The sequence below is a fragment of the Diorhabda sublineata genome, chromosome 6 (genome assembly GCF_026230105.1).
Source record: "Diorhabda sublineata isolate icDioSubl1.1 chromosome 6, icDioSubl1.1, whole genome shotgun sequence".
Taxonomy (NCBI): Eukaryota; Metazoa; Arthropoda; class Insecta; order Coleoptera; family Chrysomelidae; genus Diorhabda; species Diorhabda sublineata.
This window is the reverse complement of record NC_079479.1, coordinates 14,919,067-14,979,817: the sequence shown is the minus strand read 5'-3', so window position 1 is coordinate 14,979,817 and position 60,751 is coordinate 14,919,067. Positions and strand designations below refer to the sequence as shown.

At 32.5% G+C, this 60,751-nt stretch overlaps 1 protein-coding gene across 2 annotated transcripts; it reads left to right on the top strand.

Moving 5' to 3' along the window:
• The first annotated feature begins 13,535 nt into the window (after positions 1-13,535).
• Positions 13,536-60,454, top strand: LOC130445218 (muscarinic acetylcholine receptor DM1). Of its 2 annotated transcripts, none has more exons than XM_056780768.1 (9): positions 13,536-14,035; positions 22,547-22,608; positions 34,673-34,865; positions 39,517-39,862; positions 43,370-43,648; positions 50,192-50,327; positions 53,033-53,247; positions 55,366-55,585; positions 59,644-60,454. In XM_056780768.1, the coding sequence occupies exons 3-9, from the start codon at positions 34,757-34,759 to the stop codon at positions 60,160-60,162; spliced, it is 1,824 nt and encodes a 607-aa protein (XP_056636746.1). In that variant the 5' UTR covers positions 13,536-14,035; positions 22,547-22,608; positions 34,673-34,756; the 3' UTR covers positions 60,163-60,454. The 2 variants fall into 2 exon arrangements, with proteins under 2 accessions (XP_056636746.1, XP_056636745.1); XM_056780767.1 differs by having other exon boundaries at positions 50,177-50,327; positions 59,644-60,283.
• Positions 60,455-60,751: the final 297 nt, after the last annotated feature.

Below are 60,751 nucleotides of genomic sequence, written 5' to 3'. Positions count from 1 at the left end.
ATAAACATGTAAAGTCTATATAATTTCATGTATCTGGGTGTACTACTAGATAATAAATGCCAAGAAGAGAAATCGAACTAAGAATTGTCAAAAGTTTCAGCTGTGAAAGCAGTTTTAGGAGAATATTAACACGAACGAACGAGATATCCAGATCTACGAAAGTTCGAATTTATATGAGAATGTTGAGACCCTCTTTGAAATAAGCCTGTGGCACCAATGAGGCACCAATCAGCGCGTTTATAAAGACAAAAATAGGTCACTTAGAACGAATGAATGAAGATAGTCTATTGAAACGATTTGCATGGAAGATACCAGAGAATGGTGGAGGGAAGCGATGGAAGAAGACCTTAAAGAGAAAAATATCCAGAGCTGGAGAGAAAAAGCGAGGGACCGAAAGAAGTGGAGAGAAATTACAAGGCTATGGACCTAGAGGGTCTGCATATAAGCTTATAAATATAAATTACTCATATCTTTTTTATGTTGTTTAATTTTTATTGGTCCAATTAAGGGTTTCATTTGTTCTACATCTACTAAATTTGTTTATGTTATTTCCTCCTCCTTTCTTTCTTACTTCAGTTAAATAAACATAATTATTAATGTCATTATTATGACAGTAAAAATTTGACAGGGTATAATAACTAATCCCATAGAAAAGAAACTCTTCTAAATTACAATTAAAAAGCATCAGAAAACCAATCAGAACAAAATTTTTCACATTGACAAAGACTTTATTTAAATTTCTACACAAATAAGGGGTACTACCAAATCCTCTCAAGCGCTTATGGTCAAATAGCAGTTAAAAATTTCAAATATGTGTCCATATCAGCGAAGAATATAATGCTTTTTCTTATATTATAGAAAACATAAGAGCAGAAAGTTATTTTATATATAATAGGTTAGTACCTATAAGCTAGAATACCTACTATTTCTTGTGAGTCCTTTAGAAGCCTTGGTTAGAAGATCGCAAGATTTAACTTCTTTCATTCATTCAATTTTTGTCTATTGACAGTGTGGACTTTCTTAGCAATATCTTTTCTGTACTCATTATTATTGTTATCCTGTAAATGAGGATATTTAAATATGTTGCAGCGATTGAAAATGTCACGTAAGGTTCAAAAATAGTGTTTGCTTAAAGTAAAATTTAATTAAAATTGAATATTAATGTCACTTATTTCTAATTGAACTTCTGATGGAGATGATACACCTTTGGATAGCTTTCCGCTTCTTTTCTCTTCAATTTTTCCCGCAGAGTGGTCAGTAATGTCGAATAGTAATCTCCAGTTATTGTTCATCCAAAAAATTAATCATGATTACTCCATGGCAATCCCAAAAAACTGAGTCAAGAACTTTTCCAACAGATTTTTGGACACTAAACTTCTTAGGTCTTGGAGAATCAGTGTATCGTCATTCCATCAATTGTTGCTTTGTTTCTGGATCCTAAAAATGTACCCAAGTCTCATCCATTTTGCAGCAATTTTTCTCATGTCCAAATTGACGTGAACTATACGATGAACGCATTCGTATAAAATATTCAGTACTTCAGATATCCGTTTTAGCCCAATTCGACGGTCTGATAAAATCATGTCATGAACTGCATCGATATTTTCAGGGACAGATACAGAAACTGGCGTTCCTGATCGGTCATCATCTTCAATGGAAAATTTACCTCTTTTGAAGCTTGCAGTCCACTGTCACTAGTCAAAATACGGTAGATACTAACCGAATTTTTAATTAACTGTAGAGGAGTTGAAGAATAAACTTTATTACTAAAAATAAATTTCTGTTTACGAAACCAAATGCAAACTTACTTTTATCCTATATCTTAATTTCAATATAAAGTAAAATGAAAGAGATTAGTTCGGTACTGGTGGAAAAAATATTTTTCTCAATCAAATAACAAAACCACACATTCACGAATGTTTGCATGAGATTCTCCACACCCAAACTTTGCATGTAAATACTTCTTAAACATATTTTCTAGTTGATTTACACCTTATTTCACTTAAATCAACAAAAACCCTTCTCTATATTTTTCATACTTCGTTACTAACAGTTCTTCTGATCTCTACTTAATTAATTTTGCAGTATTATAGTGCAACGAATATACTTGTTTTATAAATTTATAACTATATATAAAATAAGCAGGGGGAAAGTATATTTAGGTACTTCTGTTCTTGTTCTTGTCCCATCCTTGTTAAATTTCCAAGCAAATTTCTCATTAATTTTTTATTTGATTGTTTCTTGTAGTAAATTGTTTCTTATAATTTCATCCATCGTATCTATCGTAAGTACTTCATCTTATAGATATTTGATCACTTCCTGGATCTAATTTATCTGCTCCGCTCGCTTTGTTGATTTTAATTCTCCGTATTGCCTCTTTGACTTCTTCATATCTGATTTCTTCCTCATTTGTATTTTCTCTTTCTTCTCTTCTGCCATTATTTACGTTTAATCTGCTTCTAAAATTTCTTCGAGTAGAATTTTCCTTCTGGTTTTATTCTTAGTTTGTTTTCTATATCTTTGATTCGTCTTTTATTGTTTCTTATTGAGAACGTGACAATGAAACACCAAAGTGGACTAACTTTAATATATTTTCCGAGCTTTCGAATACTTATGTATTCATCGTTTGGGAAATAATTAATTAAGATTATCGGTGGTTTTGAATCGATACGTTGATAGAATTATTGTGGTTAGGTTAGGTTAGGTATCTACGCCTAAGGTAAATCAAACAAAATTGTCGGCAAGGGTTTTTATAATCTGCAATTGATATTCGAAGAGCTATAAATACCAAAATGTACTAACTCTTAATATATTCTGAGCTTTTGAATCTTCGTGTATTCATTGTCAGAGAATCAATTATTTGAGAATTGCACTGTGATAAGATTTGTTGGTTCGATTATGAATGACATTACATTTTATAGGTTAGGTCGTTATAAGTGAAGTTGAAATTTATAGATTAGGTGATGTTAGTTGGTAAGGGTAAGTTGAGATTTCCATAATTTTAAATGGACTTGAAACTTTAACGCGATTTTCTCAAAACTATTTTTAAAACTTTCCTCCATCGTATCTCAAAAAAGGCTTTACCGAATAACTTGAAATTTATAGGGGACACTCAACATATGTAAACGCATGGAGTGAACTGTTATCAATCGAAAATTTCCAAAACTTTGATTTTTTTAGCAAAAAACAAAAGAAAAACGCAAAATTCATAACTTTTATTTCAAATGTCTACCAAAAGTCCAATTTTTTGTATATTCATTTGATAATAGTCCATTTCGTGCATTTAGGATTACAGATTAGAACGCCGTTTTTTTTTTGTTTCAGATAAGCCAATCAGCCGGAATCGTGGAGGAGGTGCGAGCTCATTTTTTCGAGTCGTGTTCAGAACGCTGTAACTCAAGATTTACACAATATTTTTAGCTTAAAATTTATATTTATACTGTCGAAATATATGTTAATAAATGATAATAAACTGAAAGCTCTATCTATTTACTGGTCGCAAAAAATCCCTAAAAAACAGGTCGTCACATGGGATGACCCCCTTAATGGCGTTGAACTTCTATAGAATTTGTTTTTTCAAAATATAAAAGATATGCATAAATTACACTAAGGTTATTTAAATCAGTTTTCTTTTTAATGCATTGATCATTTTGGGCAATACGAGTATATGTTGTTTCTAAAATAGACGTTTTTTGTAGTTTTTTTTCAGTTGTCAAAACTTTAGCAGAATTCATATTGTGTCCTTCATGATAGACATGAGTCGCTAATGAGCATCTATCAGGATATAATCTGCTATCACTCTTGTGGGAAGTAATCTGACTGATCAGTGACCTTTTCGATTGCCCAATGTACTTTTTGTCACAATTTAATCAATATTTCTATCAACGTCAATTTGAATATTGGATTTTGAAATCCATGAATTTAAACATTTTTACAAGAATTAAAACAATTCGAAACCACCGAAAATCTTAATTAATTATTTCCCAGACGATGAATACATAAGTATTCGAAAACTCGGAAAATATATTAAAGCTAGTCCATTGGTGTTTCATTACCACGTTCCCAATAAGAAACCGCTCAGCAGGCAAAGACTACCTTACAATTATATATATATATATATATATATATATATATATATATATATATATATATATATATTCTATTTCTTAAACTATAAAAATATTGTTAAAAATTTTTTATCTCCTTATTAATTTATTAATTTCTCATAAATCTATAAAATATGTATATAAAAGTATGTTTGGAATATATAAGTTCACATAATCCTAGATTATAATAAAACTGAAGAATCGGCGTGTCTGCCCATTGATTTGTGTTTCAAAAAAATGATTGTAGGCGATAAAGGAAGTGTAGCTGAATACAAAAATATAAATTTTCGAAAAAAATCTCCATCTGTTTGTACACACTAATCTCTGTAACTACTCGACGGATTTTCATAAAACTTTCCCTAATTGCTTCAGCTTAGCCCGGAGCAACATTTAGACTATATTTGATCAAAACTGCTTCGCAGCTGCCTTTGGCGTAATTTGAGTACCATGTAAGTAAGTACCTAGGATGTATTGCCATGGAAAAATTACTAAATCAAAAAATGATTTTAGCCATAATTGTAGTGTTAATATTATAAGTGCCATATAACGAACCTATTCTGTATCTGTTGTATATTTTTATGCTATAACCTAGCCCAACACCTCATCTCTCATGTCACATCTTGATTCGACCAAATTTCTACAAATGGCACCTTTTTAATTCGAGTAACAAATGAAGGTATACTGTCATAATTGTCACGGGTTTTATTTTGTGTTTTGTTCGACGCCACAGATAAATTGTATTTAATGTGCGAAATTATTTATCAGGTTTTCAGTAACTGAAAAAATAAACTTTTTGTCAATTTAAAAGTAAGTATTAAATTACTTATGATATACATTTAATAAGGTTGATAAATGAAAACCATTTCTAATAGCGATTTTAGGAAATCCAATTAGATGGAATTAATGAAGCCGACATACAATATTCAGATTAAAGAAGGTGGTCAGTGATAATAGTTATTTGTATGCCAAAAACTGAAAGTGCTACTTTGTTGGACGAGGTTGAAAATTGCGAGACGAGCGAAGCAAGGCGAGCAACAGACAAGTCCAACAAAGTAGTATTGTAGTATTCTTTTATATTTTTTCTGGTTAAAGTTTTTGATTTTTTTGCAGTGTACCCTTTGTTTTGTTTCTTTAGTGAATTGATGAGTTTTGGATATTTGTTGGGGTGAACATCTTGTTTTGTTGCGAGAGTACTTTTAATCATCGATAATGTAGACCATAAAGTAGAACTTTTCCAGATTTTAGATTTTTCTGAAAAATAAACGAGCACTACGTTTTCCGTTGGGTTTTTCGCCTTTTTCTGGTGACACCACTTCATAAAGAGCTCGTACTCTTTTCCGTACCTTGCACGAGATTTATGGGGCAACGAATTAAATACGGCCGCATTGCTTTCTTCGGTGAGATCAGGTGGCGTAGATTCGAGTAACTCTTCGTCGCTGATGTTTTCTTTCTCATCATCATTCATTGTTATTCATGAATTTAGACAAAACTTCGGATAAATCAAATAATTTCAGAAAATTAAAAATTTAAGGTTATGCAAAATCATCGAAGCGAAACTGTCAACTGTCAACATTCAAGTGGCTAGAGTCACATATGAGGAAGTTAAAGTTATCTACTCCAGTGCGTCCCGAAAGTGTTTTGCAGTACGGAACTGTCACTTTCACTACATGGAGCACTCAAAACGCAACTTTCGGCATGTAAATGAATACAGAACGAACAACTTTCAGATTACTAACAAAAGTTAGTTCTAGAGGATTATCTAGGGGGCTACGTTTGTATGCAGAGAGCGTTGATAGTCTAGCCTCTTCAACGATCGATGACATCTACTCAATTAGTTTCTTATTTAAAAACGGTCTAATCTTTCTGAATACTCACAAGGGGCTAAAAGACTAAAGTTAGTTCGATCTCAGGAATCCAATGAGGATCGAGAAACGAGACTTGCCATGGTTAGAGAACGCCAAGCTTTAAGTCGTTCTTTGGAAACCCGAAAGGGAAGCTCGACAAAACAAAGATCGAGAAGCTATGTTATTTATCGCTCCGCGGAAACGGTCACCAAAAGAGATATCCGATTGAACGCTGAGCGTGAGCGGGTGTTTATACCAAGAATTCCTCTCATCCCAAACAACTTTCCATTTTATTTCAAACAAGTCCAATTCCCGGTTAGTTTTTGTTATGCAATGATTATCAACAAAGCACAGGGGCAGATTCTACATGTACATGGATAAACGTGAAAAGTTGTGTTTTCTGATTTGGTTTTTTAATATTTATTTGAATAATAATAATAATGAGCGATAGCAACGAAGATACCGTTGTTGCGACGACTGTCATTATTGCTGCTCATTGCTTGCAAAAGATTCAAGAAAAAAACGGCAAAAAAGAAGATGGTGGAGTATTGCACTGTACCGGAATCGATCTCAGTAAGTTGATGTACAAAAATTTTCGAATTTTCTGTGTATGGGCAGCTATATTTTTCCGTCCTTCACTTGTAGATATGGAATATGGTATCCGGAATAATGAGGGGCATGGCAAAATGAAGAGGTGGATAAAAGTAGATTGAGAGGAGACAGCACAGACTGTGTAGAAGGTTATAATACAGATAATGTATCTGTAGGTGAATGGAGGAATATTTAGAGTGAGGTGAAGGTAATGGCGACAGAGAGTATGGAGAGGGTGAGGCTGAATGATAAGATGGAATATTGTGACATGACTGTTTTAGAATAGCTCTCGACATTACACTGTGTATATCACTGATTGTCTCTCATAATAATTAAGTCTCCTTAGTTTCTCCGCTATGAGTTTTCCTAAAATAGAACATTCATCGTCAGCTTCTGCTTTAAATAGTCTCAGGCTACTTTGAACGCTTCCTCTTGTCTTCTTCTCTGAATTATTGTTTTTGGTGATTTGAAGACTTTTCCTCTTCGCTAACTGGAGGTCTGAACTATGTTTTCATTTACATTTCCATCGTTTCTCTCCTCTCGAACGCCCGCGGGGTTGCCAACAGCCTCTTCATCTTCGACATCCAATGAATTATTGCTTGTCTTATCAGTATTTCCCTGAATATTAAAAATTACGTACAGTACATTAAAGACTTGTGTATGTACATAAAAAAAATACATTCAAAAGACAAGTACACCCTACATAGAGCGTATCAAGATAAATCATTATATTTGTAGTTACAAGCCTTACAAATTATATACTATATTATTGTAATCAATTATCATTTTCAGATGCCAACCACGCCTGACGAATGGAAGATTATAAGTAAAAGATTTGAGGAGGAGACGTTCTTTCGTAATTGTATAGGGGCTTTAGATGGATGTCATATGACAATTAAGAACACATTTGCAGCTGGTTCTACGTACTACAATTACAAAGGAGTTTCAGCATTGTACTGTTGGCGTTGTGTAACTCAAATTATTGTTTCACATACGCAAATGTTGGTGCCAGGGGCGCATTTCAGATGGAGGCGTTTTCAATAGTTGTTCGCTTGCCACCAAATTGGGCAAAGGACTTCTTAATTTGTCACCAATCGCTCGCTCCAGGGAGAATTGGTGTCCCATATGTTATTGTTGCCGACAACGCACTGAAACCAAATTTGATGGTTCCATATTAGGACATGCAATCTGACAAACTGATACACCTGAACGAATTTTGAATTATCGTCTCTCATTAGCTCGAAGCAGGATCAAAAACACATTTGGAATAATGACTCCCATTTTCCGGATCTTTCGTAAACCTATGCTTCTAGAACCAGAAAAGGCACGTATTGCTGTTATCTCACGCAATTTTTTAAGAAGAAGCAGAACTTCTACTGGAGCATACACTCTAGCTGGTGGACACCTACGTCATTGTGGATAGTCAACTTCAGTTTGTACCTGGCTTTGGAGAGCCGATACTGCTAACTTGACTTCATCTCTACCGTTGGTACATTCAGGAAGACGATCGGGGCCAAGAGCTAAAGCAATTCGTGATGAGTTTGCGGCATTTTATGTAGTGATATGGGAAAGGTTCCTTGGCAAAATTATCTGCAGTAATATATTAGTGTTTTAAGACTTTACTCAAATAGTTTTCCCTTTTATACTTGATCTTCTTTGGCCAATGTTAAGGATAATAATTCTGAATGATTAATAATCATCACTTTTAATTATACTAATTGTAATTCTACTTTTATTTGTCTTTATTTGTATATAAAATGAGGCGACTACTCACCACATCACTTGCTTCTTGTGGAGCGTACGTATCGCGCACAAAAACATTCATAGCACCGAACTAGTTGGGATGATATATTTCATTGGCTCTAGCTCCCGATCTTATAGACGCGGCAATTTTCCTTCGATAAACTCTATAACTTTGACATAAGCTGGAGTACTTTCATCTGACTTCGGCAGCAGAAAATTTTGCGCCGTCTGCTCCTAAATCCAATGCAATTTATTTGAAAGCATCTTCTTTTTTGTTCCTTGTTTTCGTGCACCGGATCCCATGTTATGGGTGTCGTTCGTGAACTTCACGAATCAAACATAGAGTCAGATATTCTGACCACTCCATGATTGAACTATACACGACTCGCTAATAACAGACATCAAACTATATAGACTCTATAAAAAATTCTGACCTGGTGCGATTAAATAGAGCCAGGCATTTTAAAACATGTCCATGAAGAGTATGTACTCACTTTTAACGACACGCACTGCAAATTCTTGCGCACACAGCAAGTACCTCTACAGCGTCAAAAAAGGGACCAAACTCTGTTTCGTGCTTGAAAGCTTAATTATAACATCCGAATTATAAGGCCTAATAACTAAACAAGTTCGATGATGTAACCAACATAATAGTGAACTGACCAACTGACGCGCTAGCACATGTAGAACGAGGATGAATGTCGCCTGGAATAATGCAATTTTTCGTGAAAAGTGTAAAGCGTGTTGTAATTGTAGACAGTATTCTGCGAAATTCCTTTGACGTTTCGTAAAAAAACCGCCCTGTCGAAAGAAACGACACGAAACGCGAAAAAAATGTTTCGCGAAATCGCTTTCGAAAGACGAAATGCATCTCTTTACACTTATCGCGTTTCGCGTTTTCGCTGTTTTATCTTGCTATTTCGCAATAAGTCTAAAGCCGGCTTTAAGATAGTTCGACAAATTTGCCGTATAAGTTGGCCTCAATTTGTGAAAAACTATACGAATAAAATATAAAATACAGGAAACGGCTTGTACGATTTTTGTGTACAAGGATCTTGTGATGCGGCCGGTATTATGGTGGTATTTACATTTTGTCAGATTTTTATTTTTTCCGGAAAAATGATGAACTTTGTTATTTCAAATGAATCACTCTGTATATTTTGTGTTTTTAGAAATCCTTGAGAAATACTGATTATTATATTATAAGTTAATAAGAAACGTGTAATATCTTTAATATAATTTATATCCTAACCGAAATCTCCTAGCAAGATCTACTGTCAGTAAATTTGTAAAAAAGTTTAACGAAACAGATTCAGTAAAGGATTGAAGCAGTTTTTCTGCGCCCTGATTTGGATAAATCCTGTACTGAATCAGTTTCGTTAAACTTTTTTACTAATTTTCTGATCATAAATATATTGTTTATGATATATGAGATTTCGTTTAGGATATAAATTATTAAAGATATTACACGTTTCTTATTAACTTATAATATAATAATCAGTATTTCTCAAGGATTTCTAAAAACAAAAAATATACAGAATGATTCATTTGAAATAACAAAGTTTATTATTTTTCCGGAAAAACGAAAGATCTGGCAATAATGTAAATACCACCATAGCACCATAATATCACAATACCCTTGCGCACAAAAATTTATAAAAATCGTACAAGCCGTTTTCGAGATAATCGAGGCGTTCCATACATAAAACTCTCTCTGTGTAATTCCACGTATTGGTAGATAGAAGAATTGGAAATAATCGAACCCCAATAACTTAGAATACAGAATTTTAAGAATAAAAACTATTGAAATTCAACTCTTTCCGATTAGAACAATTTAATATAGACAAACTCAATAAATGCAACGACTCCTGGAAAATTTAAATGAGTTCTTTAAAGATCTAGTGAAAGATTAGTGTATGGACGCTGGTGTAACATAATTTAATTAGTAGTTTCAACTTAATTTAGATCACTATAGATATTATAGCAGCGAATATAGCTACTAGGCCCCAAATTCTCATCTAAGGGGAAAGAAGATATAAACTTTCTAGAAAAAAGCTGACTATTTAGCTAAGGCCTGGTCCACCATCGCCTAAGTGCTCTTTTTTGTCCATTAGACTCCAAAAGCGCGACAGCAGAAGATATAATTATGATAATACAAGTGCAAAAATTCGCATGTAAGTTTATTGCCATTGTATCATGGCTTTCACTAACTAAAATTCCATAACTAAAAGTAAACAAATTCTTAACCTCAATTATCTAATGTTTTGTGTCTAGTTTAACAATGAAAATAACAAAGCTAAGTTTTACGAAAGTCAGCTGATCTGTTGTTGCCAAAAGTGACTAGATTTCTCCCTAGAATCGCAACTTGCACGCAATAAAAATGGAACAAAACCGATAATGTCCCAATCTTGCATGCTTTTGATCAAGAAATATTGCGTCTTGCATTGCATTGCACGTTGTATTGTTTCATGTCAAGCGGCCTTTAGCGCTGTTATTTTTATTTTTAAACCGCCTACAATTATTATATATGATAAAATTTGAGATTAGTAAAATGTTTATTTTTAATTATGGAATTTTTGTTAGTGACAACCACGAAATAATGGTAAGAGACTTGTATAATGTCAAATGACGTGAAATATTCATCTAAACGCCACTTGACATCATGCAAGACAACATGCAAGAAATTGCAAGCCATTCCTTCCAAGATCATAACTTTACATAGAGGAATATTGCACATCGTATGATATTATACAAGTCTCTTACCATTGCATCATGGATGCCACTAAGCAAAATTCCAAAAGTAAAAGTGAACATTTTCCTAATCTCAAACACTGGCAATAATTATATCTGCCTTTGCCTTGCTTTTGGAGTTTGATGGACAGTTTATCTAGGAAACATATAAAATTCGGTTGAGATTGGATGAAGAAACATTGGAAAAACTCCTGAGGAAAATAAAACTTAATATAAGCAGTATAGAAACTCATTTCTCTCTAAAATTGAAACTGAAATGGCACCTGATCGATAAAATGCAATTTCTTGCTAGTTGTCTTGCATTATGTCAAGCTTCTTTTAAAACGTTATCCATTATACTGTTCTAAAAAAAAATAATTTACCGGAACGTTCTTACTGGCTAGTTTTAATGCGATTTTTATTCAACTCATTTCTTAAAAAAGTCTCGCAAATTTTCCAAACTGCAATTTTGATAATTTGGGTTCGATTTGGATACATATCATTTAATTAGTAAGCAACCTCATCCTAGTACTTTCTTATTGAAAAATTGTCAAAAAAGTATTTTCTTTCTCATTAATTGTGTTCAAATGCATAGATTATTTTGAAGATATTTATTGTAAAAGAGACAGAGAGAGGGAGAAATGCTTTATTGTTAAAAAATTGTTACAATTTGTAGACAAAAGCTGTAAAACAAACATAAAAATAACTAAATGAAAATAGAACAAATATAATAAAATTTCAATATACAGAAGAAAACCACAATGAGTAAGTAAAACAATTATAGGTAATATGTAGTAATAGGTAATAATTAGTGCTTCTAAATGTCTCTGCTGTTTTAAAATTATTTTTTTTAACAATTTTTAAGATTGGCGAAAAATTTCGTATCTATACTATCAATAGATCACTTACATCATGAACAACAAAATAAGAATAAAATCAAAATAGAAATTTGTTCTAAGAAAAATTCATTTTTACTCAGTCCTTATATATGTAGCAGTACTTAATCAATCAAATTATTTGTAGTTTTATTAGAATTTACAAATAGAGCTATGAATTTACTTAGATCATTTAGGTCTTTTTTATCATTTTATCATTAATAACTTTTTCGTTCTTATAGATGTGAACAATTTCTAAAAATTCTCTTTTTCGTGTATTAGATTCCATTCCAGGAATTTTTGAATCTTTATAATTGAATTTATGTTTTATTGATATTTCATGGTTCGTTAATGCACTTTCATTTTTTTTATCGTATTGATGACCTTTTAGTCTATTTTCTAAATATTGAGATGTCTGCCTTATGTAGACAGCGTCACAATTAGTACGAGGCACTTGATATATAATATTACTTCTTTTGTTTTTTGGTGTTTTTGATTTTAATTTATAATTTTTTCCGGATAATTATTTTCTTTCAATGCAGTTTTTGCTTTTTGAATAGCTAAGCATCTAAGCCCAGGATCTGATATTGGATAGTTCTATTAGTCAAACTTTATCATTGATCTTTTTTGTGGCTTAGGATGACATGAATTGAAATTCAATATGTTGAAAAAATAAAACAAATTGTCAGTGTCAATATCATATTTTGAAAAAGACTAAAGTTAAGTCGAAACGCCAATTTTTCAACCTTTCAAAAATTATTAAAAAAAACAGAAGAGACCTAAAATCGAAAACATTTAGAAGCCTTATTATATCAAAAGGTCTAAGAAATAAGAAATTAAAGGTAATAATCAGTATATAAGTCCATAGCAAAATTACATCAGTATGCAGCAAGGTCGGAATTAAATATTATTATTAGAATAGAAATCGTTTACAGAGTAGCAGATAATTAGATAATCATAAAATGTATCTTATATAATTGTTTTTGTCAAAAAGATTTTTTTGTCCACAATTGTGATTCTAAGTAGTAAATTATTTGACATACCGAACATTTTATGAGGTTATGATGATCATGAAAGAACTTCCATCCCGTTCATGAATTCATTCAATGATACGTATACGAATTGAACCAAATTACCAAAACTGTACATTGGAGGATTGTGAAACTTTTTGTAATAGTAGATGGAACTGAATATCGCTCTAGCAATCACAGACCAAAAAGCAAACAAATATACCGATTTCAATATTACAACTATGTATTTGGGCCAAAAAGGCATAGGCAAATTGAAAATTGGAACTATTTGGTTAATGTAGTTCTTAGTTGTTGTTAATTTGGAGTAAACTATTATTTAAACCAAATGTATATTTTTCTATTAAATGTATGAAGTAAACCAATATCATTTCTATGCAAAAAAGCATTCAGAATCCCATTCATTTGAGAAACCATTTTCTCTATACTGTAAATACTATCGAATTAAATAAGCCCGACCTTACCAATACTTTATAAAGAAACACGTCATTCCAATTATTGAATCTTAGGGCTTATTTTCCATCCCCACGTTTCCAATCCATTCCTCTCTCCTACCCCGATCCGGATCTGCTCAGGGTGTGTTTTGGAGGGGCGACCGATTCTCAGTAGCTCGAACCCGGACAGTCCACGCCTATGGGTCCAGCTGCATCTTGCAGAAAACACCAGGAGTTAGTGACATGTTTATTGGAATAGTGTGAAGTGATGGTATAATATGAGTGAAAATAAGCTCAACGTGTGAGATGAACGCTTTTCTACGGACTTTTCATGAATATTTCAGGAAAATATCGACTGGCGGGAGAGCAACGTAAACGCATGTTTTCGGGGATGCTGGGCATTTGACCTGGGTATAAGATGATGTAGCTCAAAATTTTTAGTATTTGTTGAACGTTTATAGCTTGAAATGGTTTAGTGTGAACGTTTTTTATTAACGAATTTGTGTTCATTAACTTATTTAAGAAATGTTTCGTGCCGACTACGGAAATTATGCGAATACGCTGTTGAATATTATATAGCTTATCCCATTACACGATATACAACGAAGTGCTGGTTATTTTCTTCAATGGTATATTTATTTACAAGTGATTGTTACATAACAGTGGAATAATATATATTTGACGGTAAGCTTAACAAATTGATACATGAATTAACAAGGCGCATCATTCATTATTTTTAAGTTTTTTTTTATGCAATTTGATATAAAACCACGGATATATGTGTGGTTGATTATATAAGCTATTAAAGATTTATCTCACATACAAATTTATATTTATATTATAGCTTCAGCAAGATAATCGAATTTCTAAGATACCTGCAGATATGTAATAACTCCAATTCAACATGAAAGATATAACTCCGTGAATTATGGCAAAATTTTTCATTAATTGATTCAATTAGATCTGATCGTTCATTCCCTAAATTTATGGAATAAATGAATAATTTTCTACTTATAAATATTTGGTAGCAATTTCGCATTGGAAATTATTTATAATTATTCAAATTAATGGAAAAATTCGTATCAATATGAAACTGAAATTGAATCAATATTATGTTTATAAATACATAGGGATTAATATATTTCCTCGCTATTCTAATATAATCCCATTTTTGATATATCGTATTATATATGGGTTAATGATATTTCATAAGAGATATCTAAAAAAGGCCAGAATATTGTTGGAAGGTCAAGCACGCATTGCTATAAAACGAATATTTTCCATTGAATTAGAACTAATATTAAGGAAAATAATTGAACCATCTCAGAAAAAATTTGCATTTCTACTTTTGAGATGATATTATATTTAATCTAATCACAGATATACAGGCTATACAGCAAAATAAATGGAAAGTTTATAAACATAAATGTTCATTAAAATAATTAGTGTGGATGACCCGTTGGTTTTTCCATTTACCCAATCTTTCTAAATAATCTTCTTCTTCTTCCTCATTGTACGTTAGGGCTTGGTCCTGTATTTGCATCAATGGTTGCCTAGCTGCAGCTGGGATGATGAAGATCAGCTTTCATACCATCTTGTAGATAGTCTCCCTGGTGGTCGGGATATATTCGGTTTTTCTGTCTTTGCAATATTCCATATCACTATATTCTGAATGTCACATATCTCCTTTATTTCATCATTTCTAGAGGTAAATTTCTACAACACCGTTCATTTTAGCTCCACAACAGGTTATTAGTTTCTCAACTTAAAATAATCAGGTAATTTAAAATAAAATTTGAAAAAGAATTTATTCCAGTGGCGTAAAAAATAGGGAGATAAAAATGACAATTAACCCGGACAGCGCGCCACTGATTAAATTTCCCCAAAGTTTGTTCATGTAAAAATATTACTTAATTAAGGAGAATAATGGTTAGCAAATTCGAAAACAAAAATTTAGAGGCGTTTCTGATTTATGGCAAATTTTTGATTTTAATTTAAAATTTTGATTACTCTATATCTCAACAACTAGGATTCGTATTCCTATATCAAAATAAATCATTTATTGAGATCTCTTAGTGGTAGAGCATTATCGGTCGAATATATAAACACCCTGTATTTATTCCGCCAAATTACATCTCTCAGGTACCCTGATATTAATGACGCCTTCGTTGATTGAGCTTTCACTTCATTCTTTAGATTTCTATTACTTGTTATGTTCGCTCTTAGATATTTGAATGACATCGCTTGTTTTGATTGTATATTGAAAGTTTACATCTTCTTGGTTCTGTGGATACTGTAAAAGATTTGGTTTGAATAATCATTGTTTTTTAAAACTTCGAACGTCATAAAACGATCACAAAAAAGTTTTTTAAATGAAAATAACCATATAAGGGGATATTGATTATTTGACAACTTATAGTCTGAATGGAACAAGTATTATCAAAAATATAAAACTCTCAGAAACTTTTATCGACCAATTCTGTTTAAATTATTAAGAAAACTTTTTCGACAATGATATTTTATCTTTGATAATTATAATTAATCAATATTCATAATAAAGCAATCACATAAATGACACTTTATCCAAGGGCGACACCAAAGGGGAGCCGGGGAGCAGTTGTTCCCCCTAGATATCAAAGTCCTAAGGCCGTGCTTGACTTCCTTACCTATCAATAAATTCCCCATCGAATGACAAATTAAGGTTTAATGTATATTTTAGAAAGTATTGAAATATTCAGAATAACATTAAGATTTTGACCGTTTTTAAAATACGTTGGTTTTGGTTTTGATGGTTGTTCAACGATGTCAGGTAAAAACGAAGGGATTCAAGCAAAAAGTACACCGTAACCCTCTATCATTGCTCGTCCCTCAAACTGAATCTAGTTATCAATGATCTAAATTCACTTCCTGAAATTAGAAATGCCATGGGAACCACCAAAGAAACTATAAACTTTTTTCGGGAATCATTTTTGAGGAGTTAATACCTAATATTTCCAGACTTTGCGAGACAAGATGGAGTGAGAAACACGAAACCATTAGAGTTTTTAAATAAAATCTTTCAGTAATTCTGGAAGCCTTACAAACATTATCTCAGGAAGGAAATAGTGCAAGTCGGAAAAGTGTCTTTCATCTGCATGCGGCTACTTCCGAAATTTCTTTCATTCTCGGGATTATGTTGGTAGCCTCGGCTTTGATAAAATCCGTTGTTAATATACTCCAATCTGTAGCTTTGGACGTGATCAAAGCCTCGGAACACGTTAAAAGAATTTTAATTCTAATTAAAAACCACCGTGATAATTCGGAAAAAGTGACAGACGAAATTATAAAGGAAGCTGCTGTTGCTGCAAAGAAAGTCGGACCGGAGGAGGACATTACATCAATGCCGCGTATTACGGGGAAACAACATCATAGAGGCAACCAACCATCCAGCAGAAAGCTCTTCAGAATACTGGAAGAGGCCTTTAGTAATATCATACTTGGATTCATTTATCACCTCCCTTGAAGTACGTTTTGCTAAAGAAAACATGCCATCATTCGCATTATCTAAGTTAAATTCGGCAAAGATGCAAAAGGTGACAAATGAAAATCTGAAACAAACTCGTGAATCAATTACCCAGCTTTATAATTTTTGAACTTTGGCAGCAATTGTGGCACGATAGGATTAATCTAACAAATCTAACAGTTGTTGACGTCCTAAAAGAAACAAATTCCTTCTTTCCCGAAACAGAAAAAGCATTAAAATTTTTGATCGCTTTACCATGCACTAACTGTACAGTAGAGCGATCCTTTAGCAACTTCAGAAGACTAAAAACATGGCTAAGAAGCACCATGGCGAAGATCGCCTTATAGTTCAGTGAGTACAGTCCAATTAGAGCCAAAACCCACGGAAATTAATTTAATCTGTGGCTGCTCAATCGATACAGTAAAAGTTGACATCAAAATTGCGGCCGCTAAGCGATATAATTTTGTTTAAATTCTCAAAATTTCGAATTTTACTAAAAACTCGTAATCTATACTGAATTTCGAAAAAAGTGAAGGGATCAAAAATGTATTAAAAAAATATTTCTACAAAAATGGTTCCTTGTGATTTTTTCCTAATCTCAAAATTACTCTTACAAAAAATTAATTTCGTGTTACTGGATTTTTTCAACAGTGCATTTTTTGCGGATTCAAAAAACTCAAAAAAAACTCTAAAATGCCAGAAATCCTCTTTTAAAATCTTGATTGCTGTAAATACTCTAAACTTAAGTATGGGACAGGGATAATCCTTAAAAACGCTATTTTTGTGAGAACTTTATTTAAATATTTATCAAAAATAGAGAAAATATCAAAAATCGAATATAAGAAATCAATTGCGATCTAGTCGATTTCATCATCAGTCTCGAGCGTTTCTTCCAAGAGGAATTCCGTGCTCGACAGGGCGTGTTCACTGTCTTCTTCTGCAGGACTGGTCTCTCCGTCAAAAAATTCTTCTTCCCCTATGTCATCAGGAATCAGATTCGTGCAGAAATTTTGTAAATACGACCCGCACAGGCTTCTAAATAGCAGTCCAGCCTTCTTGCAAGTACACATCTTACTACAACCTTTTTGGCCGTTACAAAGAATCTTTTTTAAGATCTCTGAGAGCGCTGGTGGCGCTTCATTGGTTTCAGTGACAAAATGTCTCGAAACTCCCATCCCCACTTTACTGGATCTAAGCAGGTATTGGAGAGCCATTCTTGAACCTGGAAATACACTCTTAAGCAATGCAATTTGGCTGCATCTGAGGTTGGAGGAAGAGACCTTAGATTGACCACATTTTCAAAACAATAAAAACAATTCAACATTTCACTAATCAAAGAGTATTTTGATGCTGGCATTTACGACACTTTACGTACTAAAAAAGAAACAAAATTAACTTCCCGTTGGGTTCCTTCTCTGCCATTTTTACTATTTTTTTTTACAATTTTTATTCAACAATTAACGTTAAAACACGTGCACTAATAAGAAGTATTTTGTCGTCTGTGTTTTGCTCCGACGGCGCCCTCTACACCCGTAGAATCTTCGGCTGATGTATTGAAGAAACTCTCCCAGTACAAAGAGGTTTCTTTTTTGTAACGGATATCTATGTAGAGGGTGACTGTGGTCATCCGATTCTCTGTCACGTAAGCTTTCGTTTTTCCCCGTATGATGCGTTAAAACAAAACCCACGAAAATCGCAAAACGATTTAAGAAAAAAATGTCGTTTTAGTTTTCTCATTATTTTGCGAAAATGGCTGGTATTCAACAACTTAAAAAAAGTAACCAAACTTGTCAACTATGAAAAAATCTAGCATTGGTAAAAGTAGTTTTTTTCTTATCACAAAGTGAGTTCAAAAGTATAATTGGTCTCATTTTAAAAGTAATCGTCTAATTGAAGACCTCAAGCAAGGGTTTGATGCTGGGTGAAGCAGAGTCACAGATACACGTGTTTTAAATTCACCCAGGCAACAAGCAAAAAACAATCCCGTTCGTGTTGTTTTCCAAGAAAATTTTACAAGTCTGAATTTTTTTTGCAGATGCAGTTAAAAAGTAGAGACTCTAAAGAGTACAATGCACTTTCTTTCTTTCGTCCTGAAATGTTGAGTTTTGTGCGTATTTTACAAAGAAATGACAGTTCTTAGGGAAAAATTACACGGAACCTTTTTTGTAGAAAATTTCTTAAACTAAATTTTTGATTCCTGCACTTTTTCCGAAATTTGGTATATATTTCGAGTTATTTGAAAATCGGAATTTTGAAAATTTATACAAAAATATATCACTTAGCGGTCAAAATTTTGATGATAAATTTTACCGTATCGATAGAGTAGCCTCAGAACTATCTAAATTAATTTTCGAGGGTTTTGGCTCTAATTGTGCTGTACTCACTGAACTATAAAGCGATCTTCTGCCATGGTGCTTCTTAGCCATGTTTTTAGTCTTCTGAAGCTGTTAACTTTCACTGTATCGTTAAAGCACCCTTAGAGCTACCTAAATCCAGAAAATCGGCGACATAACTAATTTTCGTGGGTCAGGAGCTGTGATCACTGGACTATTAATGGTCTGACCTTGATGAGTGTACTCAGAGCTATAATAGATAAAAAGCTAAATAATTTTAATGATAAAGTGGTTGAAAGTTTTGCAGAAAATTCCCGCAGGTTATGTTTTAATTACATATTATTTTTGTAAAATAAATAATTATTACTGTGTTTAAAAGTTTATTGCGTTATCGAGGGCTTGTGAAGTTTTATACATTGACTAGCAGATCCGGCCACGCGTTGCTGTGGCTGAGTGATTTGATTTGAAATAATTCTAATGACAATACAATTGCTCTCTCTTCTGCTTGAAATTATACTGGCATTGAGTTGTTACACGTTCTTCACAATTGTCCATAAAATAGATTTGAAGAAATTTTGGATCTTCTTTTGGCCTTGGCATCAATGATCCCATTTTATGATATACCTGGCATTGAATTTTAAATGTCTCAAAATTTCGACCATCAGATGACAAATCACAAACTTTGGATGCTCCAAACGACGTCATTTGGAGGCAAGAATTAAATTTTCGTGTCTTACGCAAAAATAATTGTGATTCATTTGAAATGCCAGAAAGAAGGGATTTCCAAAGTTCAGGTGGAGTAGGGAGTGGTGACAATACAATTTCCTGATACGTAACACATGCCGGGTGTTTCATTGTCTGACAATAATTGCATATTTTGTCCATCGTACCAATAGTAACTTTGGAATTAGACGAGTAATTGATGTCTGGTTCATAATTAAATGCAAGCGAACAAATGATCCACGTGTTACTGCGCGGTTGGTTCGATGATTTTCTCGGTTTTGTTCTCTATATGAATCTATGTGTTGTTGACATGCCACCCTGGTTCTCAATGCATTTTCTTGTCGACGATTTTCTCGCTGTTCTCGTGCACGAATTCTTTGAGTTACATCTCTTTCTGCTCTCTGTTCGACTGATTCATGAGCTCTTTCAACACGTGCACATCGATTCTGCTTTCTACGGGCATTAAGGTTGGATTTTTTGGGTGGTATTTCACTAAAAATAGTAATTAAATTTTTAATGTAAATGAATTTCACTGTTCTCTGAATAACTGTGAGCTAGAGTGAAAAAAAAAATATTCGAAGTAATGTACGCAACGGAGACAAAATGAAGAATGATTTAAAAGAAGCGACGTTAAGTGGTATAGGCAAAATAAGACATGTAGTATGTTGAACTATATGAATCAAGTAATGTGAAAGAAGACACAAACAGGTTTTTAATTTTTGAGGAATCACGTTTTATCTACTGAATCGAGGTGAAATTTTATTATTTCAAACTCAGATGAATACCAATTCAATACTCGTGTACTCGAAAGCGCTGAAAATATTTCCAACTGATTAAAATCTCGCGGATTATCCAATAGATCTTCATAAAAATGTGTGTTAGAATATATTTTTTATCAATAGTTTATAGTAATTCACAAATAAGTACTTTTCTCAAAAAATTACGGTAATTATTTAAAATTGGTGTTCCAGGCAAAAATCGTTCTAAAAAATTTCTCACGCATTTGGGGTTGTTTCTGAGGGTACAAATAGTAAATTTGAGGCGGGGGAGACATATTATTTCCATTATTTCAGACATTACATGGTACAATTTACATATGATAAATCAATGAAACTTAACCTAACCTAATCAAGATGGTAATTATTTAGAATTGGTTAGGTTTAGGTATCATATGTAAATTGTACCATGTAATGTCTGAAATAATGGAAATAATATGTCTCCCCCGCCTCAAATTTACTATTTGTACCCCCAGAAACAACCCCAACTGCGTGAGAAATTTTTTAGAACGATTTTTGCCTGGAGCCCCAATTCTAAATAATTACCAAAATTACTAGGCGATAACATTAAATCACCTAGTTCATATAAGTCCACAAAGATAATTTAAGGATAAAGTAATTTTTTATTTCCTATGTGGAGCCTCAAATGGTCAAATGGTCTGCTATCATAAATAGAAATCAAGTTAACAAGAATGACTTAGATTTTATGTTGATAGCGAACTCGGGTCCTGATCATTGTTCCTTAATAAGTACTGCGTTTGTGATATCTGTTGCTTTTAAATGATTATAGTGATAATTTGTTTGGTGGAGAATTGGGGATGAATATCGTTTCATAACACGAGTTTATCAATACAGGGTGTTTCACGAAAAGGAGATCCCGTCTCTAGGATAGATTGGAAAATATTTGGAGTTTGCTCAGTAAAAAATTTTCCATCCACCATCCGTATTCAAGATAAAGGAAGTTGAATTTTGCCGTAATTACTGGCAACATTGTATCGAAATTTCATACGAATATGTTTTGGAAGCTTATACATTTAATTAATTTGTGTTTATATCTGATTCTCATAGAGGGCGCTAGTTACACAGTTCGTGCCAAGTAGTATTGAACATAACTTTTTGAATATTAGATTTTGTAAGTAAAATTTCAAGTGAATTTTAACATTATTTACTTTTACACCACAAAATTATGAAGTAATAACCGATGCTGGTACGAAGTAAGAATAAATGAATTAATTATTATTATTATTATTGACTAGTAAGCAATATGTAAATTGAAAATCAGTTATTACTTCATAATTTTCAAATCAAAATATTCCGAAAACGGTACACAGTATCATGTTAAATCAAGAGTACCTTTTTAGTGTAAACTCAAATGATGTTCAAGTTAACTTAAAATTTTGCTTGATAAATCTAATATTGAAAAAGTTATGTTCCAAAACATATTCGTGTAAAATTTCGATACAATGTTGCCAGTAGTTACGGCAAAATCGTAATAAATGTGTAGTTTTTTTCTTCAACGCCCTTTTCGTTGAGACGGGATCACCCTGTATATTATAATTTATATGTACTTATTAATATTTTAGACGAATTTAATTTTTTAATCCGTTTCCTATATATTGAGATGTTTATGCTGCAAGTTACTTGATATATAATATTATTTATTTTGTTTCTGGGTTTTTCAAATATGAATTTAGTGAAATATATCGATAATGTATTTATTATAAACGTCATGAATTACACTTATATTCATTAAAGAACTTTGATAGTTGTTGTGGTAGTCTTGTACATATGGTGACGAAAGGTATTTTTCTATGTATGTACACGAAAACATTCAAACTCATTTAATATTTTTTCTTTCCAGAAAATGGAACTCTTATTTACCATTCTACTTAAAAAATTTTTATTCGAGGCTACTTAAGATCCGTGAGTAGACAATATCTATATTCATCTTTGTGTCTAAATTTTTTTCTGTTAATTAGGAGCGTGTTTTATTGAGATTTCAGAAGTAGTTTCAAATAGATATAATTTAAGGTATAATATATATTTTTGCCAACGTTTTCGTAGTAGGAGTGTGACAAAATTAAATACAAGCAAATGTGAATTGCTGAGTTGTTATTGGAGAAATAAAAGTTTAGTTAATCGGGAGGGTATTCTGTTAAAACAAGACCAAATCACAAATTACGAGAATTATATTAAATTATAAGAACTTGGTGGTATTGAACTCCTACCGCATTTAGATGGATCTATTACTATTTATTTAGATATACGGTGGACTTTTTGCGTGGGAAACATTTGAAACCAGATGTAGAAAATGAAGTGCGACATTTTTTATCATTTAAGCTCAAAGGTCTCAAATAGGTAGCTGAACGTTGGGTTGGAATGATGGAATGATATAAGCCGACATTATTTGTATATACAGAGTGAGTTTTATGTATAGAACGCCTAAATTTTTGATACGACCGGTATTATAATGGTATCTAAATTGTTGTCAGATGTTTCATTTTTTCGGAAAAATAATGAATTTTGTTATTTCAAATGGATCACTCTATATATTTGATATACGATTGAGTACACTCGTTTAATTTAGATATTCTTTAATAATTTATGTGCTAATATAAATTTTATAACAAGATCTAGTGTCAGTAAGTTAGTAAAGAGTTTAATGAAACTGGCGCACTAAAATATTTATCCAATTCATGGCGTAGAAAATCTACAACAACTGTAGACAAATATTTAAACGTTTTTGTCATGTTAGAAGTAGATCCACATTTGTGAAGTAGAAAAATTATGAATTTTCAAAAACATAGTAAAGGCGATTAAAGCCATACAATTTTTAAAACTTTGCAATACATTTTGCAACATCCTTGAGTTCTCAATTCTTCTTATCTCTGTGGCAATGTTTTTTAAGTGACCCCCCAGGAAATAGCCTAAAGGATTCATGATCGCGAGGGCCATTCGATAAAACCACGCCATCCAATCCATCTTCTGGGAAATAAATTATTTAGGTGTTGCTTTACCAAACACATATAGTGAGGTGGGGCACCAACTTGTTGTAGCCAAATATTGTCGTTTGGGATATTGTTATTGTCTGAAAAGTTTTTTTTAAATGTAATTGAAAATACAAACTTGGATTTGAAAATATCCAAGCCAATTCAGGTATAAAACTATTTTCCAATAAATCTAAATACGCCGGACCATTCAAGTGTGGGATTCACGCATCCAACGAGGATTGTTACGTCACCAGTATCTACAATTATGCCGATTAACGTTTCCATTAATACAAAAAGTGGCCTCATTGCAAAACATTACCTAAAAAATTTGGATCGTTTTGATTGTAATATTAGGTCTCTGCAAACTTTTCACGTCTATCAAAATCGTCTTCTCTTTAACAAACGTTACTTTGTATGGATGGAATTTATTACCACGTAAAATTTTATTTTTGCATATTTACGAAATATAAAGTTCCATGGATATTTGTCTAGTACTCAAGTACAGATCGTGTCTTCTAACAGGGGTCAAACATCTAAAGATTTGTTTTTCTGCGCCTTGATTCGGATAAATTTTTTACTGAATCAGTTTCGTTAAACTTTTTAACTAATTTACTGACAGTAGATCTTGTTATGGGATTCCGGTTAGGATATAAATTATTAAAGATATCGCACGTTTCTTGTTGATTTCTACGCCCATCACCATATCCTTATATCATTAAAATATCAATCCGGTTTTTTTCCGATAAAAATCCATTGTGAATTTCAATAAACTACAACAATAATAATTTATTGAAACGTTAAATTTGTTATTGTAGCAGTCATAGCCACCTAAATATGACTCCGAAATTATGGCATTTAGGTATAAGGTACGTCAGATGAAAAATGATAAGTATTTCTTAAGAATTTCGAAAAGCGAAAAATATACAGGAAGATATATTTAAAATAACAAAGTTTATTATTTTTCCGGAAAAAGAAAAGAGTTGACAACAATGTAAATACCACCATACTACCGGCCGTATCACAAGAACCTTGTATACAAAAATTTATAAAAATCATAGAAGCCGCTCTCGAGATAATTGAGGCGTTCCATACATAAAACTCTGTATTAATTAATAGTTTAGGAGCGTTCTAGCAGAGGGATTCGGCTATCAAACACAAAATAATACTCTTTTCAATATATATCCCTAACATTCGAATAATTATATCATCATCGAAGACTGAAATTATTGTCAAACAACAATGTAAAAATATGTATGCAAGTATAACGATATTAAAAAATTACTCACATTAATCGACTAAGAATTGTAATGCATTGAAGTTTTCTCCTTTTTTTTCATTATCGAATTCAAAAATTAATATTCAAATTGACACGTGACATAAATATGGGGTCAATACAGTGAATTTTCATTCGTTAAATCAGGGATGACCAACCCGCGGTCTGGCTTGGAAACTTTTGCGGCTCTTAAGATTCATCGAAAATTTAAAAAAAAAAAGTATTTTCGTGCCCATAGAATATTCTGGAATTTCCACACAACCGCAACCATACTAAAAATTCTTATCTAATTTGAAAAAACATGTTAGACGAGTAGTCGAATCTGTCCGTTCGCAGTGACTGTTGAAATGCGCTCAGTTTTAATTGTAAGTGTTGTAACTGCGCCAGAATTATTTATTTCATTTTATTCGACAACAAAACATTAATAGCAATTTTAAATATGAATGCTGTGCGATAGTTGTAACTGTATATGCGACTTGAAATACACTTTTGTTTTCAACTTAATGAGCTTACTGGATTTAAATTGCCAATTGCCGATTGACATTCTATTAAAATTAATTACAGATTGTAAGTTAAAATTATAACCAAAGAGACCTGTTCCTACCTGCACCGTGGTCTGCCTTGCTTTGAGTTAGTCACCTTGAACGACCCCTGGCTGTGAAACATATAGCCTTAACCCTTCCAATGTGATAGTGACAACAGGTCATACCTTTAAGGCTGCAACTAATGACTAATTGGAGGATGTCCTTCAGCCAAAAAAATATGATTGCAGAAATAAAGAATTATAGTGATGTAAATAGAAAGTATAGTGAAATCGAAAACACAAAATCAAAGTGTTTAATTTGCCGGGAAACAGTGGGTGAATTTGAGGAATATAACGTTAAAAGGCATTATAAAGCAAAAATTGATTAATTTTCGAAATCTGAGAGTGAAGTGAATCAATCGATGCTCGGGGATTTGAAAACTCAAAAAAAATTGGTAATTATTTAGAATCCCAAACTTACTCCAAAAATTTTTTAGCGCATATAGGGTTGTTTTTTAGTGCTACGAAAGTACTTTAAGGGTGGGGGAGACACATATTTTCCATCATGATACCCATTATCTTATGCATATTGAATGTCAATAATTATCCAATAATATCGGAATACTCGGTCACCCAGAGCAATAGCACAAGAGCTTAGGCTAGGTTAGGTTGGGTTAGGTTAGGTTAAGTTATGTTAGGTTAGGTTAGGTTAGGATACGTTAAGTTAGGTTAGGTTAGGTTAGGATACGTTAAGTTAGGTTAGGTTAGGTTAGGTTAAGTCAATCGTTGAAAGTTTAGCGTGAAGCATGTATGTATTTCTTTTATTTAATATTATAGGTATCAAGGACGCGACAGTTAAGATGGAAAATATGTGTCTCCTCCACCCTTAAAGTACTTTCGGAGCACTAAAACACAACGCGAAAAAATTTTTTGTGTAAGTTTGGAGTGGAGCCCCAATTCTAAATAATTACCAAAAATTTTTAGTTCAGCATAACAGCAGCCATCCAATATTGTCAAAGTTATTTGATTGCATAAAAATGGAAACATTTTCGGATGGTGAATTTGTAGAAGAATGTCCGAAAGCTTTAACAAAGGATATTTCATTTGATGAAAAATTATTTTCTAATATAAGTCTATCTCGACAAACATTGTTTCGAGATAATTAATGATATTTCAAACTAAGTGATCGAATTCAAGATTTCAATAATTTTTCTCTAATATGTGACAAAAGTACAGATACATCCAAATACAACTCAACTTGTAATATTCTTTCGAAGAGTAAATTGATAATTTCATATAACTGAAGAAGTTTGAAAGGTACTACAAAAGGTGAAGATATTTTTCATTTTGAACACAGTTTATACGCAAACAACATCTGTTATGGTTGATAAAGAAAAGGGAGATGTAAAATAACTGATCGATAAAATAGAATCCACCAGGAAAACTAATAAATGTTGGAAAAGAGGTGATTTATTTTTAATCGAATGTTTGAGTCATCAACAGAATCTTTGTTCCCAAGTATTGTCAATAAACCATGTTATGCAAGTAGTCGTGAAAACAGTGAACTACATTAGTTCACATGCGCTTCCGCCTCCGAAATTTAAGTTCTTGAGAATTAGAATCAAAATACTGTGACGTAGTATATTTCAGTTATATCAGGTGAATAAGTCGAGGAAAAGGTTTACAGGCATTTCATGAGTTACTTCATAAAGTTGACTTGTTAATGAGTGATGAGCAAAAACCAGTATAAGAATTAAATAATGATGAATGATGATATGATTTATGTTTCTTCAGTGTATATTAATGGAAAACTCTACCAATTGAATTCAAATTGTGTTTCAAAAAAAGCGAATCCCTTCCAGTGGTGAAGCTAGGTAGAAAATTGCCCAGACCAAATTAAAAAATGGGGCCCCGCTGCTATGTAAACTGATTAGGTTTTATCAAATAAAAATATGAAATATACAAATACTTAAAAAATGCTAAATTACTTACGGGGATGTATTGATATCTAGTTAGCCTAGACCAGTTCCATGCATAAACAATATATTGCGTTACCATAGGAACGAACAATAACTTATTAGAAGTGTCAGTGTAAAGTTTGTTGTCAAAAAAGTAAACCAGAGTTACGCAATAAATTAAAAGAGAAAAAATGTCCACGGAAATTGTGAAAATCGAAAAGTTGGAGTATCGAGCAATCATCAAGTACCTTTATTTAAAAGGGTTAAGATGTAAGCCGATTTACGAAGATATGCTTAATACCCTTGGTGATCAATGTCCTTCGTATGCAACCGTGAAAAATTGGACTGCAAGCTTCAAAAGAGATAAATTTTCCATAGAAGATCATGATAGATCGGGAAGGTCAGACCGTCGAATGGGGCTAAAACGGATATCTGAAGCACTGAATATTTTGACATGAGAAAAATTGTTGCAAAATGGATGCCCAAATGTTTGAATGTTGACCAAAATCGTGCAAGGGTCTTCTACAATCCAGAAACAAAGCCACAATCGATGGAATGGAGACACTCTGGTTCTCCAAGACCTAAGAAGTTTCCGTTACAAAAATCTGCTGGAAAAGTTCTTGCTTCTCAACTGACAAAAAGTTTAAAAGGTCGTATATTTTCTTCCAACGAGGAGGTAATAAAAGCTGTGGAGGTCTGGTTTACAGAGCAAGAAGATTTGAAAGGTCTAGAGACGTTGCAGGTTCGTTGTAATAAATGTATCCAATTAAGAGGAGAATACGTTGAGTAATAAAATAATAAAATATTTTGACATTGAAATTTTGTTTGGTTCTATAGTAGGCTTAGAATTTTTTAATATATCCTCGTAAGCTCTTTTTTGTGCACTACAGGGTAGATAATAAAAATATTAAACTGTAACTATATAAATTACAATTAATACTTGGTGTACGTTTTGATAATAAAGGAAATAGAGAAGATTCAAGGGATTATTATATAAAGGTTGGACCTACCAACTGACTAAATAACAATTATATTTACAATTTTTTCCTAGCTTTAGTTTTCGCAAAAGTATCAATGACCTCGTTTAAATCCAGGCTTGATGCGGTTTTTAATTGCTAATAGCGATAAATGTCGGAGTCGAGTTTGGCCCATATTATTTCTTAAATAATTTTTTAATACTTTTAATTTGCTAAATGACCTTTCAGCTGCTGCAGAAGTAACAGGAATTACTATTACATTCTAGCACTGCATATTTGCTCATTATTTCCTTACGTAATTGGTGAATGCTTAAGTTAGTTGAGATAAAACTAGGTGGTAAATATAAATAAATTGAAATGAAAAACTAGGGCCTATTATTTATATCTGAATATTTTATATGGAATTTGACACACTTTTGTAATAAGGTTGCTTCATCATTCATTCATTCATAAAAATTGAATAGTTCGAAGTCATTTCTATAAATTTGTAACTTTGCTTTGGTCTCTGCTAAAACTTTACTCGCCTCGCCCAAATTGATATCGCATTTTTGTAAAGTTTTGGATGCAAAATTGATGTCGTTCAATACATTGTAGCATGAATTCGCAAAGCAACACGAATTCGAAATTTAGCGTTTTTGTGTTAATACTCTCTGCTTCACTACGCTCATCTTTATTAGAACTCTTTAGATCTATTGCTGATAATGCTCAAAATAACGAAGTTTTACTGCAGATATCGTATCGTCCATACTGGATCATCTAGTCGGATTTAGTTTTTTTAGAGTAGTGTCCGATTCGCCAGTGAATTTTGACAGTAGATCCCAACATCTGATGTTGTTCGTACTTTCGATATGTCCTGTTCTATATCCATTATGATGACAAAGAACGATGACGCTCTAATTTGTTCTAGTAGATGTTTGATCCCCAGTCATTTCATTTTGAATTGTTGCACTTAGATATCATGTAGATCCATAAACATAAAAAATAAAGTCCTGATATTAATTATTAACAAAATAAAACGATGAAGAAACTCAGAAATAATTATTATTACCTTTGGGCAAATCCAAAACTTATTGCAAAATTTGACCATATCGGACCTGAATTAATGTGCCTACTGCATGTGACTGGCATATTTTCACGAAATCTATAGATTTGACACGATTTATTGACATCAATATGAGTGGTAAAATCGAATAAAATTGAACCCCTATACTGACCAGTACAAAAAAGTTTATTGACTTCTGGTAAGGATTCGAGGGCCCCCTGAGCTTGAGGGCACCGGGGCACTGCCCCACCTAGTAGTTCCTAGGTAGCTCAGTGAAAAATTTTCGTAACGCCATCCGTATTCAAGATAAGATAAGATAAGATAAGACTATTTTGCCGCAACTACTGGCAACATTGTATTAAAATTTCGAATATGTTTTAGAAGTTGATACATCCAATGTATTTGTCTTTATGTCGAACTCTCATAGAGGGTGCTAGTTACATGGTTCGTACCAAGTAGTATTGAACATAACTTTTTCAATATTAGATTTATTAAGAAAAATTTCAAGTGAACACCAATTTCATGATAATGTGAGCGAGTTTGGCGGCACTGGATCGTGGTTCGAGTAATAACAACTGAAAACTTAGGTAGTTACATTCAATGTCTTGATCGCCACTAAATTTTTGATAGCATGGAATCCAGAAACCTGAATTATTTGAGACAGAGCATTATGCAAAAATAGTGAAAAATCCCCAATGATACTTTATTGTTTATACGTCAGCAATAATTGTGATTGTGTACAATTATATACAGTGATGAATGAATTACAAAAAAATATGCTATTTTCTGGAATGGTATACAGAATGATTACCAAAAAAAGTGAATAAATCTGATCATTTTTGTCAAATAGAATGTTACTTATAGGTACTAAGACCTATTAGTGGATATGCGATGATATACAGTTAAAAAAAGATACAAATTGTGATAGATCACATAAAACCTATTTATCTAAGTTTCTACCAGATAATCTGACCTTAAATCATTCCTTGAAGATGATTATTTCAGACGTAGTTATCCAACGATTAACAGCCATGGACTGTCAGACACTCAGAATCCAGACAGCTGCTCAGATCGACCTTGAACTCTGGATTGAAACATGAATCAGGAGAGGATTCGAAGCATCATAATTTGTGGATCTCAGTAAACATGGAATGAACCCGAAAAATTCAAATAACGTTTCACTCTTTAACACGAGGATACAGTGAGACAGATACAGTACAACAATAAATATTTAGAAACCCCAGATATCACTCCAAGTAACCTGATAGTGAACGAAAGGAGTCTTTAGAATTGGTATTTATTCGATAGTATCACCAACCATTCGCCCACAGAACATACCCAATAAGAAGGTAGACTTGCATCTTTCAGCAACACAAATTTAGTTCTGCCATTTACCAATAGTGGTGTTAGTGTAATAAAAATGTGACATTACTGTCAATTGTCAATATGAATAATCATTAGTTCAAATTTTTCAAACGCTTTTTTGATGTGTGCTCTAAATAGGAATTGTGATACACAATGCTCAACATCAAATTATCGCTTGTGTGAAAATCATTTTCTGGAAAGTGATCTAACAAATTTGCCTCAATATTTACCTATAGAAGAGCAATGGGAGTGAATTTTCAGACTCCATTGTTACAGAGAAAATTAGTATTTTAACAAACAAAAATCGGGTTATTTGACTGTAGCTGGAAGTAGTAACAACAATTTAACCTAGGGAACTAAGAGGTAATAAATATAAGCAACGGTGTACCTCAAGGCTCGGTTGTTTGACCCACCCTGTGGATCTACTTCGAATAGCTTTGCAGATGATTTTACGATGATGGGTACAGAAAAAAATTAATATACCTCAATGCATAAAGTCAATCTAGGCCTGCTTGTTATTTGAAATTGAATGGAGAAAATAACTGGAGTTTGGCATTTGTAAAGACAGAAACAGTTGTTCTAACAAAAATTAGTAAAATTGATCCTATAAAGTTCACTAGTCTTCTATCTTTGTTATAGGTAATTCTGCCCGTTTCCTTCTTTTGTTGTGCTTTTAAGTTATATTATCGCTCCATCTTTTCCGGGGTCGACCGAAACTTTACTACCCTATCAACTGTCATTATACTTATATGGTTGCTCCATACTTTTTTTCTATTTAATAACCACTCGTTAATCTTTTCCACATTACATGTTATTCTAATGTAGTTACTACTTCCTCTGAGTGTGTTCCCCGTGATTCTCCTCAGTATTATTGTCAAAGGCTTTTGTTAAGGCAATTAGGACATTTGTAATTCATTATATCATATATTACTATGAAATTGACTAGCTCTTCTCCTAATCTCATTTTAATTGCAACAATTCTCTTTGATACGTATTTGCACTCTTCAATCTGGGTAGTTAATCTTTTCTGAACTACTTTAGCGACCCCTTCCTTGGCTCTTGTTTCCTTTGGAACCTCTTCTACCATAGATGTGGAGGTGATATTTCTTCTCCATTCAATTTTATCTTATCATTCCTGCTTAGCCCGTCTCCAGTTTAGTTTTCTTTCTCTATTTTCTTCTGGATCTGCCTCTTTTCATATCACCTTAACTGTTCTGTCCCCTTTCATTCTCACAATGTGTTCAAACCATCTCAACTATTGCTCAGTTTTTTGCACTTCACCCACTGCACGTTTATTCCAAGTCTAATCATGTCATTCCTAATTTAATAGAGTCTCTTCTCACCCAATTTTTGTCAGTATCTTTATTTCACATATTGTTATTTTTTGCTTCTATTTGTTAGTTAGCACTCAGGATTCGCAGCCATAGATCAGCGTTATTAGTAATACTGGTTCGTAGATCCTCTTTTTTGTGGTTCTGGTTTTTTTGAAAAATACTCTTCTTTACCCTATTGGCTACCTCTTCGTCAATTCTTCCATTTGGTTTTACGATTGTTAACGTTCTTCTTTTCCATATCTGGTATTTTCACAGTTATTTGTTCTGGTTTGTTTGATATTTTCATTTTTTCTGTCTTTTGTATGTTTATCTGAAGTCTAGTCTGTATTGTTTCATTCCATTCCTCCCCTTCCATATCTTATTTTGTAGCTCTTCTTCTGTGTTATCGAATATTAGTAGGTCGTCCGCATACATTAGCTCGTTTACGTAAATTGGTCTCAAACTGTTCTATCCTATATTTGTTTTCTTTACTTCTTTTTTTACTTCTTCAACTTTTCGTTCATGCCTAGAAGAAATAATAACGGGCCCAAAACACCTCCTTGTCTCACTCTACTGTAAGTTACAAAACTACTTGTCTCGCTAACTCGTAACGCATTCTCTATTTTTTATATATATGTTCCTAACTATGTTTATCAGGTGTTTATCTCAACTTTTCTATTTCTCATTATTTCCCATATATTTTCTTCGTTTATGATAATCTCTTTCTATAGGATTGAACTATTACAGTATAGCAAATTGTCAATTTCCTTGTACGGAAGGAATAAAATATAGACTTAAAAATCATTAGGTTAAATATTTGATCGATATTTAAATTTTCTGGGTTTTTAGTGCCCATTAATGTACCTAATGGTTCTTTCAAATCGCGTTGCAATACTCTGAGTGCTAAATTTTTAGAATAATTTCCTAAAATGTTGTTTTCATCAACATCGTAATGTGTGATGAGATAAGAACTTTGAAGGTTCAAGAAATTTTGAATTCTATTATAAAAATCAAAAAGCGTTTCGTTACCTTGCTTCTTTTCTGATAGCTCTCTACTCAATGTGTTAATTTTGCTGAAATGCTGGACATCAAATATTCATTTTCTATATCTATCTATAGCATTATAATATTTACGAATTTTTCACAAATTCTAATGAATCTAGGAAGAAAGTATTATTGAATTTTGGAATCATATCCAAGTATTCTTTTTTTGTAATAGCCATTTTATTATTTGAATTATTTGAAGGATAAAGTTTTGATGAAACTAATTTCAATTTTATTTCGATATCACTTGCTTCTTCTAGGTTTTAGCACAACGCAGTTGGCTTATTCGACTCGCCCAGCTTTATAAACTCGAATAGTAAATAAATGGTAGAAACGAACCGAATGTTCATTGACGCTCGTTTGACTATCCTACTGACTGCGCCACTTATATTTTTATTTACTGTAAAAGTGTTTTCAGAACTGACTGTATTACTAACAACAAAATATTAGTTACAATTTCAATTCTAGACCAAGGAATTAAAAAGTGTTGAGTCGACAATCTAAACTGGCTACTTAAGGGCAATGGCGTAGGTAACATATATTAAAACTCAGTAAGTTATAATTAATCTTACTTTTACACTTCACACTTTGATAGTTGGAATTTTGAAAATTCTCAACGTTTCGGCTCCCACTTTGGAACCTTTATCAAGAGAAAAGTAGGGATAGGGTGGTTATTCGTTCATTGGTAAGAAGTGATCCGATTCCGTGGTCTCAATCTACCTACTCCACGCAACGAATCACCCATTTTTTTGGTTGATTCCAAGGTCTCAATCTGCCTACTTCTTGAAATTCCACCGAGGAAATGAAATCTGAAATAAAAAAATATAAAATGAATCAAATAGAAAATAAAAATAATATGTTACCATCAAGACAATCACTGCTGGTCTTGAGCTAACTGGGGAGCTAGTCACCTCAATCTTGTAATTATAGGGAACCTATTGGCGGGTTTAGAGGTTTTGACGCGCGTGGAAAGTACATTATTGGCGGGAGGAGTTATTAGGGTAATAGGGTAATCCCCTATAAGAGAATATGCTCTATGAAGAAACCTTATTTCTTTGATCATTAACAATGGACCATGTTTTTTTAGAAACATTACGAGAATTAGCGAGTCTCCTATTATAATAAATATCTTTGGCATCTTTTATTGTCTTATTTTTCTGTATAGTTTCACGTAATTTTTGATGAAGACATTATTTAGAAGACAGAGTAGAATTGGAAATATTGACATATTTATATAACACCACAATTTCTTGTCAACTTATATTGGAATTATTGTATTATGTAATAGGAAGAGTAGGTAGAGTAGATGACTAATTTTGTCAGTTCACTTCACATTTTCATTATTTTCATTAATCATGAATTTTCTGTTTTTTCAGCATTTAATAGTAGGACGGATATACATTGGAAAATATTATAATTACGTTTACGTCATCTTGAAATTACCATGCATATTGATTGGACGTACGATTGTATACTAAAATTTCTTAATATTTTGTTTACAGCAGTGATAACATCAACAAAAAGCACAATGCTGCGGCGACGGTGGCGCCTGGGCTCCTCCGGCAGATGCTTTTCGTGACGTGAAGATGAACTCGTCGCTATTGGTGACAGACGACAACTCGTCTTCAGTTACAACAAATGATTCTAATGATCCCACGTATAATATAACAGAAGTAGTTCTTTTTGGCACGATAGGTAAGCTAAATTTATTTTAATTTAATTGAGAACTATAAGTGATTTTGTGATAAAATATCAGAAACATAAACTACAGGACTTGTATAAAGTATTTTGTGTCTTATGACGCACTGCCTATAGGTGCTAACTCCATGTCAGCACCTCGAGATATTTAACATCTTATTTAAGGGGTACTTTATCGTTCATTTTAATGAGTTTAGGAACATACAAGTTTTTGGTAAGCCCCAAAGGCAACACAACGTCTGGACACCTTAACCAAGACAAATGCAAACGAATGGAAATATTCCTAAACCAATCCCTATGAGCATATCAAGTACACCTACACACCTAACCAAATTTTCACAAAAAATTATGATAATTAAAATTGTACATGTGAACAAAATGATAAAGAGTTCAATGGAAATCTTAACTAGGTATGATGAAAATTTTCGTAAAAGTTCAAATCTAAATTCAAAGTGGTAGTAGAAATTGATAATTTTTCAGATAAAACAGTATTTACCTTTAATTGTAATTAAAAATCTACTATTAAAACTCCTCGTAGATAGAGGCTCAACAAAATTATTTTTGAATCCTGATATTGCTTTTCAATATTTTAAAAATAATATGAAATATTGACCATTTATAGTAAGCTTAATTTTCAAACTCAATCTCAAGAGTATTCTTTTACTTTTCCAAGCTTTATAGCGTTTAGATCAAATCATAATTTGAAATTTCATAAAATTTTTGAAGGATTGATAGGATTAGATGATTTGAAACTTAATTAATTCAATATGTATCCAGAACATTGAATGATTCTGAACAAAATATTTTACGAGGGTATATTGAAAAATTCTTAGCCTACTATAGAATCAAACAAAACATCAATGTCAAAATATTATATTACTCAACATATTCTCCTCTTAATTGGATACATTTATTACAGCGAACCTGCAACGTCTCTAGACTTTTCAAAAAAAATGTTTCTTCTTGCTCTGCAAACCAAACCTCCACAGCTTCTATTACCTCCTCGTTGGAAGAAAATTTACGACCTCTTATACTTTTTTTCAGTTGAGGAAAGAGATGATAGTCGGATGGAGCCAAATCTGGTAAATAAGGGAGGTGTTCTAGTAATACAAACCCTAAATCACGAATTTTTTGCATGGCAATATGAAATTTGTGTGCAGAGGCGTTGTCCTGCAAAAACAAAACACCTTTGAAAGCTTTCCGTGTCTTTTCCGTTCAATTTTTTCATGTAGAGTGGTCAGCAATGTCGAATAGTAATCTCCAGTGCTAACCTTATCCAATCCAATCAATCATGATAACTCCATGGCAATCCCAAAAAACTGAAGCAAGAACTTTTGCAGCAGATTTTTGGACACGAAACTTCTTGGGTCTTGGAGAGCCAGAGTATCGTCATTCCATAGATTGTTGCTTTGTTTCTGGAGCGTGAAAATGAATCCAAATCTCATCCATAGTAATAATTCTTTTTAGCCCAATTCGACGGTCTGATTAATTCATCTCATGAATTGCATCGATATTTTCGGAGACTGACACAGAAACTGGCCTTCCCAATCGGTCATCATCTTCAATGGAAAATTTACCTCTTTTGAAGTTTGCAGTCCAATTGTTCACGGTCGCATACGAAGGCCATTGATCACCAAGGGTATTAAGCATATCTTCGTAAATCTGCTTACCTCTTAACCCTAAAACAGATATCTGAAGCACTGAACATTTCATACGAACACGTTCATTACATAGTTCACGTCAATTTGGACATGAAAAAAATTGTTGCAAAATGGATCCCGAAATATTTGAATGTTGACCAAAAGCTTGAAAGGGTAGAAGCATCGCGTTCGATCTGTGCTCGATTTGAAAACGATGTAGACTTCTTAAACCGAATTGTTACTATGGATGAGACTTGGGTACATTTCTACGATCCAGAAACAAATCAACAATCGATTGAATGGCGATACTTCTGGTTCTCCAAGACCTAAGAAGTTTTGTGTCCAAATGGAGTAATCATGATTGATTGGATTGGATAAAGGTAGAACAATAACTGGAGATTACTATTCGACATCACTGACCCCTCTACGGGAGAAAATTAAAGAGAAAAGACGCGGAAAGCTATCCAAAGGTGTTTCGTTTTGCAGGACAACGCCCCTGCACACAAATCTCATATTTCCATGCAAAAATTTCGTGATTTAGGGTTTATATTAGAACACCCCCCTTATTCACCAGATTTGGTTCTGTCCGACAATCATCTCTTTCCTCAACTGAGAAAAAATTGAAAAGGTTGTAAATTTTCTTCCAACGAGGAGGTAATAAAAGCTGTAGAGGTCTGGTTTGCAGAGCAAGAAGAAACATTTTTTTTTGAAAAGTCTAGAGACGTTGCAGGTTGGCTGTAATAAATGTATCTGATTAAGAGGAGAATATGTTGAGTAATAAAATATTTTGACATTGAAATTTTGTTGGGTTCTATAGTAGGCTAAGAATTTTTCAATATATCTTAACGTAACTGACTTGAATGAGCTAAACTTGAAACTTCAGGGCAGAAACAGTACTAAAATAAACAATTATGATTATATTTAGAGGTTCATAGCAAAGCTTCAACTTTGGAATCAAAAATTATCTTCTGAAAATGTGACATGAAACATTTTTGTCGTCTGTTCGAAGCAACTAAAAATAACACACGCAAATTTGAAAGCTGACGTAAAAGCTCATTTGCAAGAGCTGGAGACATCGATTTCGAGTGACCAATATGGCACATGACAAGAAATCTATTTGTTGTCGATGTGTTACAGTTACCAGAAGAAGTTCAGGAAGAATTTCTAGCTGATTCGTTCATGAATGATGACTTCCATCTTTTGACATTTGAGCAATTTTGGATCAAAAGATTGCCTGTTAATTCGAAACTTGCTTCTCTTTTGCTTTACACACTTGTGTGAGACAGGCTTTTCTGCTCTAGTAGTAATTAAAACTAAACAGCGAAATTGTCTTATTTTATTATCATTTCTTGATAAAACACTTATTATTTTAATTTAAAATTTTAAGAAGTGTTTATAATAATTAAAATAAAAGAATTTTAAGTACATAATGTGCGTTTTTTTGTATTTATTGGAAGTGTAAAGGGCGGCATGAGAAAATTATTAATAGTCTGGGGAGCCTCAACAAAGCAAATGTTGAGAAACTCTGATTTAGATTGTTAAATTTAAGAATAGTTTAAATAAAAACAAAGGGCATATTCCTTACAGCCCACTGTATAGCTTAGTAGTTAAGGAATGTAGCCCTCAGCTTTTAAAACAGCTAAAAAATTAAAAATGACAAAATACAGGGAAATAGTAATCACATAAATCATGAAGAGCTTTAGAGGTGAATATTTTAACTATGATTACAGGTCAGGGCATTTACGAAATTACGTGACAAAATTGACAAAATTTTGTTATTTGCGTTTTGCGCTGAACTTATGCAAGACTTGTCTTTGTTACTATGGACAATATTGTAGAGAATTGAAGAATTTTCAAAATAAGCTTTTATAAATCAAATTTCAATAATTTGTTGCTTAGATAATTCAACCGAAAGGATAAAATTTCTAATTTTTTAAATTGATTATAATTTGTTTAATTGTAAATGACCCTTAAATGACCCATTTTGTCAAAGAGCCATTCTTGCTCACCGGATGGTCCTATCATTATTTGGAAAATTGCGTTGGAAAGAAGAAAAGTTGAACTAAAAATCCCTAATCACAGTTTTCTGAATTTTTTTTGGCCTCAAAAAAGTGTTCGAAAATTTATTGTTTTTTAAACATTTTATAAAAATATTGTGATACCAATGTCATATTCGGAAAGGTGGCAGTTTAATTTGGGGCGAAGTTGGAAATGTTTTCTTAAATTCACTGCGGCTTTGTTTTTCAATATTAAGGAATGTTTTTTGCGTCATTTTGTAGGGGAGGCTTGAAATTTTTATCAATAAAAGTTTCAAGAATCTTTTATTGAAAATGTACATTTGGTAGCAGTATAAGTAACACTGTTTTTCTCCGCTGCTCTGCGACAGGGGAGGAGTGGAGATAATGAAAAGAAGCAAAGACGGCGGGCTGAAAAATGCTCCGACAAATTTCAAATCTGCGGAGCGCTGAAAAATATTAATTAGCTCAATAACTATTGGACCGATTTTGATCATTTTTTTAACTGGGCTAACTCGTTCAGCTAAAATTGGCTGTCACATTAGTTTTTTGCTAAAATTAATAATTTTTCCAGAATTATCCCCTCTATGAATTTAGAAATTTAGAAAAAACTTATTTATTAACTAAATAAACAGTTATTCATACTGGCATAAAATACTTTGTATTCTCGGTTAAATTGTTATCTAAGCAACAAATTATGGAAATTTAATTTATAAAAGCTTATTTTAAAGATTTTTAAATTCTCTACAATATTGTGCATAGTAACAAAGACGAGTCTTGCATAGGTTCAGCGCAAAACACAAAAAAACAAAATTGGTATAGATTTTTTGGTATTAAAAAAATAAAGCATAGACAAAAAATCTAGAATTTTATGGCGTTGTTTTTTTCTACTATTAATTTTATCACCAAAAGCTTGTTTTTTCGTAAGTGCCCTGGCCTATTAAGAAAGAGATACTTTTTATTTGTAGGCAATTTATATACATTTACTTTCAGCGGCTATCTTAGCCATCATAACCGTAATAGGAAACATTATGGTAATGATATCATTCAAAATCGACAAACAGCTTCAAACTATTAGCAATTACTTCTTATTCTCATTGGCAGTAGCGGATTTTGCCATAGGACTCATTTCAATGCCGCTCTTCACTATATACACACTTTTGGGTTATTGGCCTTTGGGACCGCTAATATGTGACACCTGGTTGGCATTAGATTATTTGGCAAGCAACGCTAGCGTACTGAATCTGCTTATCATCAGTTTTGATAGGTATTTTTCAGTTACAAGACCATTTTCATACCGAGCGAAGAGAACGACAAGAAGAGCTGCTGTTATGATAGCGTGAGTACCTTTTTCAATAGTACATAGGAATGTTTCAATTCCAAATTCGAAGAAATTTTGTCAATAGATAGAATTTTCCAGACCTATTACACAACACACACTTTATCAACAACTTCTTTCACGAAACATTGTGAAAATAGGGCAAGAATGGCAATATTACATAGTTTTATATATTATATATCAAAGTCCTTTATTTTGCATTTTCCATAAAATATTTCTTCATTCCTTTCTGTTCACAGCTTTTTCTCTCCAATTCTGAACATTATTATTTTTATTACACAGTCATTCCATCGCTTTCTTGGTCACCCCTTTCTCTTTTTCCCTATTGGTCTTCTTTGCAGTACTAATTTTGGCATGCGTTCTCTATGTAGTCTCTCAACATGTCCCAACCATCTCACTCTCTGTCCCTTAATAAACGAGCTTATTGTAGCTTCTCCATTAAGTTCCTCCAATTCTTTATTAGCTGTTCTCCTCCAGCCCTCATCTGTGTGTACTCCTCCGTATATTCTTCTCTCTCTCCCATATTTCTAACATGGCTTCATCTGCCTTTTTTAATATCCATGTCTCACATGTATATGTTGCGGTGGATCTCACTACCGTTTTATATATTCTTATTTTTGTTTTTCTTGACACGTATTTTGACTTCATCAGTGATATTTTACTTACCGAGTTTTTGTGTTCCCCCAGTTATTCTGGCTTTCAGTTCTAATTCTTCTACTCCCTTGTGTTCTATTACTACTCTACGTTATATCTTTTTATTTCTTTCATCAGTATCTTTATTCCATGAGGCCATATTAAACCACAATTGTTACAAAATTTCGAAAAAATTAACAACCTCTGCTTTCTTAGTCTTCTTCTTCGGTGTTTATTTAGGGCTCCCGTTTCTCGTTTACCGAAATCATGTCAAGATTTTCGACTGTTGTTCTCCCAGCAGATCAATGTCTTTCTGAGTTTTTTCATTGTTTATTCCTGATGTCATGATTTTCTTCCCTATCTCTTTGAATTTTTACGACTTATGTACACAAATTTAATTGATTCTTATTTATTTTTCTCGCTTTGTTGCTTTTCTAATCCACTCAGTTCCTTTACAAGTATTCGATAAAGCTTATAGTTTTAGTTCTTACCAGTGCTACAATATTTAATCTGAAATTTTTGCATGTAGTTTGTAATTTACTTGAGCCAGACATATTACCTCGAAATTTTCGGATTCCACTATCTTACTCATACGGCGTTCCATACATAAAACTCACACTGTATGTATACATACTTAGTTAATTATATTCTCTTGGTATATGCTGTTTCTCACTGATCCTCCATGTCTATTTCACTTTCAACCAACTATCTATTACATTCTGATGCTATTTAGTCCCTTCCGCCTCCTTTTCCTGTTTTGTCCTATATTTGAATTCTTCTCGATATTTCATCTTGAACTTTTTCTATTTATCTTAGCATTGTATATTATTCTTAAGGTCCTTTGTGGAACTTGTTTACATAGTAGTTGACAAACATTTATTCTTCCTTTGAATGTAATTTTTCTCTTCTTTCTTGTTATCTTCCTTCTTGTTGTATTTTTGTAATATTTCCATTTAACTTGCGATATGAACATAGCAGATTTGAAGCATTTCATAACGCAAGTGTATTTATGATTCTTTTCGTATACATATTTGTTATTTGTTGTTTTCCCGTGGTATCTCATACATCCCATTTTCTTTTTATATTATTTTTGTTTTACTTCCAAGTCCTGCAACAAGTTCTCTTCGCCGTTTTGTAGAAAATTCTCTAGGATACTTAATAGGAAGTATCTTCCATTAGGCCATATTTCTTTTGATTTTGTTCTTGTGGTACGTCAATAGACAAGATTTTCTCCATTTCCTATTAGTAAATGTATATTATATATACAGGGTGACCCACGACGAAATAAAACTATCTGTATATGGCAAAATACTTATAGTAAAATCGATTGTAAGTCGACTGTAACTTTGTTATTTTAAATAGAGTACCCTGTATATTAATACATTTTTAAAATCTAAGTAGAATTTTAGTGCGCGTTTGCTTAGAAGCTTTTTTCGAAAAATTACATACTTTTTGAGTTATTAATTTGTTTGTAAAAAATTTCACCGTTGCAAATCCTAATAAATTATTTTTTTACGAGAATACCCTTAAAGATATGAAAATGGATTCTGTTGAGTTGCTTTTAGCAAGGTTACAGGTGTTTGAATATATGTTGAAAAATTTTTCATTTTATACAGGGCGTGTATAAAAAATGTTCAAAGTTTACCTTTATAAATATCAAATTTCTTCATTTTTTAAATAGAACCACTCGGTTTTTTCTATTCTAATGCATTCAGGGATAAAAATTTATGCAATGTCATGTCAGTTAAATAAATAACATTTATTACAAAGCCTACTAAAAGTATACAAAAATTAAAATTTGTTAAAAAATACAATAATAATTTAAAACCTCAAATATCTCGGAAACTACTAAAAGTTGGAATAGGATTAGTCAATACAATTTGATTTAATTTTTTTACAGACCTTGACAAGATAAAGAAAAATATTTTTTTATTTCTTACTGCTTGTATCAACGGGTCAAAATAAAATTTAGACCAGACCTGCATCTCTAAAAATTTACAGAAAACATTTAATATCTAGATAACTGTAAGGTTTAGGTATAGGGAAGTATACATGAATTTGCCTTATTTTTTACCCCTGAGTGCATTAAAATAGAAAAAACTGGATAGTTCTATTTAAAAAAATAAGAAATCTGATATTTATGAAGTTAAACTTTGAACACTTTTTATATACATCCTGTATAAAATGAAAAATTTCTCAACATAGATTTAAATACGTCCCACCTTACTAAAAACAACCGAATAGAAACCATTTTCATATATTTAAGGATATCCTCGTAAAAAAATAATTTAGAAACGCCTGGACGGTCAAATTAATTACAAAAATATTAATAACTTAAAAAGTTTTCATTTTGCAGGGCGTCCCATTTAAAATAACAAAGTTACAGTCGGCAATCTTTTAGTTAAAAAGATGGTATCCGAAAACCGAAACTCGTCGTGGGACACCCTGTATATCTATTGTCATCTTCCTCAGCTTATTTTCTATTTAAAATCTGTCCGTTTGTTTCTAATTTTCTACTCCATTATGAGTATCCTAGTGGCTTTTGTTTTTGTCCAATTTACTTTTCCGTTTAATCTTCGTTTATCAGATGTATCCTTCAATAGTTCGTTAATTTCGCTAGTTATATTATTCATGATGCTAGTATCACTTATATGTTATTTTCTATGCAACTTAAATCACCCCAACTAATATTCTTTATTTATCTAGTTTTTTAACGGTAACTTGTATCACTTTCCTCACAATTTTTTACCTTACCTCGTTATCTCAATTTCCAATCAATTATCTGAAAAAATCTCTGTTTCTATCGATCGTGTTCTAAAAATTAGATTTCCTTCAATTCAAAGATGTTTTAATGTGCTATTTGAAATTATCCAGATCTGCTTGGGGAATCAGTCTGCTGCTATGGCCTCCATGGATCTATAGTTGGCCATACATCGAAGGACAACGGACTGTACCAAAAGATGAATGTTACATTCAGTTCATCGAAACCAATCACTACATTACCTTTGGAACGGCAATAGCTGCGTTTTATGTACCCGTAACTGTAATGATTGTTTTGTATTGGAGGATATGGAGGGAAACAGAAAAAAGACAAAAGGACCTCCCGAACCTACAAGCGGGAAAAAAGGATAGTAGTAAAAGAAGTAATTCAAGGTAAGGATATTGTTACTTGTATGTTTTCATGGTTATTAATTTTCACTTCATCTTGGATTTCCTTGTTGTATGATTGTCTTAACATAATTGTCTCACATGTAGACAATGATGAAGTTGTTGACATTAGCTATACTTCACGTTCATATTGTATATTTTTGTAATAATAAGTGTGCATAATTATTTATATTTCTACCCTGAACACTTGCTCTATGCGTCACTACGTTTTGGTTTACTATTTTTCTTCGATGAATAGTCTTTAGCACTGGGAATAGATGGAGGCTGTCGAAGAGAAGAGTTGAAGAGTTAATATGGAAATTATTGACATTGAAAATAAGGGGAAGTTACAACTCATCACGAACCCCAGATTCTAAAACGCATACAAGTCGAGGTTTAATAGTTATCGGAGAAACCTGTTCAAACATGAATTTAATACATTTATATCAAAAATATGCGAAATTGAGACCTATCATATAGAAATGGAAACCAGATGAATAGAGAAAAATGCTTTATTGTCAAAAAATTTTCACAGTTTGTATACAAATGCTTGTGAAAACTAAAAAACAAACATAAACTAAATAAATATGAGTACAATGAGTAAAAAAAATATAGGTAATAGTAATAGGTGATAATTATTATATAAGTCCAAAAACTAAAGCAGTATGCAGCATGTCCAGAATTAAATATTATTATTAGTCAAGTCGTTTGTAGAAGGCACTTAACCAGTAAATATGCTCTCAAATTGATGCGGAATGTGAGAAAAGATGATATCGATTTGATTCCAATTGGCAAGTGATTGTGCATTTTTTTGCATTGTAAAATATTGAGCCCTTAAGTAGTTCTGAACGTGGACTAGGTAGGTAAAGGTCGTGCTCCGCGTCCCTAAGTGGATAGCCCTGCAATGACCTTTCTGAAATTGGAGAATCGTCCTTACGAATTAGGCAAATGGATTCAAAGATGAATAAAGAAGGTAGAATGAGAATTTTTAATCTTCTAAGGAATTCCCTACAGTGAGACCTGCTGTTTACTCTGATACAACCTCGTAACTCGATTTTTAACGATTTTGGGATTTAAACGGAAAATTAATCGTTAAATATCGTCGCATCGACCTGTAAAATTGTAAATAAAAATGTGTCATGTGTGTGACAAACTGTGTCATGCGCAACCTCGTATCTTAAAATACATTATGGCGCATAAACAAGTTCCCTCTCAGCAATGTGATTTAGTTAGTATTACAATTGAGCGGATTAAAACATTGTCAAAACAAGATAATGTTTAAGTTATTAATTTTAATTTCTGTCAATTCTGAAATTAAGGATTTATATTCCAAATAAATCCCGTTAACTAAGCAAAAATACGTGGACTTAGTAGCTCTTAAACCATTAATATCTGAGAACTCTTTTTATGAAAATTCAAAAATGAATTTGTAATAGCGTGTGTTGCCGCCCCTTGCTCTAATTACAGCTTCCATTCATCTTGGAAGGCTTCTAAACAGGTTCCCCAATTCCCCAATTCAAGATGAGTATCTCTACTTCTTCTCAGCACTGCTGAACCACTATAGCAGCGTGTGCATTAGCACAGAGTTGTCACCGATATGAGGCATATAGGGCACTACATTGGGTTCTAGGATATTGTAACCAGTACTGTCAGCATTTAGTCTTCCATCATTCACTGGTACTAACTCCGTGCGACCCTCGAAAGAAATTCCTCCCCAAACTATGATAGAGCCACCACCAAAGCTCTCAGTTTGACAAAAATTCACTTGATCGTACCGTTTACCACGTAGCCTTTATACTGGTATACGCCTATCTGATGAATACAGACAAAATCTTGATTCATCCGTGAATAAAATATTGTACCAATCTTGAATATTAAGATTTGCGTGTTCTCGAGCAAATTCCAATCTTACTACTCGATGTTCTCTAGTAAGACCTGGACGTGGACCTCTAGCTGGCACTCTGGCTCATATACCCACTTCTCTATGCCTATTTATAACTGTTTGTAGGCTTATTCGGACATTACGAGCAGCCAACAGATCTGTTTGCAGTCTTCGAGCGGTAGTTTGCCTAATTCTTAACGCCGTTAACCTCAAATAACGATCATCTACTACCGAAGTTACCCTTCCGCGGCATTGTCCGGGTCTTCTGGTTAACTGCCCTGTTTCTTGGTAGCGAATAACAACTCTGGATATGATGCTTTGTTGAACTCCAATTAACCCGGCGACGTATATTTCACTGCGGCCATCTTGTATGAGCGCTATGATTCTAGCGGCTTTTTTATAAATTTATATTTTCACTATACGATAACACAATTTGCTTAGAAAGTTCTCGATCTCAATGCATTCTCCAAGACAGAAATTATTTACTCGAGCATTTTTGCTTCCAAAAAAATTTGTAAGAAATTGTGATATTTTTTTGCCCATGATAAGAAACCAGAAATATCTATTAAGTTGATACATATACAGATTGTCCCAAAAAACTAAAATTAAATATTAAAAATATCCTAAAATACCAGTGATCCAAAAATTTTTGTGGGGTGTATATTTAAAAGTTTAACACTTTTGTTCGATTAAGAATGATTTAAAAAGTTAATTTGTTCGCAAAATAAAATAATTTATAAAACTTTTTCATGTACTTATATTTGTAAATAATACTACGCAATCACGAATGTTACGTTTTTTCCTCTGCAGCAAACACGTATCTCAGAAAATAAATGAAAAATTAATAATTAAATGTTTTAAATACTATACTTAGCTTGAAAATTTATCAAGAGAGTGAATATTTTTTAAATTAATAGAAAAATTGTTTAAAAAAATTTTCAATTTCATTATAAAACGTTTTTTGTCATTCCTGAAAAGTAGTAGTAGTAGTTTTTGAGATACGAGGTTGCGCTAGAAAACCATCGGGCTGTTCCCGAAGTGTATGTGAGCAATTGTTTCAATTGTGCTTCACGAATTTTATTACAACCTAACCAATTTAACTGTTCGTCTTTTTATCTGGGTGAAGATCGCTTGCTGCACGTTTCTAGTCGTCATTTTCTCTCGACTTTTTCAGCTAATATGCCTCTGTTTCATAAGTACCTTTCAGTTTTTTAGCTTGTTTCATAATTTCTAATTTTTTGTTCCATTTTTTGATTTTAACTATAACTGGTGTCTTTCTGTTTGGTTTAAATGCTCTTAGTCCGTTATATTCCACTAAATCAGCTTCCTTGTCAACTTCTATCTCTATTTTTCTCATTAATATTTGAACCTTTCCCTTTATGTTTTATTGACTTTTCCAGTTGAATTATTATATCATTGCGACCCGTTTATATTTTCACATTTTCCAGTCTTTCTTCATGTTCGGCTATTATTTGATTAAGCCTTTGATTTTCTTGTTTTAATTCATCTATAATATATGCATTTATGTTTATTTTTTCTTCGGTACTCTTGAGACTTTCTTTTATATATAAGAACATTCCTTTAATTATTTCCATATCCACATCATCATTTTTATCATTCATTTCTTTGATTAACGCACCTTAACGAGTTTTCAGTTTCGCTAGGCACCTTCTCAGTTTAGCCCCAAAACTTACCAGAGCTAGCAAAACTAATCTAGCTACGTTATTGTCTTTGGCATGATGTTTATTTTCTTCGGGTCTGTCATCAGCTTTTTCTAATACAGACCTGTATTGATAATTAAAAAGATAAGTCAAGAATATGAAATGATATTTTGAGGTATAGAGAGAAAATGATAAACGAGATGTTTAATTCAAAATATAGTTAAAATACTATCATCATGAACCTTTCTATGAAGAAAATTGAACTGAAATTTTTCATGAAAACTCTTTAAAACAAAGAACAGTAAAGTTATACTGTAACGATTCTAGGTCATCAGCAATGGCTGAATGTTATATGTTTTATCATAAATTTTGTTGATTATATATACAGGGTGGCCCAACGAAAATTTTGCAACTAAATTTTCTCTTTTTTTTGTAGTTAAATTGAAAAATGCTCGGACACAACTATTTTGCTTTTGATGGGGACACATTTTGAACATTTGAAAGGGGACAAGAATGTCTTTCTAATGATACCCTATTCGTTGAATTCTAACTTGATGCGAAAACGACTTTAAAGACATTAAGCCGATAATTTTAGTATTATCGAAAAATACGAATAAGTTTTAATTATTACGAGTGAAAATAACTACAATCATTTCTAAATTATTTATTTTAAAGGAAAATGGGATTTCAAAAACACGACATTATTTTTCAGAACTAAATTCCTCACTAATCGTTTGTGTTTTTTTGATGAAATAAAAACTGCAGATACGTGTAGGAAAAGAATTTACAGTTTATTTTATTCTCTTTATTGATTCAGTTTGGTTGCTTTTCAAGTTATTTTAATTTCACGGTACAAAATCATTTATTCCATTTCAGAACGAGTTGAAATAGTTAAACTTTATTTTCAAAATAATAGTTGTGCTAGACTTACGACTTGCTTATTTAATGAGAGTCATCCCGATAAAAATGTGAACGATGTGTACATGGCAAGTTAGTTAAAAAGATTGTAGATACCGATTCTGTCGTAATGTAAAATACCAGCCGCAGAAACCGATCAGAACTGAAGCTGTGGAAGTAGCTGTGTTAGGACATGTTGAATTGGATCATACTCAAAGTACTCGTCAACTAGCTGAAAGCTTCAGGTGTCTCCCGTTCGTCCATAATACGAATTTTAAAAGCGTACAGGAACTAAATGAGGATGATGCTGATAGAAGGCTGCAATTTTGTGAAACAATGAGCCAGCGTTTAATTGAAGATCCGCAATTATTATTTAACATTTGTTTTTCCGACGAATGCATATTTTATTTGATTGGAGCTGAAAATAGGCACAATTGCCGTTACTGGAATAATAGTAACCCACAATTATTCCGTGATGTTCATACCCAACATCCTCAAAAAATAAACGTCTGGTGTGGCATATTAGGAAATCATATCCTAAGACCACTTTTTATTCCTGGAAATTTAACTGGTGAAGTCTACCTAAACATGCTTGAAGTTAGAATTGATCCTTTAATAACACAAATAATTGAAGATGACCAAAATCATACTGCTGATCGGCTTCATTTTCAGCAAGATGAAGCACCTCCGCACTATGTGGCTCCTGTAAGAATAGCTTGCCAGGTCACCGGATTTATCGCCTTTTCTTTGGGGACAATTAAAAAATAATTTTTTTGCCACGAAGCCCGAGTCCATAGGAGATCTTCGCCAACGGATTACAGCAGAGTACAGAAACATAACACCTGATATACTACAAAATGTTAGAAATAGATTTGAACAAAATCTGTATTATTGTATGGAATCAAATGGGTCACATTTTCAACATTTGTTAATGTAAGGTTTTAATAAATCAATTTAACGGCTAGTTTACTTTTTTTTACCAAGCATGTTATAAAGAACAAACATTGGAATGTACTAACGATTGCAGTTGTTTTCACTAGTAATAATTAGAACTTATTTGTATTTTTCATTAATACCAAAATTTTCGGCTTAATGTCTTTAACGTCGTTTTCGCATTAACTGTTTTAGCAAAATTCAACAAATAGGGTATCATTAGAAAGACAATTTTGTGTCCTTTTAAATGATGTATCAGTCGATCCATCCCCGCTAGGGGGTGAAAGGCGCAGATCGAATAATATGCTTAAAATCGACGTGTGTGAGCATTTTTGATTTTAGTTACAAAAAAAAAGAGAAAAGCTAGGTGCACCTAGCTGGACCGCCCTGTATGTAATTTGGTCCAACTTAAATGATAGGATGTTTATTATTTAAACTAATGGTCTCAATAATTGATAATTGATAATAAACTGATCATCAACATTGATTGTTGTTATTAATCGTAGTTTCCATAAATCTGGGACAGATGGCGCCTTAAGCGAATTTCTTTAGAGATAACTGTAAAATTTTGTCCTTTGCACCTTATAGATGGCTCCACACTTTAATGTGATATATTTTCTTAGACTACACACTATATATCCTGTTTAAATCACTCAGCCACCACAACGCGTGACCGGGTCTGCTAGTAATTTTATATAAATAATGAAGCTCATCAATAAAACTGGTTTCTGACTTAATATAATAAATTTAGCTAAAAAAAATTTTCTCACCTGTTTTGTTTACTAAGATTATTGAATTTAGAATAGCCAAAATCTAAAAAAACTTCGTCATAAAACCTATTAAATCAGTTTAACTGATTATTTCTGGCTATTACCAGATCATACTATAAGTACTGGTAACCCTTATCAAATTAAAGCTACTAGCATAATTTCCATTCTAGCCGAATTTCTTAATTCTTCAAAATTTGTCATGCAAGTAAATTTTGTTTTCTTTAAAACTATGAAATCTTCATTTTTCGAAAGGTGCATCTTTTCTTCAAACTATTATACACGTATGGAATTTTTTACAAGCTACTTATTTTTTCCTTAGATGTTCAATGTTGCTAGGGTAAAAAACAATTCGATCTTTAATTTGTTTTATTTAATTGTGTGTTACATATAGTGTATTCGTGTGCAGTGATGAGCAAAACAATGCTTGTTCAACGATGGACCACGACGAGTGGAAGCGGCCACGATCAGAATCTACAGGGGCCGACTCCGACTCTGTGTATATGCACAATATTTGTGTAGATACTCATAGAAGAAAAAAACCGGTGAGTTCACATGTGAAATATTGTTCTGTTATCGTAATACGAAAAAAATTATTTTGAAACAAAACTGAATAAAAAATAAATTAACATTATAAATGTTAGCGGTATTATAATAGTTATTTATGCAACGAGTGAGTAAAGCAATACTTTTTTCACGAGCAGGACGGTTTAAATTCAAAATTCCTATATCTATAGAAATCTATACAACTCAAAGCCACCGAAAATCTTAATTGATTATTTCACAGAGGATGAATACATAAGTATTCGAAAGCTCGCAAAATATATTAAAATTAGTCTACTTCGGTGTTTCATTGCCACGTTCCCAATAAGGAAACGCTTATAATATAGCTGGCAAGACTTCGTTAAAATTCATATATAAATATATACACTCGTGGTTAAAAATAACGCACGACCCCGATTTCTGGAAATATTTTTTTGTTTAATAAATTTAAATTAATATTAAAATAAAAATTTTAAAAAACCACTAAGACTGTTATTTGCTGATAAGAAACTTTGCTATATTTTATCGTTAACATTTAAAATACTTCAACTTTTTGTGGTGAAAAAAAAGAAGAAACCCAAAATATTAACATTCTAGGTTTTGATATTGAAATAAAGGGTGGTGCGTTATTTATGGGTTTATATATTTATATATATATATATATATATATATATATATATATATATATATATATATATAAGTAATTTCATACTTTCGCGGTCCCCTTGTTTTTTGGCTGTAGAAAATCGTAAAATCATCCGATTTCGAGTTTAAATCTTCGTTTTTACGGCAGATTTATGAAAAAAAATATGGAAATAAAAAAAATGGGAACTTATAGGTTAGGGTTAGGTTAGATGTGCTAAAAATTCAGAACAAATATTCACATTTGATCTGCTTCTCAATTATGACTGGCAGCGTGATTGACAATACTCGATTTTTCGGTCCGACCGTATTTGTGTTATGTACTCCTTAAACCGGACAATCTCTTAGTCTGCCCAAAATACAAATACTTCCCATCACAATCACTACAGCTAATTTCATATATACCATTCTTTTCCAAATTTGGTATTTCTTCCTTAGGATTACCCAGCAATTGTTTCAATGTATTGTTTCATTTATCAACCAATATTTAACCCATGTTAAATATTCCTTCCACTCCCTTTGTATAAACAGGATTTAAAGGTAACAAAGCAAATTTTTCTTGTTTTTCATTTTGAATTTGTAAAAAAGTGATTTCCCAGAGATTTCTTAAAACTATGACGGTTAATTAACCTATTTACAATTCTTTGAATGGATTGAATATAGGAATTTTGACTGTACTCTTTAAACAACACAATTTTAAGATATTAAGATAGCGTGCAGTCAGTCAAATCTTTAAAATTCGATCAATTTTTAGTAAAATAAAAGATAACACACCAATTAATAAATTGTCTAGCATAGTATATGAAATTCCTTGTTTGATTTGTAACGAGAAGTACATCGGTCAGTTGGAGGGTTACTCACTTATCGGATAACCTCTTACAAGAGTGATAGCAGATTATATCCTGATGTTCATTAGCGATACATTATAAACCTGTCAAAAACGTCTATTTTTAGAAACAACATATATTGCCCAAAACGCTCAATGCATTAATAAGAAAACTGATTTAAATAACCTTGGTGTAATCTATGCATATATTTTAGATTTTGAAAAAACAAATTCTATAAAAAATGTAACGTTATTGACAACCAACTTTCTACTACAGTCTACAGAACACCAGGATAATGCAGTAGCTGGAGTTGATAGTAAATTTAAACCAGATGCTGTAGATACCAATGATAGAATGGTTGAAGAGTATTAAGCACGTAGACTAACTTATCTCACTAATAGATGATCTATGATAATATTTGGACGACTACTGGATACTTCTGGATAAAATATATTTATTTTAGGGAGTGTGTAATTTTCAATTTAATCAGCTACTACTCGTAAATATTGCCGTAGAAAATTCCTGAAGGAGCTCGGAGAATCGCCGATGGAAAACAATGTTATTACTCTTAGAACTCTCATATTATTTATGTATTTTCCGACCTGGAAAATAGAAAAGCAATAGAACATGAAGGTCTACTCCCGGATGCTTTTTTAACGCGATTAGAAAAAAAGACAATGGAGACTAATATACAGTCAGTGTAATCATTTTGTCTTTCACTGCAAAAAATGCATATGGAAAGTGACAAAATAGTTTAATTGTTTTTTTTTTATATTTTTGCGTTTTGTTTTCGTATTATAACCAAGATTTTCTGGTAAATATTCTTTTAAGTGAATGAATGATTATATGAATGATTATATACATTCAGGTTTGGGGTACAAATGTATCCCTAGCTGTAATCTGTGTATTTTTTGGTACCGTTAACTCTGATAGTTTCAAAAATATATAAACGGTCCAGATAAAAATCAAGTGTTGATATGCTTTTTAAAAGTAGGATAAAAACAAATTTGAATCAAAGGTTTGAAAGATATTTAATTTTCTAATTCTCAGTAGTTTCACAATAATATTTATCGAAACGCGAAAACCGTGTAATTTCTTTGGCAGTAAATAGTGTATTCAGTATTTCTTATTATGCAAGTGGAAAAACTTCGTTTCAAGCACCACATTTGCTTCAATATACAGGACACAACAACATCAAGCATCATATACTATTGTAATATAAGTTTTATTATTATCAGGTAATCCTCGCATCGAATCGACGTCATGGTTTACTTCTTGGTTTGTGGCGCATCCGCGAATGGTGCGTAGCCTGGTGGCATTCCGGAAGGGAAGAAAGCAGCGACACTGAAGAAGAGAGTCCCAGTGAACAGGGACAGGGATGTATCACTCCTGTTTCTCTGGACACGCCTTTGCAAAGTTCTGTTTCAAGGTGTACGTCGTTTAACGTCATCAGGTTAGTTGGAAAATCTAATATTAAATCTTCCTGTTGATGTAAAAGTGGTATTAGTTTAAGAGGCATCAATAGGACTAAGTTATATGAGTACCATATAACCTTCAATATCGAATTAGTAATTTATATGAAGCGATGAATCTAACATTTTTGACTTACGTCTAAAGAATAATTATTATTAACTTTTTACTTGATTTTTATAGGCTGACCCATATATATTTGACCAAACCGAGATGTTTGTGGGCCATACCAAATCAACAACAATTTTTATAATCACCATTTCATAAATGCTTGAAATTTGGCACAGGTGTAAGTTGGAGAGGAAATATGAAAATGTAAACCAGAAGTGTCAACTTGTTTCGGGAATATGAGGCTATAAAATTGTAAAATTATAGAACCCAAAAAAGGAACACCAACTATTTGTATTTAAGCTGGAATTTCTGGAACCATTGGTGATTTTCTTACTGAACGTTTACACTATCACTACACCAACACTCACCATTACACTGTTTGACGCGCGTATCGATAACTAAGTTAATCAGTTTTAAATTATCTTAGTTTAGGTAAACTAAAACAGTTTTAGTTTATCTTAGTTTACCTTCAGTCTCTGAAGGCGATAACTTGGTTATCGAAGCGCACGTCAGACAGACGTAAACAGTGTGATCAATTATTAGCATTGATGCGAAAACATTCTTGTTTAAGAGATTAGAGAGATGAAGCATGAATTCGGTACACCAAAATACATGATCAAGCATTTAAAAAGAATTTTTAGAAAAAAAAACGCTTTTTGGAAATTATAAATTTAAAAATTAGGAAAAGCGTGTCAGCTGTAGGATCATTTTCGAAAATTCAGTTGAAAAAGTACAATTCCGTTAGTGAGTTTCAGTAGATTGTTTAATATCTAGTTCTTAGAGACAGATTCAGATGAATTTATTGATTGATTCTAGTTCAGCATGACTTCACTTCCAAACAGCAGGAATCTTCTATGAAGCATACAAATGAAATCTGGAACCATCTAAATTTGTTATAACCGGTGATTTTTCCAAAAATTATATCATAGTCCCATAAAATGGAGTACAAAGCTACCATGGGACAAGCCAACAGATCACAATCCATCCTCTTGTTATATACTGCAAAGAAAAAAACGAAATTGTAATATTTTCCGATCCCTAGAGCAAAAAAATATCTAAATCTATGCTTTCATGAGGAAAATTTTATAATGAGATTATTTTTTGCCACAGCTCATGGCAAAGGCACATACCAACATATACGATTTTAATGTGAATCGACAATAAAAGATCTTTGCCCAACTTGTCAATGTAATAAATTTTCTCTAACTTTAGAGTCTTAATAACAGTAACCAAATCTTTGTTTGTTGGGCCTTTTTTACAATCGCTGACAGGAATAGAAACATTTCTTTCAAACATAAATGCAGGAATATTTCGAAGAAATTGTGTTCATACACCTTCCGACAGCTTCGACCAATAGAAATGCATTTATGTTTACGATTCGATGTTTTCATTGATAAACAGTGGAGATGATGAGTCCACGTGGACTGACGGTTTGTTAGATGTTTGCCGAATTTTTTACGGGGAGTAAACATTATTTTTCATTTCTTAATTTGGTATGAGTGTCTTCTGCAAATTATATTGGAAGAACTATACTAACATTCGAATTCAAGTAATTTCAAAATTGTACATGGATTGAAACATTTGAAATTATCTGCCATTATGTTGATCACTAATTTTGGCAGTTTTTGAGACTTGGCCTTTCTGAGCATCAACCATCATCACCAGCAATCACAGCTCATATTTTCTTTCTAAAAAAATTGGGGTGGTACCTATCATTCAAAGGAAGTTGAAGTTTAGTACAAGCCGAAATAATCAGTTCACTTCCTTATTGTATAATAGAGAATAGAAATTAAGGGTTTTTTAAAAAAAACTCCGTTACATTTGTGTTTGAAATTTTATTTATAAGCGAAAAATGTCCGAATATTTGCCAATTATTTTTGCCAAATGAAAATTCGCTATTCATAAAATCGCTACATTCGATCCAATTTGAACAAGTTACAATTTGATTAAGATGAATGAAAATAAATTTAACAAGTGTTACTATTTCCAGGGATTCATATGTTCAGAATCTTACTACACAACGGGATCAAACATTTAATCAGGCCAACATGACCCCAATGCGCCCGAGAGATTCTAGGAGTTTGCCAACCAGTAATCGATCAACTGGTCGATCTTCGTCAACTGAAAGTGTGTACACCATATTAATTCGACTTCCAGGTGATTCGAGCGATGGATCTGGAGAAGGAGTTTCTATTAAAATGATTACCGAAGTAAGTAGGCTTTGTAAATAATATTTTGCTAAGGTTTTATTGGAAAATCTGTTCATGAGATTTTGATACATTCAAAACACCTCTTATACCATCGAAATCTAGATAATCGACGACTACGCTAGATTTCTACCTGAGCTGTGGGTCGCAGCTGGAAGTGGGGATGGCGCCAGGATAGCGTTTGCTGGTAAATGTTTAACTACTTGAACCAAATAGCGACGCTCTTTGACTTATTCTTCAGTTCGGGTCTTTAACCGGAACGATAGTTTTTTATACCATTCTGGTGAGACATAATAACGTCGAAACTAATCAGTGGTTACAAACTTCTCCTTGCAGTTGTGGGCCATCGGGGATGTCAAAATCGACAAAAAGGTCGATATAAGCTTTTTTTTTATATTTCGTGAATCGTCAATGCAGTTTTATTTATTTGTCTGTCTACCAAAAATTGAAAAAATACAAAAAAAAAACTAATTTTATAACAAAAGAGACCTAAAATCATATACCATTTTTCAATCATGGGGAAAGCAGTCATGGGAGATATTTTATTAATTTTGTGAACTTATTTAGACTATACCAAGCTTTCGAACGACTTTGCATCCATTTTCGAGGCTGTAATAAATACCAAATTAAACTGGTTCATAAAATAATAATTTTTTCAATTGTTATAACTTCCTTATATTTAAGACGAAACCGATATCGCGAAATGTCACGGGAACACACATAATCTAAATGTTTTTTTGAACTATATCATCTTTATAGCAAATTTTGGTTTTGGAATAAAAAAAATGTATTCCTTTTGAGGAATTTCATGAAAACTAATCTTACCTGCTCCTGTCGATTTGTTGTTTGAGTTGATTTTTAAACTTGTATATGTAAACTTGTGGGGTATACAGAATTTAATATAAAGGAGTTTGATTGAGAATTGATTTTTCATCTTTTTTAATTATTGATTCGAATGAATGGAACAATAAAAACCCCCATTCAACCAAAACATAAAGCTTAGAGAAATTCTATATTGTTTTCCATATTTCCATTTCCAAAATGAGACAAAAGTCCGCGAATTTCGGAACCCGGAACCTCACACGTTCGTCATTCTAAGTGTGCGTTCACAATGGCGACGCTCGAACGGTGAGCGTCGAGCGATGCCGCTTTTGCGATATTATCGCGCGCGTTGTCCTGTTCAAATTGGTTAAGCGTCGTTTTAGTTATTTTCTAGCTTTCGAACCAAAAGAACGTAATGAATTTAGTATCCAAACGATTAATACTTATAGAGAGTACACGATTGTGAAGGCTAATTTCAAAGAAAAGCAAAAAAATACAAGGCGTTCATGAGCTTAATATAAATATACTTGCTTATGGCGAATTCCATCACCTTTATCATGAACTTCGCAGTGATCAAATAAGATTTTTTCCTGTCTTTGTAGGAGCGCACTACGAAGGCGATGCCGTTCAAAAAAACGAACAAGATCGAAGCTTGAGCGGCGCGACGTTGAGCGGTGGTCTTTTGCAATGTGAACACATTCATTTAAAGTCTATAGCCAGAAAGATTTTTATGGCTATAGACCGCTGGAACGTTGCCAATGTGAACGCATACTAATGTAAACCCATCCCTGTATGATTATTGAAATTTAAGCAAACAAGTGTGCAAAACTTAGCAACCGGTTCTTAGGATGTCCAAATGGTCTGGAATTGGATGTTATTGTGAATTTATGATCAAAAACAAAAATTGTAAACATAAAACCAGATGAACTTAATCTCTCGCTAGCACCATCAACTGAGCTGTACCACCTTTGTAAAATTTGTTGTAAAGTCTGAAAATTGTTTATTAAGTTGGGAAGCCGCTCACCAACTCAAAACAATAACGAACTTTGGGATAAAATAATGAAATAAAAAGAGCGAGACTGCCTTATATGCTTGGATGAAATTAGCTTAAATTCGTACTTTTTTATTACATATCCCATGACAACATAATAAGTTTTCAAGAAGAAAAAAATACAAACAATTCCCAAGTAGCAACATCTGCATTAATCAATCTATAATCCGCCAAATAAGCAACTTAAATTTTCAGCTTTAGCTTTTAATACACACAAAGTTTTGAATCACGCCGGTAAGTGTACATGTATTCGTTTCAATTGTCACAGGTCTGCAACAACCTCGTATAAACACTAAAAACTGTCAATGTCGACGCTTTTGTTAATCTGATTTCAATCATTCCTACGTGATTGACTTTTCTTGTCTTGTTAATATTCGGCGCAAATGTATAAGATGTGGTTTCACGTTCTTTCAAATGAATGGTCGAAAAGCACAGCACAGAATATAACAATTGTTCAAGCAACACCCAGCAGTCGTTAGAAAAAAATGAAAGGAAACGATTATATTGAGCATTTTATTTTATAATACTAATATTTTCAAAATCCATAAAGCTGTATAAAAGTAATGATTGTACAGTGTGTCCCACAAAGAGTTAAAACTATCCGCATATGGCAAAATACTTATAGTAACATCATGAAAATCTCTACGTTTGGGTTTTCGTATTCGATCTTTTTAACTAAAATATTTTCTACCGGAAGTCGACTGTAACTTTGTTATTTTAAGTAGAACATCCAATAAAATAATGAATTTTTGAACTCTATGTAAAATTTTAGTATACTTTTTTCTAAGAACTTTTTTCGAATAATTGATACTTTTCGAGTTATTAATTTTTTTTGTAAAAAATTTGACAGTTGCAGACCCTTATAAAGGTCAGACATATTTGAATCTATGTTGAAATTTAACTACATACATATCAAATTTCTTTATTTTTTTAAATAGAACCACCCGTTTTTTTTTCTATTTTAATGCATTCAAGGATAAAAAATAAGGCAAATTTATGTATACTTTTCTATACCTAAACCTTACCGTTATCCAGATATTGAAGGTTTTCCGTAAATTTTTAGAGATGCAGGTGTGGTCTAAGGGCGTTTGGTTTAAACAGGGTCCCAGACGTGAACTGAGCCCTTTTTGTACCCCATTCGTTTTTTATCTGGAAAACGAAAAATTCCATAAAGGAAAATGAATTTTTTGCAAATAAAATTAGAATTAGAGTCATCATTTGATTGAATTATGAAGAGGGTGGTACTACATACACTAATATTCTTCTTTGATAACATTTTCAACACAGTTTTCCCAAATCTCTTGGCGGTCTGCTGCTAGAGCTTTCTTTACGTGTTCTACTACCTCTTTACTCAGTTCTGGAGACTGATAACATTTTCGTAATTCTGAATTTACGTTTGCCCATATCCCTGGCAGGAATATTTCGAAATTGTATACATACTCCTTCCCGCAACAGCGACCAATAGAAATGCATTTATGTTTACTATTCGATGTTTTCATTTTTAGTGGAGATGATGAGTCCACGTGAATTGACGGTTTGTTAGAGTTTATACGGGGAGTAAACACAATTTTTCGTTTCTTAATTTTGTATGAGTGCCGTGCGTATTTATGAAATATTGATTGTTCCTCGCATAATTGTCAGTTTCGAAAACATATTCGTATAAAATTTGTAGTTGCGGCAAAATCGTAAAAGATTTATCTTGAATACGGATGGCGTTACGAAAATTTTTTACTGAGCAAACCCCAAATATTTTTCAGTTTTCTATTTATCCGGGACCATATTTTTTTGAAAAAACCTGTATGATAGTTTTTTCCTTATAGAGTAGTAATCTTGAATATAATTTCCAGTAGTTTCTGTTAGTAGACTTTGTTCTTTATAAGTTGCATGATCCAACAGGATCAGATGTCCAGTTTATCGTTTCCTTTCTTTTTTTGTTTGATAGTACCAGTATCCAATTGTCTTCTGAACTACGTGTATCAAGATTCTGCGCATATATTCATCTGTTTATGATTATATTGTTTATTCGGACAATTATCCACGCATTCGAATATTTTAGTTAAATGGCAAAGCGCTATTGGAATCGAATTCCGAAATGCACTTCTAGAAGCGTAATATGAAAAACAATCGAATTTCCAGTACGAATATTGTATTATTTTTCTCAAATTTCACATTTTTTGTCGTATTTTAGGCACCAAGGAATCATCCTATCACAACAGGTCCATCAGGTACAACCACCATCAGCGATTTTCATCATCCACAAGACCATGATAATCATATAAACCGTCGTCCTTCGGCAATGCCAGATATCCGCATACCTCTAAATGCAAAGATAATTCCTAAACAACTAGCTGGCAAAACTCCTTTAGCAAACGCCATCAAAAGTCAAGGCAAGAAAAAAAAGAAAACCCAAGAAAAGAAAGCTGACAAAAAAGCCGCCAAGACTTTATCAGCCATTTTATTAACTTTCATAATAACGTGGACTCCATATAATATTTTAGTCCTGTTAAAGCCTGTGACAAGCACTAGTACGCGTCTTCCTCCGCAGGTTTGGGACTTTTTCTATTTCTTGTGTTATATTAACTCGACTATAAATCCAGTGTGTTATGCCTTGTGCAACGCTAGCTTTAGAAGAACCTATTTAAGAATTCTGCAGTGCAAATGGCAGAACAGAAACCGGGCTGCAATGAATAGGGGGTACTACAATTAGCAGAGACGTGGGGCGAACGTAGGATTGAACTTGCAGGTGCACTTTAAAAACTGAGTAAGATTTCATTGGGATGTAATAAATTGGCAGACCTAACTGTAGTTGTAGGCCAAATCATTAAATTCACGAATCTTACTTACCATAATAATAAAATTGGGAGAATTGATTATTAATGGTGCACTTTTTAGATTTAATAAACAAGTTGATGTACTCAACATGTTTATTCTCTGTTATCATAGATATTATCGAATAGAAATCTATTAGAATTCGTATCTCGGGAAATTATTTGCATACAGAAAAATATTACAAGTTTTGGAGAAGTAATACCCATAATAATAATAATAATGCATGAAATTATTATTTGATTGATTTTGTATTGATTTATTTTCAAGAATAATGAGTTGGTATCTGTAGATGTAGATACAAAACAAAAAATATTTATAAAAAAAATTAGATTTATCTGGTAAATGTCATATAAATATGATACAGTATAATATGTGATATAAAAGTAGTTGGTAAGATTATATTATTATTGGCCAAAACTTCTGTTTTCTACTCAACTGATCAATAATTGAGTGTTTTATCATCGCTC

Bases quoted from the DNA above. Each gene is read 5' to 3' on its own strand.
- LOC130445218 (XM_056780767.1), top strand. From the start codon at position 34,757: ATGAACTCGTCGCTATTGGTGACAGACGACAACTCGTCTTCAGTTACA. The intron at 34,866-39,516 runs GTAAGCTAAATT...ATTTACTTTCAG, and splicing joins AGTTCTTTTTGGCACGATAG to CGGCTATCTTAGCCATCATA. The intron at 50,328-53,032 runs GTGAGTTCACAT...TATTATTATCAG, and splicing joins CTCATAGAAGAAAAAAACCG to GTAATCCTCGCATCGAATCG.